Raw genomic sequence first — 72,089 nt, 5'->3', positions numbered from 1 at the left:
GAGATGAACATAAAACGGATATTTTCTAACCATCCCGATGTTCCAGACCCAATAGAGAAGGTCCTGGAGGGGAAACATCTGCAGCTGTTCGCAGCCAACCTGCAACTCGCGCTGCTGATCGACTGCCGGGCTTTGAAAGCTTTAGAGCAGCTCGGCGAACAGGAAACTGCCCTCATCCACAAGATGGTAGAGAGGATGACAGAAGGCCTCACGATGCCCAAGAAATTTTCTTCAACGTGGAGGAAGCGCAGGAGCATGTGCTGCAAGGTCCTCGTTGAGCTGAAAAAGACGCACAGCAGCTCGCAGCTGAAGAACCTTTTGAAAACCAAGGATGAACGCGTCAGCACCAAGATGATCGAGCTGCTGCAGGAGCAAATGAAAAAGGCATTTAAAAGTTTTGAGGAGGGTTTGCTCAAAAAGCTGTGCACTGCAGAAGTTGCTGGAGTTTTCATGTCGGTTTTTGCCGTGGTGTTTACGGGCTTAATCGTGATGCTGTAGCGGTTCGGTTTGAGAGCTGAACCGTTACAGCATCAGTTCAAACTAACTGATGACTCAGTGGTTCAACTGTTGGGAACAGATTCGCTGAAGAGGCGCTAAAACAGTAAGTCTGTCTTTATCGCTCCGATGTGACAGAGAAAAGCGCACACGGTTGCTCACAACTGGACAATCTGTTTTCAACAGATTGTCCAGTTGTGAGATTGCGCACACGGAATCTGGACAGATTGTCCAGTTGAACTACTGAGTAGTTCAACTGTTGGAAACAGATTTGTTAAAACTGGTGGGTGCTGAGCTACTGCAAGTCCGTCTTTAACTGTTCCCATGTTGCAGAGTCTAGATGTTAAACTAGAACTCACACAACTTGAGTCCTGATGGATGTGATCTGTAGCCTCTCTTGAACAATTCATAGCAAAGTGCCTCTAAATCTGAGGCCTTTGTCGTGAGCCAGAAAAGGGAAGAGTGCCTTCTCCAGGTTGAGGGGCGTGTCCTGCCCCAAGTGGAGGAGTTCAAGTATCTCGAGATCTTGTTCACAAATGAGGGGAGAAGGGAGCAGGAGATTGACAGGCGGATTGGCAGTTGAAGTGGCTCGGGCATCTGGTCAAGATGCCTCCTGGTCGCCTCCCTGGATGGATGGATGGATGGATGGACGGACGGACGGACGGACGGACGGACGGAAGGAAGCAAGGATGGATGGAAGGAAGGAAGGAAGGAAAGATGGACGGATGGATGGATGGATGGACGGACGGACGGAAGCAAGGATGGATGGAAGGAAGGAAGGAAGGAAGATGGATGAATGGAAGGAAGGAAGGATGGACGGATGGCAGGAAGGAAGGAAGGAAGGAAGGAGGGATGGATGAATGGATGGATGGATGGATGGATGGATGGATGGACGGACGGACGGACGGAAGAAAGCAAGGATGGATGGAAGGAAGGAAGGAAGGAGGGATGGATGAATGGATGGATGGATGGATGGATGGATGGATGGATGGATGGATGGATGGATGGATGGATGGATGGATGGATGGACGGAAGGAAGGAAGGAAGGAAGGAACGAACGAACGAAGGAAGGAATGAAGGGTGGGTGGATGGATGGATGGATGGATGGATGGATGGATGGATGGATTGATGGATGGATGGATGGATGGATGGATGGATGGATGGATGGATGGATGGATGGATGGATGGACGGAAGGAAGGAAGGAAGGAAGGAACGAACGAACGAAGGAAGGAATGAAGGGTGGGTGGATGGATGGATGGATGGATGGATGGATGGATGGATGGATGGATGGATGGATGGATGGATGGATGGATGGATGGATGGATGGATGGATGGATGGATGGATGGTTTTGCATTCAGTCTATGTGGAGGCGCGTTGAGTGTTGAAGTGTTTGACACATCTAGTGCGTCCAACACTCCTCATAGACCTTGATTATAAACCAGAATCGTCTGACTCTCAAAACGTGTTTGATGTGAATGCACCATTAAAATGTTCAGCTTCAATGGTAACAATGATGTCATGCATCAAAGAGTGATGACATCACTCTTTGATGCATCAAATGAATGAATGAATCTCTCTGTTGAGTGTATCACACATACTGTTTTTTCAGACTTATAAGTTATAAGTTCTGAATCTTCTACAGGAGAATTGTTCAAATTTTTTGAAGGCACAGAATCAAGTTAGAGAGACTCTAACTTGACTGGCATAAAGCAAATTTTTCGGTACTGAAATTTATTAATTTAATCAAAGTATGTCATGAATATGTGTGCATTTACTCCGTCTTAAGTCCAGAACATACTAGATTTTTGTTGCTTTTGCCACCACTAGATGTTATGCATATACGATATAACAAACAGCACTATTCAGAGTTGCAATGAGTTTATATCAGTTGTTCCACCATGTTTGTAATTCTGACATTTTGCCATCACTGTAGTTCTAAAGAGCAGCTCAGAGGGAGACAAAATTCTGTCTGTTTTGAGTGAAACTGACTCTATTTTGTGTCAGTTAGTCTTTTGTTTTGACTTGAATTTGGCTCGTTTTTTGATAACTATGTTGCCACAGTTACTCGAAATGCCAACAAAAGTAATAACTCCCATCACAAAATCGAGCTGCACGTTTATATATATATATATATATATATATATATATATATATATATATATATATATATATATATATATATATATATAGTGAGGGAACGCAGCGATACAGGTCGCATTAACGGTAATAGGAAGCGGCAGTTGTTTTGAGGTGAAGAACAATAGGCCCCAATAATAATGATAATGATAATAGTGATAAAGAGACATTCTATTAGGTGAAGAACAATAGGTGCCTGCCATACATTTCTATGGCAGGCCCCAATTACAACATCAAAATACAGACAAGGAATGGATCAGACTGACCATTCCTTGGATAAAAAGTATGATATAATATACTTAGTATACTTAGCTGTACATAATGTGCATGTGAATCTGTCCATTAAAAAGACCACAGACTATTACATAAAAAATAAAAACTGTGCTGGAAAACAGAAATGTACAATACCAGCAGAAATGTTATTTAAAACGAGTAAAACTGCAAATATAACATCTATAGGATAAAGGATTTTCAATAAAGAAATATTATTGCTGGATGAATTTTGTTATTGACATCCGCCAAAAAGAGGTTAAGTTACCAATTGTCTTTGCTGAAGAACTGCCTGCAGTGCCTGTATTCAAGCACATGCATTGTGCTTGAATACAAGTGGAAGGAAAGAATGTCCCAGAAAAAGATGTGAAAGCAGCAGGTACCAGTCCACCCAGTACCTGCTTCATGAAAACACCATCACTGTGCTGAAGTGCCAAAAAAACAGGCCTGACCCAAACCCCATGGAGAACCAGCTCAGTAGAACCACAGGCTGAATGTTACCGTGCCACTCTGGAAAAAAAATGTATGTAGCTCAAAAAACCTTTCATATTTTGATTTCTGCATTTGATTTCTAGAGATGAATAGTACACAAAATGAGAACATTCAGTGCAACTCTTCACAGAATCATCACCAGGTTCTCTGGTTTTCTCTCTCGCGTCAGAATCTAAATCAGAGATAATCCAGGCAATCTAAGTTTTTTTCTGTGAAGCATAAAATAGGCTGTTGGATGGGGTTGGTGGGATATTGGAGCTCAAATTGAAATTTTCAACATAAAGCAAACTGAAACCCAAGGAATATATTGTAAATTTCACCTGAGTAATATGTAATCCATGTGTCCAAATTCAGGGGCATCATCCTTCCTTGACCAGGCCGGATGTGAGCGACTGACACTGTTCAGATTTATTCCTCCTGTGTCAATGAGGTCTTCCAGCCAATCAGCAATCTTTAAAAAACTTGACCTGTCGATTCTAATTTTGGCCAATATAAATTTTCTTTTTGTCTGAAAAGTCACCAAATATAGCAACAAAGTGATTAAGTGGGCAACAGTGGGGAGACTCTTTCCTTCCCAATATGAAGGAAATCAAAGCCAATTTATAAGTCAAGTCCTGGTCCTGTTGTCTAGCAACCATGGTGATGCTAAACTCAAGCTCAAATTCTTGCAGAATTTTTTTTTATTAATTATTTAATGCTTTATTAATTAAATAATTAAATGAATAGATAAAATAAAAATATATAACATAGAAATTACAAAAAGCTATATCTAAAAAAATTACGATAGCCTCACAACACAACATCTTTAAAGCTTTTAAGTTTTGAGCCTCTAGATTTCAACAAACATTTAAAACTGATAGAAAAACAAAAATCTGTCATTTGGTCCAAAGATAATCTTGGACAAAGTGAGCTCAGCCTTCCCATGCAATTCTACTTGATCTAAATCATACCTCACTTCTCCATATCGGCTTTGTCCGAGAGTTTGATTTCTGCTCTAGATTTCTACGGTACAATTTTCACTGTGCCAGTCAGCGAGCAGAAGAAGTTGGGAACAGTGATGTTGATTTTCTGTATTGTTATAGAATTACAGTTTTGGCAGTAGTAGTGTCAAAAGTGAAGGAAACAGCTGCCTTATTCAACATGGCACTTCCTTCTTCACAGTAGAGGATGGTTGTTTAGTGTGCGGACAATTTCCTGTAGGCTTTTCAACTGGTGCTTTTACATTGTGACTGGGAGTCCACTCCTCCAGTGGACGATCATTTCTTAATAACCGAGAGGCCAGACCCTCTGGACAAAGCACAGCGTCAAACGAGGGGCTGGGTTTTCCCAGATTAGGGTGGGCTGTTCCAGACTTTCAAATCCGGGAAATGAAGGATGCTTGATGGGTGCATTTACAGGAGCCTTTGAAGTTGGACAGCTTTTGTTGCACTTCTGTGACATAACCAGGCTTCGAAGGAACCAGCCCTCACATGTGGAACGAAGAACGACAGTTTCTCATTAAGCATTCCATCCTATTACAGTTCGTTTCCTCCACAATGTTGGCAAAGTACAGTACATGCCGTCCAAAGCTTCTCTTATCACTTCAGATGCTGATGATGAGCTTGCTTGGCAACTCAACTGAACGAATCCACCACAAGCCAACAGTCACATTAAAAACTATCCTCATCAGAGAACTTTAAAGCAGACCTGGATGGCTGACTGAGCGGAGTAGATCGTTTGATTGTTACACCAACAGAAAACGTCATGTCAGCTTGTGAATTCTTGAAGCACATCTCAGTTTTTTCCACATGGTCTGCTGATTGTTGAACATGAAAGTTAACTTCTCTCATTAGCCTTTTTGCTAAACTTTGATACTGAAAAGCAGATCTGGATTATCAGAGCGATATGAGGATGCAAGAATAGATCTGCTAAACTTCATTTGCACATCACATAAATTCAACTGGCAACATACTGTATCTGAAAGAAGTGGACGTGAGATTTGAATACAACCAAACTAGCTAAATGTAGTCAAACTGAAATAGCTGCCGCACTCGGCAGACTTCATTAAACTGCACGTACAAGGATGTGTTTTAATAGCAAGGCAACAAAATCAGAAGAACTTTTCACAAGTATGTTGTGAAAGTATAAACACATTTTCATAATTTGCCACAATAAAGCCACAAACTTTAATGTAATGTTTAGGGATTTTACATGACCAATAAAAAATAGTGCTAGAAAATTCCCTCTCAATTACTTACTGTAATATAACAGCAGAGTTTCTGGCAATGTTACAAGACAGTAATAGCATGATCGAAAATCACTCATTGATCTATGAGATGATGATCATCTTGATAGATATTCCTAAATAAATCCTGACTGAATTAAATGGCTAAAAAAGGCTGAAACGTATTAAGTGAAACTGATATTATGTTCTTCCTGTGGTTGCAATACGTGGATTAAATGGGTTTCAAAATGGGAAGAGAATTCATAACATTGTGGCTTAATTTAACTCAACTTCGTTGTGTTAACTGGGTGTTTCCAGGTCATCCTCCCAACATCCCTAGTTCAGTAATAACACTAAACCAAAAGTCTCCAATAGAAGCACTGACTAGAAGTGAAACTCTCTACTCTGTGTTCACATTTTAAATACGTAGACATGAGCAATTTCACCATTCTCTGTTCTCAAAGAGGGAAATAAAACCTTCCAGTAAGCAGGCTGTTGACTGAAACAAAATAAGATCTCCTTCATGTTTCACCAGGGGATAAATTAACAATAAAAGCCTCTCAGTGACACATTATGAGCGAGAGTGAAACTGAGTGAAAGAGGTTCAGTAATGGTCTGAAATGCTGATACATCAGCAGCTTGTGTACTTTTTCATTTAGCAGAGTAGGGAGTGAGCACAGCTGTGGTTTAACCAGTAATTACAGGCTCACAGAGGTTAATGCTGCCGTTAGAGATGTTCTGGGGACAAGTTTCAAACTGACTACAATGAAAGATACACTTCAATACACTGAAACAATCGACATAGCTCCGTAGCTGATAGATTCGAGAGAGCACTGTTAAAATAAGCACTCTGTCAATGGTTCTGTATTTGGGTCAGAGAAGTCTAAATGTGAAACAGTCACATATCTAAACTCTGCTGATTTTAGATAATGTGCAATCCAAGATGGGTTTTTGGGTCTAATTCATTGTGTTCACTGACTGGTACACTTTGCTATTCTAATTTGTCTGTTTCCACTGTAAAAGTGGCCCATAAAGCTGCCCAGTGACTCATCGTTCATCCTTCAGCTGTAGATCCATAGGACAATAACATAGTACGGATAGTGTGAAGGCATCACACAACACAGTACATTGAAAAATGTCACTGCTTGGACAAGCACAAAATATACTAGCTTGTTGTTGCACAAGTACGACGTTGGGTGCCATTAGGCGTTGAGTTCCCACCGCCTGCCCAGTCAGAGTCCAACTAGAGGTGTAAACGCTCTACTGAATGTGCTGGACCACAAAGTAGCAGACCACACCTCACCGACCCGTCCTGCCCAATTTATTGGTTTTAACCAATTTATTGGTTTTAACTTATTGCACAGAATTTTAAATTGAAAACCAAAAACACATGGCAAAATGAAAGTGACCTTAGAAGTCACCAACTTCAAACAAAAACGAACTTTCATGCATAGATTAGGAACAGTAAAGGGTAGGGCAGGACTTTAACTGGGTTTTCAGTTTGGCAGTTGTGGGAGGCTCCATCACCAAACCTCTTTAACCACCAACTGCAGTTGCTGCAGTGAGGGAGAGCCAAGTGACTTTTTAACTTCTTATTTACCCCTTTAGGTCATGTACACTGTCATCTTATCAGAATGGACATTATGACTTTGTGAATTCTGATTGAATTTTGCATTGAAATCCAAGCTGCATTCACCCACCAAAGATGCCTTAGTCACTCATACTGGATTGTGCACAGAATATGTTCAGCATTAGGATTTATTTCAAAGGATTTCAACAATAAAAGTGATATAAGACAAAGGTGATCCTATTTAGGGTCAGCTTTAGTTGAACTGGAACCATTCAGGATGCTCTTAAAGCTTTTTGTTTGCACCCAGAATAAAATTTTACAACTTGAAGGACATAATATATTACATAGATGAAGTAAAGAGAACACCAACTTTGTGACTTAAGTTTTTATAAAACGGTTTTTGCTCATTCCACAAATGTCTTACTAAACACTGCTGGAGTGATGCTGCTGTTCTTTCTATGCCAACAAATTACGAATCCAAATTTCCGTGACACGAAGGCACTTCATGCACCATCAAGAAGGTTTAACATCAAGTAAAGTCATAAAGTGATCAGGGAACGAATCTGCTTACGGTGACCATTGCCTTGTTATTGCTCAGTTTTTACCAAGACCTGAAAGCAATCACAGCTGTCTGCTTCCTTAATCGTCAGATTGTTCACCAAAGTACTACCTTTCCATTCATTATTGGACTGATATCTATAAATTTCAGCCCATGTTGATACAGGACTGGGTTCACTGTGGATAATGGGAGTCTCTTAAACTGCTTTGCTTTAGTTTTGGAGTTGATTCAGACATTTTCCAGCAACACAGGATCATCTCTGAGACACAGACCGCGTCTCCTTCCTGAATTGTTTGGACATTCAGCCAAGAAAAAAAAATCAATCTTTGAAGCCAGTTTATTCTTGGGAAAGAAAAGTGAATTTCCATTAAGCATTAGCTGTTGGTGGAAATGAGAGCCGTTGTCGTCTAAGGGTGAGCAAACACACTGCTAGATAATAAGAGCCAGTTTATTGGGAAATAGCTCCTGTATGCTTCAACGGCACCTGACCTGCCTGTGTGGTTGTCATGGAAACACGACATAAAAGACAGAGCTTGTTCCTCTTTGAGTGGACTGAGTCCGAAAAAAGACATGCGGATCGAGGTCAAGTCAGACAGCCGATCGTTCAGCGAGATCAGGAAACGAGTTGAGAAGTTTTCATCTGCTTTTCACTGATCAGCTCTGGCTGCATATCACACCTTCCCAGCTCACTGCCATCCCTCTCACTCTTCAATATGGAAGTGGCTCCAAATGTAGAAAACATCTCACTTCCAAGTTTCATTAATATCACACTGGAAAGAAAAATATTTACCTTCAACCAAAACTCTTTTCCAACTTGTAACATTATACACACCACAGAGGGTCAAAACTCTGAGTAGACGGCTTCTGAAAGTCAAATGGCCGTATTGCTTTTTGTTGACAGATGTCAGACAAAAGGGACTGAACATGTTTTCACTTTTTCCCAGAATCTTCTAAAGAAATAATAATAATAATAATAATTTGCTGCAACATTTGAAATAAAAACTTCAGATGAGTCCTTTTAGAACTGAAAGGAACCAGAATCCCTTTAAAATCAGAACTGTTTCCTACTGTAACATCCACGGATGGAGATAAACTCGATGACTTCCCATGAGTCTAATTTCTTCTTCTGCTTCTATTTTATTTTACTTGTAAAGCCTGACTGCGGCGAGAGGAGAGAAATCTGCACACACAGCATCTTTGTGCCAGTTTTTTGTGATAATTTCTCCACTGGGAGCAGCAGAGAAAAGTCTTCATGTTTCGTTTACCATTGGTTTCTGACTCATGAATTTAAAATGAGCCTAATTAAAGCCGCAGCAGGGGAACACTCCTTGACATGATGCTAATGGAAATAAGCGTCTTCCCTCTGCCAAGGTCTGCCCGGTGCCATCAGAGGTCATCTGAGGGCAAGGCTCAAAGTACGCATGCGGCTTCTGTTTAACATCCTCACACTCACAATTACATCAGATGCTAATTTGTCATCCACAGTGAATGTGTCATACACACACACACACACACACCTGCACACGCACCCACACACATGCATCTTTATAAGTGCAGTGTAGGGGTAGAAAGCAAGCCATGTGTGATGATTAGCTCTTAAAACTTATACAGTTAGTACCTTACCCTGGCCAAATGAGTCAGAATGATCACTTAGTGTTACTTTTTTGCACGCCGTTCCCATCTAGTGGCGGTTAAAACACATAGCAAGTGGGGGAGAAATGAGAAGAAACACCCAGCGAGGTATATTTATCCCCCCAGGTGCGTAAAACGTAAACCCTAATAGTAGCACATTCACTTCTGAAAGCTGCGTGTTTGATTTCCCCAGGCTAGGGCCACACACAAGCATGCACACACAAACTCACAACTATTATGTAACCGCTGCCATGGAAACGATGCAAGGAGCATAGTGGAGAGGAATGACAGACCAGACAGCGAGGGAAGCATACGAGGAGACACAAATATAAAGCTTTTAGTGTGAAGTCAAAGAAATCACTTGAAAGATTTCAACTGCTGGTCTGAATAATTTACATAAACATGATTATGACCCAATCTTATAACTGGAAATATAAACACATCTGATAAGTAACCTGCAGAGAAAAACAGTTCAGCTCTAAACACTCACAAGTTGTGAGTTAAATTTTCTCCCTGAGCTTCATATTTTTATCCACATATGTTATGATGTTAAAGGAATTAGGCCCAGTAAAATTGTTCATTTATTTTAATGTTTTATTTGCTTCAAATGAACAAATCAAAAATAATAAAATCAATCCAAGGGATGCACAATATGTTGGAATTAGCATCGGCATACGTTAGAACATTTTCAACATATCGCTATCAATAAGTAAAACTGGGTCAATATTAACATGTGTTTGGGACGGGAAGGGGAGGAGTTGGCCTTGTGGTGTTTGCTTTGGTGTATGACAGTGAGTGTCATGCATTTCCATGTCAAAGCAGGTGTGGTGTTTAACTGAAGCAGGCAAGCAATGTCAGCATGTCAAAATGTTTAGATAAAATATCCTAAAAAACTCTGGGCAGAGGCAGGATCAAAGTATTTGGACAGAAAACACCAAGCATTATTCAGAAAGCAGAAAATGCACAACAAAAGGAAGTAAACTGAAATGAATAGCATATGATTAAGAAATAGAAGTCAGAGCAAGCAAGTGAATGGTAAAAAAAAGAAAAAAATAATAATTTGGTTAAAGAAGGTCTGTTAGCAGAAAAACCAAACTGGAATCATAATTAACCTCTAAAGAGGAGGAAACCAGTTTCCACTTGGATCATTTCCATGTCAAAGCAGGAAACTTTAATTTCTATAATGCTATTCATGCAAAAAGTTCCTCACAGCCAATCAAAAGAAATACGTTGAAAAATCTAAATCCTTTAATCTTGTCTTAAAAAGAGAGCTCAGTCTGTCCTTCGCTTAAAAGCGTTGCATAAAAGGGAAAAAATGGTAAAATGCTTATTTAGGATCGATCTCTAGCTTCAGTCACTCACTGGAGAGATGCTTCGGTGGAAAACTGCAGTAAACAAGAATGTTTCCAGTCCAGATTTAAAGATGGCAACAGTTTCTGCACATCTCAGGTTTTCAGGGAGTTTCTTCCAGAGAAGAGAATGGAAACTAAATGCTACTTCCTCTATTTAGTTCCTTAGAATAGGACCTTTTTGGAATAGGACCTTTTTGTTCTGGTATGTTTAGGATCACTGTCCTGGTTCATAAAGTTCATGAACATGAAGATAAGAAGATTTTTCTTTAGGACTTTATTACTTCCAGAAAAACTGGAGCTTCCAGTAATTGTTTCAAGCAGCAAACCTTTCTAAACTATTTCTGCTTAGAAAATCCCAGAAGATAACGTCATGACTTTTAAAACTTCTAATTAAAATAGCATTTAAGATAAATGGAAACAGTCTGGCTCTTTGAGTGACATCATGGGAAACCCAAAGTAAATAAGCCATGTATTGGGAACAGTCTGTTAATATTTCATCAGTAGCGCTCATCATCAGGGTTAGGGTTAGGGTTAGGAGAGGAGATGCTGGCATATTATTGACGCAGTGAAGCAACAAGCTCCTTATACATGGCTGCGGCTATATATGTATGTATGCATGCAGCATTTTGGAGATATTTTAGTCAGAAGAGTTATAGATTCAACACTTTTGAATGAAAAACTCAACTTTTGCTGAACTGTGATGCTGAGAGCCAGCTGCCCAGGGAGGCCAGTTTGCTGTACGCAAACCAGTAAGATGCAAAAATAAAGTCTTTCCATTTCAATTTTGCAAAATACACCAAGTACAAAACATTTTATTTTTTTGAAACATAAAATGGATACACAAAATTAGCATGTTTCCATAAAGCAAACTATTTTTATCTATTCGTTCCAATTTGTACAATTTTATGATCAAAAGAAACAGCTAATGCTCATCATGAGAAGGATTATTGGCCATAACAATCTATACTTCTGGATAAAAAGGAAGAAGTTTGCAAGACATACAGTAGGATGCCATCCCAAAACAAGATGTGGGTCTAATATAAAGTCAAACAATGTGAAAAGATTTTTTTTTCTTTTCACACAATTTACGTAAGCTTGTAATTTCAACCGTACTTGCTTAAGGACCAACTAGAATGGACAGCAGAGGCCCCGGACTGTCTGATATCACTGCCATCTGTAGGCGATAACATTTTACTTCTCGATGACGGAGAGCCCAGCAAAAAGCACTGGCCTTGCTTCTAAAAGCAGTTTCTATTGTTCTGTATCTTGGAAAGGGCAGAGCTCCTTTCAGGGAAACTCGTCTCTTGCTGTTACATCAGGGAGAGGCACAGGAAAAGAGCTATAAATGGCAAGTCTCCCAGGTCAGTTTTTCAGCTCAATCTAGGACAGTCAGCATGACGTAAAAACCATTAAGGAAGACGGGAGCTGTTGCATCGCTCATCAACGTACACAAGAGGAAGTGGTTGACAGAAGATGAAAAAGTAGTACGTGTCCTTTTGTGTATTTCTGCGTCTAAGAAACACATGGCCCACATCAAGAGATTTTCTGAGAAAGCAATCATTCTGCGTGTTGTTGTTGTGAAAACGCAGCAACCAAAGGCAACGCGTTGGCACGATACAGCCCTGGAGCAAACTACGGTGCCACAATAGACACACCGTGAACTATGATGGATTCTATTGAGATTGTGTGTGACAGACCGACTGACACATAGTGGTCTATTTGTAGGTATTCAACTTTAATCCTCTACACACACCTGAGTCAAACATTCAGGTCGTTAGCAGAGGTCTGGTGAGCCTGTCTCCACACAGAGGAAGTAATTCAGCCTTTTGATTTATCATCTAAAAGTTGCGGAACAACTGCCGTTGATGACTGGAGCTGAACAGCCTTCTTGCAGAGCATAACCCTTCAGTTTGACATTGAGTTATTTGTGCATTTCGTTTTTAATAATAATAAAAAAAATGAATGTGCATACTTTTCCTTCCAATTCATGTTTGAAATGGGAAATGGAATTCTTTCCCAATCTGTGTTTGTAATTCAATTCAATAATATATATATATATATATATATATATATATATATATATATATATATATATATATATATATATATATATATATATATATATGTACATATATATATATTTATCCCAGAAGGAAATTAAACATTGTTGCAACTCAAGAGTGTTCAAAGAGTCGCAGTGGATAGTCATGCTGGGATCACAAACTTAATTAGAAAAAGCCTCTGACTGAAAACCATTGCTGTGTGACAGTCTCATGAATCTCATGACATGCTAACAGTTTGATTTACAGGCAACACGTCCTGGACGACACAACCAGTTTCTGGCAAGTACTGCTAATCAATCTCATTTGCTTTTGCTGCTTTTCTTTAAATCATAACTGTCCCAATGTAAAGAAAGAGAAAAGAACAAAAATACAAATTGCAAAAATGTTCAAGTGGTATTAATGCCTTTTGAACCTAATACACACAGAGATACAGCTAGTCCATTTCATTTGGTAGCAGTTGGGAGAAAAACTAAAGTAAAAACCACAGAGAACATCACTGAGATGACATATAAAGAAACAACAGAGACCAGCAAACTGAGCTCTATCACTGACACTGACTGATTGTTCAGTAATTGTTTTTTTATCCATCCTTTCCTTCCCAGTCTGTTTCCATTCACGCCCAGAGACTCCATTTCTGACAACACAGAGCCTGAACACCAAGAATTAGGGTGGGAGGAGGTGAGAGTTGTCACGCTGCCAACAGATATCAGTGCTCCACTGCTGTTTGTGGTGATCTGTGACTTCAAGAAGGAGCTAAAAGCTGGACATCACTTTTTGTTTAAGAAAAGGTCAGTGTTGCCTCTGGATGCACCAAAATGACCATTTTGAACACCCACATGGATTGATGCACCGTAGGATACATGACGCACTTTAAGGGCTTGTCCTGCTCTCAACAATACATTATAGGATGGGTAGCAGAGCTGCATTGGTTCATGTGACTCCCTGATGCCTTTGGCCTACTTAACAAAGCTGTAGCAGACTCCAGCTCACTCATAGCTCCTAACCATTGAGCAGTTTATTGTCCAGGTGGAACCAAAACTATCTGCACAAAAGGGAAGTAAATATCAATGAAAGCTGTGCAGATATCTGGGACAAGGATGGGTGGATCAACATACAAAGTACAGCAACAAACAGGATAAGACCAAATTATCTCACGTCCATATCTAAAGGAATGGATCAAGGTACTGATGAAGTAACTTGGGATCAACTTGGCGCTGCCCACTGTCTTGACTTTCTTTGAAACGTGACTTTGAAACCCGACTTGAGGTGCAAGAGGTTCTTATTTTCAACTTGCCATGGAGGTCCGACACAGAGCAACACAGAGGCACAAAAGGGCACATCACCACAATCACACATAGAATTTAAAGAGGAAGAACAGAATTAACAGAAGATGCATATTTTTTTCTACTGAGTTCTTTGAGAAATTTAAACCGAATGGACCGGTTCACTTCGACTGAACTGAGACCAAGATATAGAGGGGAACCGCAGTTCCAGAGTATTGTCAGATTTCAGCTGTTTGTGAACCCAGTTTGTTGCTTTATGTTCCTCATCAGTAAATGCATAATATGTGTTAGTTTGATTAATAATACATTGACCTTGCTCTGGGTGATATTTCCTATTTATGATCTATTCTCATTACTAAAATTGCAGAAAAATAGACTTGAGCTTCTTTTTCACATGAATGTATAGTAGTTTGACAGTCAATGGGACATAAAAATATATATCATAATACATAATTTGATTGATGATAATCAAATAAAAGTCTAGATGCCACATTGGTCTCACGTTAGTCAAGTTAATTGTTTTTTTAATAACTGTAAGCCATAATAATCAGATATAAATGAAACAAATCCTTGAAACAGATCACTCTCATTTTCAGGAGATTGTTCCTCCACCATTACTCTCAGATCATTAGACAGCTCACTGAACCTTTGACAAAATGCCTCAAGAGTCCGCCCTCCTCCAGCCACTAGCCTTCCTCAATCGAGGCTAAAGTTCACCCAGGAAATATTTGAGGAGCGGAGCTGTTATGAAATTGGAAGTCTCCTCCAGCCAGAGAGGGCGGTCAGCCAAAAGAGATGAGGTCCGTGTTAGAAGAGGCTAAGCTGGACAAACAAACGCCTGTGTGTGTCACTACTGCTACACACAGTGGTGGGTAAACATGTTTCATAACCAAAACGTGCTGTTGTTCAACTTGCGCCGTCATTTTGACGGTGCAAGTTTATGACAAGTTCAGCAGCTGCGGAAGGGCAACGACCTCTCAGTAACCAAGAAAGCGGCCCACTCATTAGTTCCTCTGGTTCACTTCTTTCTGCTCCTCGCCTTATAGCTGTCTCCCTCGCTCTGCAGCAGTGTAATGTCAGCTCCTCGCAGCCCTGCGCTGCCTCCTGCGTCACTTCCCCTCCCAGTCGGCTGTCATGTAAACACAAAGCACGCCCCTGCACACAGGCGTGCGCTGACATATGAGCTCAAAGGCGCATGTAGAAAAACACTCAGTCACATGGCTGCTGCTAATTATGACCACACAAACCCAGCGGAAATTCTACGTTCACAGCTGGCTCTTTGAGCTGCAACAGCACAAACATACAGTAATACCCAGGAAATAAAAAATACAGTGGGAACCATCCGTTTTAATTATTCAGAAAAAAGAACAAGCTCATTCTCTCGTGAGTTTTTAATAAGGTTGTTTTTGAGAGGGATGTTTCATAAAGAATGGGAGAGTTTGTGACGACAGAGTTTGTGTTTTTCAAGCACAAGACAGCGCTGGAAAAACACTGCTCTGCTGTATTTTTGCCTTTTCATCATGTTTTGTATCATCAAACTGATTTTAAGATCAAAGAGAACCTAAAAACATTTTAAAAATGCAGGTTCCAAATGTTGATTTGATAAAGGTTCAGCATGGAAGGGAATCAAAAATACATACAGGACAAAACGACGGCCATGGCGCGACAGAAAGTCTGGTGGAGGCTTTCTGGCGGTTTTTGTATTGTTTGGTGTTTTGTATTACCACAAACTATTGTCACTAGTTCTACCCAGTCGGCCATGTTTGTTTGCTCTAATCTCTAGTTTGGTTTTGTGAGGTTTTGAGAAGTTTTGTGAGATTTCCCATCTGACATCTGAATGTTGGTGGGTGAAATTGGATCCCTGCCATCCACACACTCTGTGACAAAACCTGACTTACCTAAGATATTGTATTGCAGTGTGGGGTCTCTCTGATTTTGAAAATTGGTCAACAATTTTGAAATCATGCTGTGAGAATCAGGCATTAAACCAGAATTTTCTGGTAGAGAGCAGAAAGCATGGATCCATCACTATTCAAACAGGAAAACAGTCCCAGATCACACTGCCAACACCATCATCTACTTTAGATATGATGTTCTTCTTTTGAAATGCAATGTTAGCTTTATGTCTGTTGGAACAGGACACACACCCTCCAAAACATTGTATAGAACAGAACACTTTTATCAGAGCCTGAGAGATCATCAAGAATCTTGATGATCAGGCAATCTCGATTCAACATGTCTACTTGACCAGTCTGAGATGGTCTGTTGCAGACGAGTCACTGAGTAACTCTGATAGGTTGTCCACTCCTGGGACTGTTCTATACTGTCCCATGAGTTCTCCTTTGGTATAATAACTCTTACTGTGGTTTAAGATTAGCTTTGTTGCCTTTTCCAGACAGTTCAATGTCAGTAACTTGGCTGAACTTCCTGAGATCTTTCAGCCTGCTTCATGCCATCACAGAGTTTCTGTTTGTTCTAGATTCCACCAGACTGGCAGCCAGTAGTCAAACCTGGGTTTGACAAGTATAAGATATGTCTTTTATTAAAATGTGATGAACTGAAGCATTTAAAGAAGAAAAATAAAAACGGGTAAAAAAAAGTTTCTAAGAAAACAAATTAGTGAAAATGGAGAATAAATGTTCAGACATTTCCCAGGGATCAGTGTTGGGTCCCAATATGTTTATTCTGTATATTAATGATATTTGCAAAGTGAAAAGTGATTTTTTTTTGTAGATGACACAAATATTTTGATTTGTGAAGATGATTACACAAGAAACACATAAATCAGTGACATGGCTTAATTGAAAAAAATGTTCATTTACTATCATTAAAGTTAACAGAATTAAAAGTAAAATGAAAATATAATGTCTAAGAATTTGCTCAAATATGTTTTTTAGTTATGAAAATCATATTAGTTTGGAAACCACATGTATCCAGGAATATTTTAATTACAGATAAAATACTTATAAATCAATATTATTTCCAAATACTTTTCTTTCTTTCTCACTGCAGCCTGTCTGGGTTAATGGATAGATGTTTGGCATATAAAGCAGAACTTGTGAAAAATACAGAAAAGAGCTGCAATCAACAATGTTGGAGTATTTGAACGAGTTATTTAAAAAGTCAAATGCTCTAAAGTTTGCTAATCTGGTCAAAAACAATATTGCAAATATAATGTATAAAGTACAACAACCTTTTGCCTGTCAGGAAACAGGCAACAGTGTTTTCAGACAAAGATGGAAGCTTTCATCTCAGAAGAAAACACAGAAAAATTTAAGATGATCAAAACGAGAACAACTATGAAAGCATTTACTGTATCTGGAATGGAAAGGTTCAGGGACCCATTATATCATTTTTCTTACTCTTATATTTTCCAATCATGATTTAAATAACTACACCAAAGTAATGCCCCATTTGACATTCAACAGAGCAGAGGAATAATAAAACCTCACATGTCCATCTACATTCAAACAAAAAAGCTCTATTTGCTGAGACAATAGGGAAGCAAGCACTGAACAGAGTGTGACGCAGATTGGAAAGTCTGTGATCAGTTAGCACAAGCAAGTGGCCACAAAAACACACAGATAAACAGGAACACAAGTCAAACAGGCAGAGGCTCTTTGCTTCTGGACTCCACTGAAACACTGCAACAATTCCAAGCATGTCAGTAATCTGAGTTCTGGGTAGATTTCTGGCTTTCTCTGTGTTTAATATTCCCAAACAATGCTGCTGAGAGCGGAAGTGACAGCCTCTAGAGGTGTGAACGTTTGCTTCAAAAGCATGATGGATTTCCTCTCCCTAATAAGATCTAACATTGCAGTATTAACAGATTAATGGTTGTTACTGAAGAATCGTTGCTAACGTTATGAGGGCTGGAGGAGCGCCGGCACTCGTGTTCTGCCTCACTCAGGCTTGTCAGAACACAGCTGAGGATTTGTTTACGAGGGGAACAACATTCAAATGACGAAAAACATAAACCAGCATGCAGGAGCAGAGGTGATGCAAACCACAGAGCTTCTGCTGCAGCACAAGCAGCCAGAACACAAAGCACTGGAGAATCAGATGGCTGAACGTCGTCACCGCGTTGATGTAATGCGCACTGAGAAAATATGCTGTCAGAGCTTCGCTATGCCTTCACGGTGCAGCGTTATGTAATATCTGCCCTGGATGATAAAGCTCATAGCACACAGTTTCACAGTTGTGAGTGTGTTTAGGTGAAAGAGCAGTTCCCTGACAGCGGTGACGGGTGGCGCTGTTCATGTTTTTTGCAACCTTAAATATTTCCAAACAGCCAAGTGAATCTCAGATAATCTCAGAATTTGTCCTGTCAGAGTGACAGGACAAAATTAAAAAAATTTAAAAAAAGCTGAGTTCTTTCAGCCAGCTGACTGGCAGTGCACAGCAGGGGGGGGGGAAACTCTGGTCATCTGAGCAGAAACAGAAACCACTTGTGGTTTTGTTTCTGACTTCAAATATGAAAAGTCACAGCAGCCTGGCTACAGCTAACCAGTTCAGGTTAATAAACCCGCGTCATCAGGGATGGGCTTTGCTGTCACAACATTGTGACAGCAACATTGCGTCACAGTGTTGCTGTCAGGACAGCAATGCTCTTGGTGCAGTATAAGGAAAAGCTTCAGTCTTTGTGTAGCTTACTTAGAAACTTAAGTTGACACCAAATGTATTTTGTGGAAGTAATGTTTGATCTGTGTGGAGAATCGAGTCTCATTTTCACATTTAGTCACATTACGACTAGAGGCTTTGTTGTCATTTATCCTGTAAAATACAGGATAAATCACGACTGAAGCTTCAGAAGCATTGGCTCTTTAAATCTCCAACTTAATAAGTTTGAAAAAAATTAGATGACTATGAACAATGTTTTAATTATAATGACAATAGAAAATGATGGTTTTATCAGTTTTCTGTATTATTCTGTGCAATATCTATATAGAGGTTTTATGGACAATGCTAATATTTACTTTTATGTTATTTAAGATAAACTTAGGTTTGTTTGTTGTTGTTTTTTTCAAAGAGTTAACTATAGTAATGGCATTAATTTAAACAATATTGAAAAAGGTTTGTCTTCCTTTGGAAAAGTTCTGTTAAAAGATTGTACAATGAAATTTAAAAAACTAATAATGCAATAAATCATTTTGGCTACAATTTGGAAGAAAATTTCATAGAGTATATTAGTTTATGAAATCTAATAAAATATAAAACGTAATACAATGTAAGGAAGGCACATTTTTCCAAGGGACAAGTTGATTTAGATTTTTAAAAATATTTTTGTAGCAGTAAGGGTAAATATGTGGTTTGTGCATCTAAAACGATGAGATCCTGGTGGTCAGTCTGTGGCTCCTGGGCCTCTGTGGGTCTGGATGCAACTTGCTCAGGTGGATGAGCAACGGCCCAATTAAAGCAAATCAATTAATTAACCCATGTGGGTTTCCTGGAGGCTCCAGTTTAGGCCTGATCCTCTTTCTGTTTATTGTTTTTTTCACTTGTATCTCTACAACTAAAATTTTGTTGTTCACCATGATGTTTGAATCTTACTGCTCCTGCCAGATGCTAATGGCTATCATTCTATTCTGGTGTTGCATGAATTTTCAAACATGACAGAACAGGCTTTTCAATTTTTGGAATAAAAAATTGTTTAATTCTTGGTCTTAATTTTCAGAAAAATGTCATTCAAATGAGCATGATCATCTCCATTTGGATGCTGGTTTGTGTCGTTTACTTAGTCTTTAAAGAGATGCTGCCCTTTAATACTGAAATGAAGCCGTTTGAAATAAAGGTGCAAACATTTGACACACAGCACAAAGTAATTAATTTGCACTTCTATTTATTTATGTTTTATTAATCTGTTTATTTAAGTCCTAACTGTCACTTTTACATGTTTTAACTGTCTGAGCCTAATATGTTTAGAGGAGAAATTGTATTTTGCTGAGGCTTCATTATCCATTTAATTTATTGTTTCTGTTGTTTTGTTTATTTATTTTGGATATTCAAAATGTCTTCCGGTTACAGAGTCAAATGTTCCTGGGAAATTAAAGTTGCTGGATCTTTCAGCGCCTCCATCTGAATTATTACTGTTGGTCTAAATTCCTCTGCTTGTGTTGCATGTAGCCTATTGCATTTCAGCTTTGAGCGGCTGTCCCTTTAAAAGTGTTTCCGACGGCCCTGGTTGACAACTAAAATGTTTACATTTGTAATCCCAGTATCCGCCTCAGCCATTCATTCTAAGTGGAGACCGCGGCTCGTTGTTGGTCCGCGGGATCTGACGCCGGCAGCGAGTCGCAGGATGTTTCCAGTCCAGCCACAAGCGTCGCCTTGGAGCTCTTCAGTGAAACGTCCCCCGCACCACCTCCACCACCACCGCTCCCCCTCCCCAGTTGTTTACTCCAAGTTCAATTTCTATCTGCGCAACAGCACCTGGAATGCGGACGCTGGCGACCACAAAGTCAGCGACAACACACACTCGTGTGTGTGGCACTGGAAAGCGCTTGTCCCGCAGGATGACTGCGCATTTCCCTGAAAACTGTGGGAGAGGGAGAAGGAAAGGACAAGCCGACAGATGCGGTGTCCCTACAGCGTAGCGGCGCGCAGACGCACCTGCGGCAGCGACGCGCAGCGCAGCAATGACAAATAACTTCACTCACGTTGACGGCTGCTCCTCCTTTCCGGGCCCGCTCTCTGTTTTCAACTGCGTGCGAACGCTGGCAGGTGCAGTCCCATCCCATGTCCGCCCGCCGTCCGGCCCGGTTCGGTTAGGGTTCGGGCACGCTCGCTCCTCCCGTTCGCACCGACGGCAGAATGACTGCGTAGATTTCCGCCCCGCTCTCCATCAGCTGAGAACTTAGTGCTGCTCTCCGGCGCAGCGCTCCTGCCTTTTCATTATATCATGTCCATATGACACACCAAGGTCTCACTCAGCTGAAACTTAAAGGGACCTCTCCTGTGATGGCGCACGGCGCGCGCCCGTGGCGGGCGGTGCGCGTCCCGGACGGCTCGAGATGCTGCGGGCACCGGCAGACCTGAGTAAAGCAGCAGTTTGATGTTGCTGATCAATAAGGAAGTTAGCTGTCAGAGGACAGAGACTGGATGGGAAGTCTGCCGGGCTGATGGTGCTTGCATTAGTCACCCTTGTATGGAGGACGAAAACTGACATCATTAAAATAAGAACAAAAGCACATATTGTATTTTTCGTTGGCGCTGCTCCCCATAAACAAGGCAAATACTAGCAACGTTTTCTGAATAAAACGAACAAACAAACAAACAAACAAAAAACAAACAGAACAAAGAATGTGCTATTCTAGATTAATCTAGTTATTATCATCCAGATAATAACTAGATGAATCAGATGTTTTAGCCTCATGAACAGGAAGGTCCCTCATTATTTAACGTTAATAACTTTAGCTGATTTAAAAATCAATGGTGGAAAATCACATTATTCACACATTTGGCCTAGAGAATGAATTGTTTTTTATTTACAGAGATAAATAATATCTGGTTTGAAATTAAATGAAATGATATCAGACTTTTACAGAGCTTTATGAGGAAACTCACAAACACTTAAAGATGTGGTTCCTGCTGGTAACAATAACAGCCTGCTGAAAAATATCAGAGGCTTATAGTCATGAATCCAAGTTCTAACCTGATTAAGTTAGCTTTCTGATTTCACAGTGAGTTCATGTATGTGTGACATCATGGCTTGGTGACTAACACTGAGGCGGAAAAGCAGGTGATCTAATTTCAGTTGATGGTAAATCAGAAAGCTTTTTAATTACACTTTGTTTTTAACCTGCTCACTTCTTTCAACTCTTCATAACAAGCTCCATCTACAGCTTGTTATGAAGTCTGTTGGGATGATATGTGATGTGTATTTTAACCGGATGTCTAAGGAGCTGAACAGCAAACCTTGCTACTTGAAATCAAGCTCAGTTTTCAGCGTGAAACATAAGATGTCAAAAACAGATCCAGTTTCTAAATCAGTCATATTCAGCTGTCATAAGCCTAGAAACACATGTACAGCTCAGGCTGAAATTAAAGTTGAAAACATTCTATTAAAACCTTTGATTATAGGGGCTCATTGAAAATCAGATCCTTGAGAACAAAACCCAAACTCTGGGGGGTATCTGAGGCTTGAAGACCCCCTGTGGTTTTACAACAGTCAGCAACAAAAGGCACCTCTCAGCTCTGTCTGCCCAGCTTTCTTCTGCTGTTTGTTCCTTTGCACAACTGCCATGTTAGATGGGTTCACTCTGAGCTGCCAGCATGGAGCTCAGACAGTCAAGGAGAGACATCTATTACATTAGCAAGAATAAATCTCATAAAGGCCTGTTGAATTAATAAATTGTTAAGTAGCTCAGCTGGTCACCAAATTGATCAAGGGTTGCAAAATTGACATTTCAAAGCTGTTTTAATAAACATAAACTTTAATTTAATTCCTAAAGCATTTAATTTGTTCCTATAATAGAAGTAACCGAGCTTGGTAAAAACCAGGCTTTGCTTGGGTGACCCTCGGCTGTTGAGGAACTGGTGCTCGCTTGAGCCCTGGCGTCTGTGAAGTCAGGCTGGAAGTAACTTTACATCACATGTTTTGGATTATGTTGTTATTCCTGCGACATAATAGTAGAAAAGAAAGACCCCAAATTTACCAGCCACCTGGGCTTCCAGTACACCTCAGAAGAGCAACAAGCTGATCTTCAACACATCTGCTTTGATGCAGCAATTTATGCAAAAGGAGTCCTGGTCAAGTATTGACTGCAAAGAGTGTACACTTCAGAGACATCTTTGAAGTTTGCCAAAAAAAAAAAAAATTCTCCATAAATTCTCTAAAGGGTTCGGGTCAGGTCAGTATGCTTGTCCATCACAGTAACACTGTGGTAACTTAACCATCTTTTGGTACCTTTGTCAGTGTGGGCAGCTGCCAACTCATGCTGGGAAATGAAATCAGTATCTCCATGAAGCTTATCAGCTAAATGCAGCATGAAGTCTTTTAAAATCTCCTGCTCGGTAACTGTACTGATGTTAGACTTGAATATAATATGTGGACTAACACCAGTCTTTGTCTTGGCTCCCCGGACCCTCATTGATTGTGGAAACTTCACTTTGGACCTCTATCAACTTGAATTCAATGCTTCTGCATTTGCCTTCCAGACTCTGTGAGGACAAAGGCTTCCAACAGAACTCACACAGCTTCTGATAGTTGTTGCTCATTTCCCGGATATGTCTGAGTATAGAAACAGTGACTCAGCTCCAACTTCTCACATCTCCCACTGAATGGCCTTTGCTTCACATTTCTCTCAAGGCTGTTGCTACTTATGTTGCTAGTGCACTTTTCTCGAGCACACTTCTTCCTTCCTCCCAACTTTCCATCCAAATGTTCAATACAGCTCTCTCTGCACAGTCAGGCTCTTTAGCCATGACCTTGAAATGTCTGGCTTGCCTTCTGTGCTGCACCCGATTGAGCAAGCCACGAGATGATCATAGCATTTCAGTATTAGAATATTTTTGTTGTTGATTTAATGAAGCAATCATGTTTCAGAGAAACTACATCTTTGACTTTCAATCAGCTCTAAGGTGTCATCATCAAACCTGCATTTTGGAAATATGTCAAAAACATGTCTGAAAATTCAGATTTTGTATCTCAAGTTCATCCCTCTTACATTTTCTACTCAGTGTGACGTTACTCTGGGAACGTAGTGTGAACAGGAACAACTCGTAGTTCCGACAACATCACTTTTATCTCTGCCTCAGTGAAATTTAACGCTGGAGGACAAAGCTGGATAAATAAATGAAAGAAGGGTGGAGAAGTGCAGTGAGTAGTAAAGTAAGCAGAACTGTAATTTTACAACTTAAACAATACAACCAGAAAACAGAACTTTATTAGTGGAGCCAAACAGCATGTGAAAAATTATTCAAAGATTGACCTTTACAGTGTCAATATTCCAAACAAGCTTTTGCACTTTAACAAGTACCATCATTATGCACGTACACTATGATAGTACAATGATCTTCACGTCTTTAGATGGTGGCCTTGGAATGCTGGGCCAGTTTTCACCCTTAGCAGGTTCATGTATGATAGTTCATGTGTTACTGAGGGAACTTCAGAAGGAGTACCAGCACCTTCAAGCCAGCTGTTAGGTCCTTGTATGACTGGTGTCAGAGCTTACTCAGTCAGTCTTGTTTCTGGTTGGACTTCACCAAGGTCCTCTGTCACCTATTCGGTTCACAATCTTTATGGAGGTGCAGCCTAGGTGTCTGAGTCCACCTTTTGGTGGCCTCGGGTCTCTCTTTTCTGCAGATGATGTAGTTCTGTTGCCTTCATCAGCTCCAGCTTTAACTGGAGTGGACCAGAGCAATTTCAAGCACCTCCAAATCTGACCTTTGGCCAGAAGAAGGTAGAGTGCCCTCTCTAGGTTGGAGAAGAGGTATTGCACAAAGTAACAGAGTTAAAGGGGTTTTTTTCAGTGGAGCTGGTCGACTGGGGACCAAATTTGAAACATTTTGCCACATCTTCAACTGTTGCTGTTTCTTGTCACACTGCATTCTGTGAGACGAACCAAACCGTTTGAAAAACCTATCTACTCTTTCAACTGTGGGGATGCTGCACCAAGAACTACTGAAGGAAACATGTCATCAGTTGCACTCTGTAGGCATGCATTAGTAGTTCTGTCTTTGGCAAAAGATCGCAAGCCTTTTCTAACGTTTGTTTCGGTTCTATTTATCCATAATGCTCGGAGCTTTCTAGGCAAACAAAATCAAGTTAGAGTAGCGCAACCTAAACAGGACTGGCGCACCTCAAGTATTTTGGGGGTATTGTTCGTGATTAAAGAAAAAACTGGAGCAGAAGATCGATAGGTGGATTGGTGAGTTGTCTGCAGTGATGTAGGGGAGATATTCTGAAATTACCAGTCAATCCACATCATCCCTACCTTCATCATCTCTGGTCACAACCTCTGGGAAGAGGCTGAGATGAGATTCCTCTCCAGCGTGTCAGGAGAGGAAACTTTTGAATATGGGGTGAAAAGCTGGGTCCTTGTCCAGGTGACCCTGCCTCTCGCCTGTTGACCCTGGAGATAGGCAACATCACCCCGCGATTGCACCGGAGATAAGCATGTAAGATAATGGATGTACGGACGGAAGCACGGTTATATGGGAAGGATTCAGAGTGGAGCTGCTGCTTTAAGCACCATCAAGTTGTTAAAGGAGTACCAATATAAGACTTTGCTGTACTGAACTGAACAGTCATCCAGCTTACATTATGAAAGCTGCGTTCACTTTCCTCGCTGTGACTCATGCACTCCACAGAGAATTATGACTCAACATGTTGGAAGATGGTGAGGTCATTCTTTGTGTTTACATGTCCAAGAGATTAATTACTTATAGGAAATGATCAATGATGTGAAATAATAATATTGACATGAATGAATTGACATATATATTCTACGCATATATAAAGGTCAAACAAAAATTTATTTTTGTTTGACATTTACAGTCAAACAGAAAGAAATCCAGATTAACATCTTTCCTCCAACCTCCTTCGCAGGTCATTTCATGAAATCAGAAATTTCTGTTTAAAATCAGTTTTTAATTATTTAATTTTACATTTAAATTTTCTGATAATCTAGATTTTGTGGATTTCTTAGCTATAAGCCTTTATAAAAACTTTTACAATACTGTTCTCTATGTGGAGTGAATATATATATAATGGATTAATTTCGCTTTATGATTAAATGAATTTGAAAAATGACAGTTTTTAGTGTCAACTTAATAAAAAAAATATTAAAATGACGATGAAACATTATTAAATGTTGTCGGGAGATCATATCCAATCAGGTCTAATTTTATTCGACTGAGAAGGCGGAACTAGTTGGAAAAACTGACCAATGAGAGCCAGCCAGCCTCCCGTTAGCTGCTATTTTCTAACAAGATGGCTGCCGTTCCTGAGAGCAGAGTTCTCACTTTCAGCGTTTTTAAATGGAGCTCATATTCCTCCACATATTTACCCGAGTGAGTGTTGAGGTCAATAGCTTGCTGCATGTTTGCATTAGTGTTAATGGCTGATGAAGGGCTTTCTGTCGCTCCGAGCGCCGGTGGACGGTCCAGCCGGCTGGACTTGGCCTAGCTCGTCTCAGATCCAACACAGCGAGCGCTAGCTGAGCCAAGGGCGCTCGCTGGGCTGGTGCATTTGTTATTATTTTTTGGCTATTCTAAATATTTTCTGGTTCAGTAGCGTGTGACAGTTATAGACCTTAATACTACGTCAAACTGCGTATCATAAACGTGTAGCTAAGCCTCAGTAGCAGTTGAGTTCTTGCAGTCGGAACGTAAACAAAGCAAAACATGTCACTATCTTTTCAAAAATGGGGCATTTTAAACAACTTCAAATTCAATAATCTATACCCTGTTGCATTGGCATGCTGTGCGGTAATGTGTGTAAATAAATGTTGGCACAACTGAAGTTGATACACACAGGTCCTATTGGCATTGAGACTATTGGCTAACCAGCTAATTAGCCTGTTTACCCGTGCTGTGAAACTTAAGTCAGACTTCCTGGTTTGCTTAAAGTATGACAACACTGCTTAATCAGGGGAGTGTTGGTAATGTCAATGTGTATGTCTGTTATATTTTAGTTGGTTCTGCTTCACAGCCTCATCATCATGCTAGCTACTGCTAATTGAACTGTCATGCTTCATACTGACACCGGAAGCTGGTCATGTACGTGTATGGCAATTTATGTAATTACTGTCCTGTAATTGAGTTTTGCTGTTGCTAACATGATTGGTCACTCGGCAAATAAAGCCAATCTTTTTTCATTTCTTAGGAATATCTTGGTGGATAAACCTAACGATCAGTCCTCCAGGTGGTCGTCAGAAAGCAACTATCCTCCACAGGTAGGCTGATCCAGTTAGCCAATCACGTTGCATCTATAAAATGTAGAAATTATGTCCCCATATACACATTAAGATATGAATTCAAGCGCATTTCCTTTGCTGTTCTTACAGGATGTTTAAATGCATTTGGTGTCCTAAATATAATCAAAATTGTTGTGTATTCTCCTTAACATGTCATCATCTGCATCAGATATAGAGTTGTAATATCAGTGGGTTACCTTCAGCTTCTGGACTCATCAGTAGAGTCTGAGTTGTAAAGAACATGTGTAGCTAGCGAAGGCTAAAGGATGAGCAGAAAGGGGAAGTGGTTAGACTTGGTCTGAATTGAGATGAAGCTAGTTGGCATGGCAACAGCCAATAATGAGTTGTTTGTCATGTTCAAGAAAGCATGATTTTTTTTTTTCTCCGGATAATTAGTTGTTTTTGACATGCGTGGGGGAGAAAGGGCTTGAAGATGGATGACTTTGCTACATTCTAAATCTTTTAGCTTGACCAAAACACAATGTCTAAAGTTCCACTCTTAAAAAAAGGTTCTCCCCCTTTTTGCGATTTTTGCAAACTTTATGGCTCTACTGAAGGAGCGTGGTTCCCCGCCCCACACTCCTTCAGTTTCACTGCGCTGCCACAGAAGTTAACATTTACAATCTTAATTATCACCAAATTTGGTGGTCTTGGTCTTCACCACAGAATGACAACTTGCTGTTTTTATGCTTCATGTTGTTTTGTGTCTCTATCTCTTCTTCACCAGTTTTTAATCTTGAAGTTGGAAAGGCCGGCGATTGTTCAGAGCATCACCTTTGGCAAGTATGAGAAGACTCATGTCTGCAACCTCAAGAAGTTCAAAGTGTTTGGTGGGATGAGTGAGGAGAACATGACAGAACTTTTATCCAGGTGAGTTTCTCCACTACAGAGTCAGTTCAGTTCTAAAGTAGATCTCTTGATCTCTGTCTCTTGCTCAGCACTTAGCTGTCAGTACCGAGGGCAAAAATTAAAAGTTAAGCTGTTTTATTTTCATATGGGGTGTTGGTCTTTATTTGCACTTTTTGCCGTCCCACCATGACTTACAGTTTAATGTCACATCTCCTTGACCAAATAGCAAAACCCTTAAGGAATGTGATTCTAAGTCAGGATTGGATTGTGCCCTAAGGAAGGGAAATATCAACACTCTTTTCTGTCCAGGTGATCTCTCCACCTTTTCTAGGTGCATCCCCTCCTCAGAGCTCCTCAGCTCCTTCAGACTAGCCAGCAGCAATTGGCTAACCCAGGTGGAACTGTACATCTGCTGAGCTCATTATAAAAATGTTGGTAAAAACTTTGTTAAAGGGTTAATAGGAGGAGTGATGTTTTTGATGACTTCCTGAAGATGGAGTTTCAGAAGGATCGGGAGTTTTTAAAGAGGTTTTTAATTTAGAAAGTCAAATTAGATATGTACAGCATTTTTATAATGACTAACGTTGACATAGTTAGATTATGCTATAAAATGGCAATATATAACTGAAAAACACATTACTTATGTTTTATCAAACATGTAAAAAGAGATTTTATACAAGTTTTCTACTGCGGCTTCAGTGAAGTGAATAAACCAACAATGAAAGTTAAAACAGCGTTTAAGAATTGACCCGTCTTCTTTCTGCTTGCCTCTCAGTGGCCTTAAGAACGACTACAACAAGGAGACGTTTACGTTAAAGCACAAGATTGATGAGCAGATGTTTCCCTGCAGATTTGTGAAAATAGGTAAAAGGCATCTATCTGTGGTTGGGCTCGTTCACACTGCCCAGGTTTTCTATTTCTCCTTAAATTCCCTGAATCTCTTCTGCCTTTTTGCCGTAGTGCCTCTGATGTCTTGGGGGCCCAGTTTTAACTTCAGCATCTGGTACATTGAACTGCACGGCATTGAGGACCCTGATGTAGTGCAGCCCTGCCTCAACTGGTACAGCAAGGTTAGAACTCCAAGCTTTATCTTTCAAAATACTCCTAACATTTCCACTATTTCTCTAAAATTAATTTAATTATTTCAAACACCTTTTTTCTTGAGAATGAATTTGTAGAATAACTTAAACATTTCTTTCTTTGTTATTATGCCACTAGACCAAACTTGTGAAGTTCTGGGTGTATTTAAGTGTGCTGTACTGGTGCAGAGTTAGCAAATGAAGCTGTAAATCAGTACATTTATATATGTATTAAAAATCAGCCACATTTAAAAATCTGAAGTCAGCATTTTATGGTGCAAAAGATGTCGTTCATAGTGAGTCCCAAGTGGAAATCTGTGCATATTGTTTGCTTTGCATCTAAATATTAGTGAAAAATCTTCTTTGCTTGGACTGAATTTCTTTGAAATAAATATTTCAAAGAAATTCAGCTGTTTTTCTGTATTTGCTGATACTAGACCCCAAATATCGGTGTCATAAAATCACAGGAAGTCGTCTTCACAACTCATATTAGCTTGTGGAATCCATGTAAAGTTGCGGTCCATCGTGCCGTTTCAGTACAGAGAACAGGAAGCCATCCGGCTCTGCCTCAAGCACTTCCGGCAGCACAACTACACGGAAGCCTTCGAGTCGTTGCAGAAGAAGACGCGCATAGCCCTGGAGCACCCCATGCTCACACACCTGCACGACTGTCTGGTGCTGCAGGGAGACTTTGACGCCTGTGAGGAGCTCATAGACAAAGCAGTGAGAGGTACGGCCCGGCGGCTCCTGCTTCCCCTCACTCTGCAGCTCTCTGGAAGTGAACATGTGCCGACGCTCACTGCTTTCCCAACATTCCTTCGTCTCATTTCTCTGCTAGATGGTTTGTTTAACCAGTATATCAGCCAGCAGGAGTACAAGCCCAGGTGGAGTCAGATCATCCCTAAGTGCAACAAAGGTACAGGCAGCCAAGAAATCAGCCGAGACGACGTTAACAGTGAGAGCTTCTATTCGCCTGGGAAATCCTCCCAGTCTGTTGGATTAAACACTCCAGAGCTCTGAAAGTTTGATGGAAACCTAATCCTGCTTTCTGTTTTTCTGCCTCCTTCCTTCCCAACCACTCCCTCACTTTCATCCTCCATCCTCCCTCACGTTCCACCCTTATCTCCTCCTCGTGTCCTCGTTCCCAGGTGACGCCGATGACAACAGGCCCGGGATGAGGGGAGGACATCAAATGGTCATTGACGTCCAGACTGGTGAGACTCACGCAGACACTGCCATGAATCACTCCCTCCTACGTCAGATTGGAAATGCAGAGCTCTGTTTCGGAGTAATCAAATTAAGCCTCGTTTCCTCTCTCAGCCACCTTCAGGCCAACGATTAAAACCCACATCACTACTTCTGCTTTGACGGTGACAGCACTTCAGTTGTGATTTGTTGAGGCTGGGATAAAAGCCTGTGTAATGTGTGGAGGTTGATCTGCAGACTGCTGGGTGGAGTCACTGCAGCCTTGAGCTCCGACTCCCTCCAAACAGCAGTCAGTGCGTATCAGCAAGTTGGTACGGTTTACTTCCATGAACCATTTGTTTCAAAAAAAGGAATCATTGGACAGTTAAACTCCTTGTTGTTTTATACTGACAGTCGCTTCATTATGCAATTCTGAATGTTTCAGCAACCTGAGGTTAGCCTGGACGTGAACCAATCAGGCCTCTTTGATGGAGTTTTGATGTTGTTGTAGATAAAGGAAGAAAGTAACACTCTGGCCACAAAGTTTCAAGATTTCTTCTAAAATTGTACCGTTTGTTGCATCATTTCAGTAACCATGTCCAAATTTTCCGCACTGCACACTCTGAAACGTGGCCTCCATTCTGACAGTTCTGAGGTAAAACATGGAAAGTTTTGAAATTTACTTATGTACATTCAGGCCCCAACTAACAGAAGTCTAGAACTTCTAGTTGGACAAAGGCAAATAAAATTATAATTTAAAAAAATTAATTTGATATTTTTTTAACTTTTTTTTATTACTACTGTATTTTAAGTTTGATCTACTAATTTTGCCAAATTTCTTTATCATCACATACATCTGCTTTGGATTCTTTGATGTTTTCTAGTGTAGATCCTTTGTGTCTAACTTGGATTATTTTTAATGCCGTTTTTATTTATTTATTTATTTATTTTAAAACAAGATAAATTGTACAGGTTTCTATACTTTTTGGAAATCATCTGCGCTGTACTTTTGGCACAACGCCCGACTCTGTCTCAGCTGTTTTTCTCACGTTTCCTCTGGATCAGCTCCACTCTGTCTCTCCTCGGCCTGCTTTGTGGCGCTGCAGCTCAGCAGCAGCAACAGAAATGATTTTATTGTCGTCAACCAAATAACGAAGCAAAACCTCTTTTTACATGCAGCTACGCACTGCTGAAGCAAAACTGCTATCAACAAATAAAAAGCATGAACAGTGGATAAACACAAAAGCATCAAAGGCATGAGAAGTGATCCCATGTAGGCCCTGTTGCCATAAATAATAAATCAATTGCAAGAAAAATTTAAACAAGCTTTATTTCCATTTGCATGATTTATTGATCTTTTCTTTTCTCTCCTTCTACCAAATCCTGGATGACAAAAGTCTTCAGTTTGGTGCTTTGGTCTTAACTACAGAATCCCTTTATTGATTCTGTTTACACAGACTCATAATTCATTTTATTTGTCGTTTATTTATTTTGAATATTAAAATGTCTTCCAGTTCCAGAGTTAAATGTTCATTAGAATTTAAAGTTAATTGATCTTTGACAATGTGTTCTTGCATTATGATGCCATTACCATTATATTACTGGGAAATGGTCTCAAAACAAAATTCTCATTCATTGCAATAACTTCTGGGACAATGTATCGTCCAGAAAAACATGTCATGGTGACAGGCCTAATCCCATGTTTTGCCTCTTGCATTCTTGTTTTTAATCAATTGATGGCTTTAGTAGAAACACTTGGGGCTTGTTTATTAACTTTTGGAGTCAATCACAGTAACCCAGTGATGAATCACATTCTAATAGTTTGACATACATGTCTGGTGGAAAGCTCTCCCTCCCTGACATGTCTGCGCTTGCTGGATGTGGTCATGGAACAGATCTGCTCTTGTTGGATGTTGATGGGCTGTGTTTTTTTCTTTGTGTATCTTTGAAGCTGCAGCTTTTTGCAACATTTGTTATCTGGGCAGGGCGACTAAATGTTCAAACACAGATTAATGGTCTGGAATTCATCCAGGATATGATGGCACAATGAAAATCACCCTTTGCTTCTTTCATTTGTTGATGTAACTTAATTTGAGCTGACGTAATGTCAATGTCCACTCCTCTGTTGTTTCCAATAGTGATGTACTGTGTGTGTGTGTGTGTGTGTGTGTGTGTGTGTGTGTGTGTGTGTGTGTGTGTGTGTGTGTGTGTGTGTGTGTGTGTGTGTGTGTGTGTGTGTGTGTCCTGCAGAAACAGTGTACCTGTTCGGGGGCTGGGATGGCACTCAGGATCTGGCCGACTTTTGGGCTTACAGCGTCCAGGAGAACCAGTGGGCCTGCATCTCCAGGGACACGGAAAAAGAGGTGAGGGCCAACCTGACGACACAAACCCACCAGCAGGTGGCAGCTCTATAAGCCTGTCTGCTGTCCACCAATCAGAACGGTCCGAGCGCCCGCTCCTGCCACAAGATGTGCATCGACTCGCAGCGCCGGCAGATCTACACTCTGGGCCGCTACCTGGACTCCAGCGTCAGGAACAGCAAGTCCTTGAAGAGCGACTTCTACCGCTACGACATTACGGCCAACACTTGGACGCTCCTCAGCGAGGACACGTCAGCGGACGGAGGGCCCAAGCTGGTGTTTGACCACCAGGTAGCGCTCCTCTTTCACTCTGCATCGGAGATTCTTTGGCATTTCATTTTGAAAAGCATTTGTTTTTAAAAAGATCTTTCAAATAGAGATTTACTGATCTAACATTTTGCTACCAATATTCAAGTTTTCCTTGTTTAAAACAAAAGTGAAATGATATTTTGATCCAGATTTCAGCTGAAGAGTAATAAAAAATATTTCAGAATGGTTTATTTTTACTTGCAGAAAAAATTTAACTATATTTGCCTTATTGGTTCATCTGAAAATAAAACTGCACCAGTTGACTTCAAATAAAGATTGAAGCTCATCAGATCCATCAGGACTCAAATGCATCACAGTGTGTGATCAAACACCTGGCTCAGATACGATCCAGCTGGGCAGAATGTTAGGAGCGGTGATGGACTCTGATTCTGAGAAGAGGAAGAGGAAGCTGCAAAGGAAAAAATGAGTACAGAGTTGATAGTTAAACAATATTAGCATTTAAAAACATCATCCATATGTGTTACATGGAGAGATCCTCTGATGGTGGTCAGTCCACTTCCTGGTGGATCTCTACATGCCAGTAGAAAGCTTCCAAAATAATTCAGGGACTTTTTTGTTCTTTTAACTTGTCTTTGAGTAGTTTATTTAAAATGACAGGTTTCTTAGATTTCCAAGTTAATTTTCTACAAACTGTGAACAGTGGAAGGAAGCCTTTCAACAAAACAAATATCAATTCCTGTTTCTTAATATATCATAAAAACACATTATGGTCTTTTTTTCTCTCTTCTGAAATTCAAGACCAAATTTCGTTTAGCAAATAACGAATCAAGTGCTCACTTACAAAGAAACAGTAACTACCAACTACCTGTTACTCACAGCACACATTGGAAAGTGATGGTGTGTTAAGACATGCTTTTAAATAGTTTTATTATTGTAAATTTATTAGAGGTGCACAATAAATCTGCCAAACGAAGAGCAGATCTTTAAAGTTCACTCTGGTTGATGCTTATAGGCAGAATCTGTTTGAGTTCCAAGGTTTAATGAGTTATATGTATAAGTAAGATTGCACCAATTCCACTTTTGTGGCCACTCACAAATAAAAAAAATAAAAAGACAATAAAAAAAATTATTTCTTCTCTATGAAAAGTTACTAAATAAACAACAATTCACTAAGTTGGTAACAGTGTGGTGACCAGTGCTTACAGCGGCTGTCACCTAATTATTCCTGTCAGTAAGAAGCAATTACCCCCAAATTAGAAAGTGATCCAGTCAATCTACTTCCAAATTTTGTTAATGTTTTAGCAAAATATATAAGCATACCAACCTGATCAGCCTTCCCTCTCCTGTGGTTGCAGATGTGCATGGACTCAGAGAAACACATGATTTACACGTTTGGCGGCCGCATCCTCACGTGTAATGGCAGCGTGGAGGACAGTCGGACATCGGAGCCACAGTTCAGCGGTCTGTACGCGTTCCACTGCCAGGCGGGGACGTGGCGCCTCCTACGGGAAGACTCGTGCAACGCCGGGCCAGAGGACATTCAGTCTCGGATCGGACACTGCATGCTCTTCCACACCGTGAGTCGGACTTCAGACTGGATCCTGGTAGAGCTAACTACTGTTACCTGATGCTAACTGGTGTTACCTCTGTACCGGTCAACAGAGAAACCGCTGCCTCTATGTGTTTGGGGGTCAGAGGTCAAAAACGTACCTGAACGATTTCTTCAGTTACGACGTGGACGGAGATCATGTAGAGATCATATCTGATGGTACCAAGAAGGATTCTGGGATGGGTGAGTTTTAGTTGATCTAACAAGCTGCTGTTCATTATAGCCAGATTGGGCTCAGATACAAGTGCTCATACATACCTGTCCCGTCAGCACGGTGATGTCAGAACGTCTCAATGTCACAGAATTAACACTGTACCCAGTGACGAGTTTTCAGACAAGAAAGATCTGTGTGGAACATTCAACAGCTCAGGTTTTTCAAAGATGATCGACAGAAAATCTCCAATCAGTGCAGACCTTTACCTTCAGCAAAGATAAAGGTCTGCACTGATTAGCAAACTTTAGACAGAGTTTCTTATGGCTTCTTGGTTGGATGATCTGCTTCCTGCAGAACAACCAGAGTTTTATCTGCAACAAATGTTTGTCATTAAATGTTCTTTCAACATTTCCCAGTTCCAATGACAGGTTTCACCCAGAGAGCCACCATCGACCCGGAGCTCAACGAGATCCACGTCCTGTCGGGGCTGAGCAAAGACAAGGACAAACGGGAGGAGAATGTGCGCAACTCGTTCTGGATCTACGACATCGCCCGTAACAACTGGTAGGCCCCGAAATGAAAGCCAGGCCTTGTCATTCAGAGACGACTTTGATTATAACCACAACACTCACAGGAAGTTCTCCAACACATGCAGAGCGTCGCTCTGTCACTGTGATCACACCACAGAGGCTCAGTGTTCATGCAGCACTAGCTGGCTGCCAGCAGTCAGTGTCTTTATATAACGGCAGACAAAAGAAATCGTCTTTTCAACAGGGAACAGTTGGATCGCAGTAAACACAATGTGCAGGAAAAGCTGTGGCCAACTGCTTCTAGGGAATCACATCACTAGCATATGAAGTCTGAGTCCCTCATGTGCTATAATTTGTTCCTTTTTTTAATTTATGACGCATGGTAAGAACTGGGGTAAACTAATTCTGGAAGTGTGGCTTTGTTTGTGTTTTTTACCACAACCAGAACAGCCTACGTTACATTTGTTTTTTCCTTGATGGCTTCAGGATGTATTCAGGGCTTTTTTTTTTCTTATTCTTCCTCGTCATCACTTCTGTGTGTGTTTGTGTGTGTGTGTTCACACAGGTCATGTGTGTATAAGAACGATCAGGCTGTAAAAGAAAACCCGAGTAAGACGCTGCAGGAGGAGGAACCGTGTCCGCGCTTTGCACACCAGCTGGTCTACGATGAGATGCACAAGGTAGCACTTCTACGCTACACAGACTGCATGTCCAAAACCCAAACAGTGTCAATAAAATACCCCCCACTCTCCTCTCACATCTCTCTGACTGCATTCTGCCTCAGTGCCTCATGAATATTCTAGGGTTTAGAAATCTGTTTGCTTAAAAATAAAGACAAAAACAACAAAATCTCACACAAACTAGCAGGAGCTGTAGTTTAGGAATCACTTCTGGTTTATTATTCCACTCATTCAATAGATGATATATTGACCTTTTACCTCAGGAGCCCAAATCAACCAGACTGGTCAAAATCCATTCCATCTTTTTAATTAAATCCAAAAAACCTGAGTTTCCACTGTGTCTATAATGTTACAATCCACTCAGGGTTCCGTCATTGTTTTTGTTTGATTAAAATCAGATAAATGTCAGAGTCATACAGACACCCTGCCTTCTGACACCACTGGGGTCTGAACGCCTTAGACAACCTCTAAAAATGCTGAGTCATGATGTTCTGACCTCATATTCGGTTAAGTGAAGTTTTTTAAATTTTTTATTTAACTTATATTTTACCAGGATAAAAAAACAACAAAAAAAAACACTGAGATTAAAAACTATTTTTCAAGTGAATCCCGAACAAGAGCAGCAACAAATCCAGAATCAATGTGGTTTTCTAACATCAGATACAAACAAAATTAAAATAGATTTTCTTTGGTTTTTTGGGCCAGAGTTTGTCAGCATTATTAAAACCAACATTAAATATCCGTATGTTGATAAGCAGATATCACTCGTTGTTTTACCTACGATGAAAAGATCATGTTTCTGTTCCTACCACTGAGGTCAGTGCAGGTCAATCAGACCCATCTGAGTTCTTTTGAATTTAGTATTGCATGGATAATTTAGTGTAAGTGTTGGAGAACGTCTGTTCCATGCATGTTCATCCCTAAATGTCCAGGTGCACTACCTGTTTGGAGGAAACCCAGGGAAGTCGTGTTCTCCTAAGATGCGCCTGGATGACTTCTGGTCCCTCAAACTGTGTCGGCCCTCCAAGGAGTACCTGCTGCGCCACTGCAGATACCTCATCAGGAAATACAGGTCTGCAGATTTTCCTGTCTCACTCTGTCTCCTGTTATGTCCAGGTCAATGATAAGACAGCAGGTACAAAGTCCTGACTTTAGATTTCTCTGTCATCTAAAGTCAGGACTTTGTTTTAAAACTAGAGAACAGTAAATTGTGGGAAATAATTTACAGGTACAGGGAACCGTAAAGTTGTAGCATGTTGCCATCTAGTGGTTGTAATCTGTAACAGCGGTCTGTCATTGTTTACCCACTGTGTGATAGGTTTGAGGAGAAAGCCCAGTCAGAGCCACTGAATGCTCTGAAGTACCTTCAGAACGACCTGTCGCTAACCGTGGACCACACTGACCCCGATGAGACCAAAGAGGTACTGCAGCGTTCACACACACACACACACACACACGCGCACACACACACACACACACACACACACACACACACACACACACACACACACACACACACACACACACACACACACACACACACACACACACACACATGCACACCTTAACTCGTCAAAGACCAAAACTAACTGGACTGAATGTTAACCTGCATGTTCAGCTGAGAGTAGAGCTGAAAGTTTGACGTCACTTAAAGTACATTTTATAAAATTAGACTGAATAGAGCTGTCCCTATGGATTGGGAACATTGTCACCAATTTGTGTATAGAATCTTTTCATTTTTATTTTCAATATGAAGATCGATATGGATGTTAATATTAGATTGATGCATTTCTACTTTGAAACTACGGAAGCTAAAGGTTTCCATTGATGAAAAACGATCCACAGTTTCCTTGAATTCAATCTTCGGAAACCAAACAAAATTGATTAGTGGATGAAATGGATCTGCTGCCCAGCCGTAGGTGAGAGTAGGGCTGTTTGACTCTTCTGTTCTCCTGAATGTCGGTGACCCAGGTGTTTGTGTTGCGTTTCAGTTCCAGCTCCTACCAACTGCTCTCTTCAAGTCCAGTTCTGATTTCATCCCTCTAGGTAAGACCCTAATCACTCTGAATGTGTTGGATGAAGATACTGGATAGGTTGAGTCTGCTTGACTTCAGGTGGCGACAAAACTTTACCCCATAAACCGTAAACATCAAGAGGAAGTCATGTTTATCAGATTTAGGCTGGAGATAAACACCCTTCATTTTGCATGTGGGACTGATTAAGAGTTCACTGTTTTACTTTAAATGAGCAGTAAGTGTTAGTGCAGAGTGACCCTCAGGCAGCAGCCTGAACCTGACCTGGGGTCAGTCCTCACCGACCTCTGCTCCCTCCTCCTCTCAGGCTTCTCTGACGTAGACCAGACGTACGCTCAGCGAACGCAGCTCTTTGACACGCTCGTCAACTTCTTCCCCGACAGCATGACGCCCCCGAAGGGCAACCTGGTGGACCTGATCACCCTCTAGCATCCTGCTCCCTTCACACCTGGCTGAACACACACCTGTGCACACACACACCTAAACACACCACACTGGCCAGCTGACTCCACTTTGTCCACCTCCACTAAACTGACCTGTATTCTACAGGCTTTGTCACCATGGCGATGAGGGTATTAAAACACAGCACCATGTGCTCGATAGACACGAGTGAGATTTCCTAAAAGCCTTTGGTGCTTTTTATTTTTTTGGTGTTTTTCTTTAGTTGTGAGATGAGAACTCAAAGCTCTAAAAGGTTTTAATTTGAAAAAAAAAAAAAAGATTGTTGCACCTCTGCTTTGCTTTTCACACTCATGCATTCAATGAGTCCTTTTAAGGCCAGTGGATTTTTCTTTTTCTTTAAAGTTGGCCGAGTTTCCCAGCTCATCTGTTCTTCAGGCTTTTCCAGAACGTCTCTCCTGGGAAACGTTCAGGTTCATCATCTGGCTTCTCCGCTGCTTTCGTTTTTGAAGAGCTGCTCGGCTTTCTTTGGAGCACACAACTTTTTTCTGGACGACATGCAGCCGCTCCAACCACAAACAAAATGTCGTTTTACAATTTTAGTAGTTTTAGTGAGTGCAATGAGGGGGGAAAAAAAGAAGAAAAAGAATATATATGTAAGTCAGGATATCTAAAAGTCCTTTTGAGTCTGACTAATACAAGTTTAAACACTTTAAGTAAATTGATTCTAATTGCTGAAATTATGTACAAAATATGTAAATATATATACAGAATATTTTCCTGGATTGGATGCATTTCTGCTGGAATGTTTCCCACCTTACCAAAATGTTCTGAGTTTACACATAGATGCTCATTAGTTCCTGTTTCACATATTAAGCATAAGGGGAAAAAAATCTGTGATTGTGCTTTAAGAACCTCGATTATTGTTACGAATGATCTTCCATAGGTTTTCCTTAAAGTCCCTCGTCTGAGTGCAGAATACCCACAAATGATTTGTTTTTTCACACTCAGGTGAATCACATCTACAACAAATATATACCCACAACCTGAAAATATCACTTTTTTCCCTCCATAAAATACATCCACACTGAAAACCATTTTCAGTCTAAATAACACATCAAACACAGTATGGATATTGGTTTGCTTTTAAACCTTTTATATTCTGGTTGACACAAAGCTGCCGCCTCTGATGGACTCCGCAGCACCTTTCCTCTTACGTTAGTATTTCCTTTAAAAAATAAAAAGATTAGACTCGGCAGGATCTCGTGCGATACATCAAATCATTGGCCATATCATTATTTGCTTTATGAAGAACAATCTTCCTCCCTATTTAAGTAAATGTCCATTAAAGGTGTCAGATTTTAACACAAAGCAGTAAAGAATGTATTAGTGGATCAATTTCAGGGAAGTTTTTATTTACAATATTTTCCTTAAACTAAACATTGTTAAAGCTGTTCCCTGCTGTTTACTGCAGCTGGAGCATAAATATGTAAATTTATTAAGACTTTGGTTTAAAACCTAAACAACTGAATGATAGTCTAAAACGTTGTGTTAGTGTTCCAGTTTTAGAGCTAAATCCATTGACATGTTGAGGTGGATGGTCAACAGCACGGTTGTTTAAAACTCCAAACCGGACCAGAACCGGTATGGGCCGGAGTGAGTCTGCCTCACTCCTCCTCTTTGTTAAATGTAGGTCGATCTGCCTGGCAGTCGTAGATTCCTAACCTTTGATCTTCTAAACACCTCAGGTTTTTTTATTTTTTACTCATCAGCTGGTGTTTTTAAGTTCCACTTAAAGAAACATGAATCAGAGATCAGATCATTTTAAAGAGTTGATTAAGTGCTGATATGAAGGCGTGGTTGCTGGGGTACATACTGGCTAAATAAAATGTCTCCCTCCACTATTAGATAGTTTAAATCTGTACATTCTATTTTACATACAGATTATTAGTGGACTACAGCTCAGTATGGGGTGATTCTAATATTTTTGATTGCTGCTTGTTTTAACCTATCGGTCATAAAATATAGATTTTGATCAAGCTAAATATTCATGCATGTCCCACCAGACATTCCTTACTGGTGTCAGTTTAGGACTTTAGGAACAGTAACAATTGGCCTTTACTGCAAGATGACAGAAACTTTTTGAGTCTCACCAGTTGAGTGGCTCCCAAATGCAAATCACTGATGACTGCAAACCAAACCAAACGTTGCTTGAATTCTGCAGGGAGGCGAGCGCCACAGCTCGCTAAAAACCTGCAACTGGGTGGGATTCTCCTTTTGGAAAACAGTCCTGGTGTTTTTAGGAAGAATTTGCCAAACTAAGTGATAAAATTTGTTATGTTTGCAGTCCTTGAGCACAGAGATAAAAACCACTGTCCCCCATCACACGTGTGGTTGTGGAAGCTTTCATATGTAGCATACGAATATTAAGAGTTTTGTTTACGAAACTGATATTTGGAAATCACTAAATGTTATCCAGCTATTCTTTTACCAAAGGACACCATTAGCAAAACGCACTGAAAGCATAGAAGATGATAAACAACCATGTTATCAAATGACTTCAGCCTCATAAGCTCACTTCCTCTTCCTCTTCCTCTTGTTTCTCTTGGATTGAGTGGAAGTAGCGGGAGGATATCGCTGGCTGCTTTCTGGCAGGAGCATCACCTGCTTGAATAACCGCCAACAGACGAAGCTTTCTGAACTCTTAACGCGGCTGACATTTTAAGCCTTAGCAGAGAGGAGAGCGATGAATCTGGAATTTCATTTATTTTAGTAGAGTGATACATGTCAATGAATTCAGTTTTTTTATTTATTCGGTAATTAAGTGTAAGAAGATACTTTTATTGGATTTGTTGCACCCTGACTGATGCTTTTCTGCTACTTTTGATCATTTTTGCCTTAAATATGGATTAAAAGAGACATAATCATTATAGTAAAAATACTATATCAATTTTTGGTGAAATCCACATTTTTTCTTTTAAATGCACTTATACTAGATGATGATGAAGGGTGGTGGCATGTGTGTTTTCCCCCCATGTTGCTTCTATACAGAATGAATTCATGGGGTAAAAGAATACTTAAGGAAGCAATTATAGGATTATTGAAAGTATTCTGATAATGTTTCATTCTCTCCACTTTACTGGAGCATTTCAGTTTTTTACCAGAAGAAGGCTTTGTTTAAGAAAGCTTCATTCTGAACACCTTAATTTACCAAACAATGCCAAACGCTTGTTTTCTTTTGGATATGTGTTGGGGAAATGGTCCCACAACCTTTGCTGTGTCATAACTTATTACCATATATGGTCGTTGCCCGTCTCCGGAGCCCGCTGTGGGTCTGAGGAAGTGTAAGGCCGGTACTCTCTGATCCACACACACCACTCTGTGCACACACAGAATGTGTAGAAAGCCTTGTAGTATTGCATTGTATGTAATGTATATAACAAATAAAGATTGTATTTTGTTCAAGTTTTCTCAAGAGCCGTTTCTGTTGGTTATTTTCCACCCCCTGGTGGCTCCGGCGGTGCATTACTTAGGAAGCGCACAAAGAAATAGGAAAAAAAAAGAGAAATTTTTATTGATACAAGAAGACGATGGCAAAAGCCATCAACAATTTACAGTTTCCAGTGTGTCAGACCCCTGTTCGCCTTCAGCAGCAAACAAACCATAAATACATTAAAGAATGCTAACATAGTCTGGTGAAAGTAGCACATCTATAATAAAAGTGAAATTTTACACACAAAAAACAGCAGAATGGGGGCCTTGGACTGAAGATCCCAAAGTGACTGACTTTCCTCTATATATGTAGCTAGAAAGTAAATATAGATTAAGTCCTTGATTGGTTGAAAAAGATCAAAACTGTATAAAAAATAGTTGACTTCTCTGTGTGATCATCTCAAAATAAATGGGATTTGATTTCTTGAATATCAGCAACATCTTTTAAAAAAGAACATGAGTCCTACAGCTATGTACAGGCTTTCTCATATTAGCTTTGAGAGAAAATGGATTCTTTTCTCCAGTGGAGAGGGCAGCAGTTGATTTCTTAATTCTCTCAAATTTCCAGTTTAAATCAACCCAGAAGCTTTTCACTGGAAACTAAATGCTTTTCTATCCACTTGGAGCAATTTGTCTCAAAATTCTGATGGTAGTTCTAAATTCCAAATTTGCAACATGTCACATATTGTCTTTACCAGAACTACACAATCTCAGGAAAGCATTTAATCCCAATGTGGCTGAGAATTCCGACTGGTGGTAATGGTTACAGTCATTCTGTATTTTCCATTACCAAATGCATCCCAACAGTTTGTGATTTTGAACTTTCATTCTATATATTGTGCAGCTTTAGTTATGTTCATGAAGGAGTTCTTCATGCACTTTCTGGACTATCAGAAATGAATTCAATAAGATGGTATTTAGTCAAACCACTGACATTTTAGTAGTTTGTTCGTACATACATTCGTGGATCGTTTCGTCAGGTTGGATGAGTTTATCACATTTCACTTTGTTTTGCATGAAACTCTTATTTGGGTACAGATTCTTGGTAAGTTGGAGCTTTTCTAACATATGCAAATAATTGAATGTGTAATTGATTTTTACTTGTAAATACACAATGAATCTACTGTGACATGGTGTCAGTAGAGTTGTATAAATCTGGCCCTGATTGGACCACTTGGGTCCAGGCTCTGGTGCGTTCTGCTAGCAGTGGAGGTTTTCCGAGAGACACTGCCTGCTCAACAGAACCCTCAGTTTGAACTATCCACTTTATTTAAAGCCCAATTCTCACTACCCGACTTTTTGCCCCGGTTTTGCCCTGATGACAATCTCAGAACGTTCTGCGTTCTGAGTTTGTGACTCTTAAAAGAGAACAGCTCCAGATAGTTAATTAGAGGCTCCATGTTATAACCTGGAAGTCATTTTAGTAGTTCATCATCACTGAGTATCATCTGGACACTTTTGGAACAAAAATCTTTTTCTCTTATGAGCTAAAATAGGTACAGAGGAAGAACAGTTTGAACTAAGAATGGTACCAAGTGGTTCTCCATGAGTGGGTAGGGCAAAATAAGACATCGACATCTGAATACGGCCAGAACCAGTAAAGAAAAGGTCTGGGGCTTCCGCTGCTCTGCCTCCTAACAGGATGTAACCCGGATCACGTCTCAGAAATTTGTGAGGTACAGGGCCATGGATCTACTAGTCCTGACACTGCATCGCCATCACATATCATTTTAGATGTAACACAATTCTTTATTTCTTCAGTCTTGTCTCTTTTTCCATTTTGTTGCTGTAGCACATTCTTGATCACACCACACAGATCATTAGATTCATGACTGAGTGGAGTTGGAAGCTGTTCTAGTTTCCATCTGTAGTATTGGATGAAGTTACGTTGCAGCTTAACAGGATCATTTAAACCCAACAGGAGCTGAAGGTGGCAGGTGCAAAGTAATATTTTACATTTGTATGAGAGTTTGACACGTGTTCTATTTAACCTTGATCCTGTGTGAATAATTGAACAGCTCAGTTGCATCTTTTTTTTACTGGTTAATTCCTCAAGCATGTTTCTGGGAGCTCAGTCTGTCAGTGCGACAAAACGATCCCATCCAAAGCTCCAACTGAAACGATCTGATTGTCAGAGCTCATAATTTTAAACCCTGGAAGTTTCAAATGAATTATCAAATAATCTGACAAAACACATAACACAGGCAAACAGACATTGCAATAGTTGGCAATCGAGCCTCTATTTGTGGCAACTTCCACGTATGAACACCTGCTGCATGAGAGCAGATATTTCATCAAATATATGATGAAATATTCAGTTTTGCCTTAATTGATTGAAAACATAATAAATGAAGAGCTAAAAAGCATAATATTCACATGTGATGTTACCAGTAATCTGTGACTCCTACTGATCTGCCAGGCCTGTAAGGCTGGGCTTCCTCAGACTAGAGGTTAGTACTCAGCTGTATCTGTTCAGCCTTCTCCTGGATCACCAGAATGCTTTAAAGTATCCTGAGATCATCTAAGATAAAACTCTGGACCAGTTGAGGAGCTCAGAGACACGGTTACCCGGCCGGACCGGGAACAGAACCACGTTTCCGGGCTTTTTCATCCCATTGCTTTTCGTAAATCACAGGTGTGGTAAGTGATGGATGCTTATGTGAGTGGGCAGTGGTGGTTTTTGACACGCGGACAAGGCGTGGCTCTTCACCCAGAGCGGCGTGTGACAATGGGCGGCACATGAGCAAGACATTCTAGCTGGTTTTCAAAAAACATTATTGTTTGTCAGAGACTCACTGATATACTGACAGGGAGGGCTGGGAGCGCAGAATGTCAGCAATGGCAGATGTTTGGAAAAATGTGATAGTGATTGATTTGGTGAAGTTTTTCAATTTAATCCAGCGATGTGGTGTGGGAGTGGGTGGAACCCGGGTCCAGCCGCCTCGTCCTCACAGGTGGGTGTCCTCCTCGTCGGGCGCCTCCTCCTTCATCAGGTTGTCGATGGGGACGATCCAGCTGTCGCTGAATTCCCCGTTCAGCGCCATCTTCTTCTCCTGCATCTCTGGCTGCGCCTCCATCACCTCCAGCGTGGGGTTGTCATGGTAACCATTCTCTACCGTGTGCAGCTCTTCAGTCAGGTGCAGCTGCACAGAGGAGAAGACGAAGTCTTTGAGAATGTTTGGGCTTTCGAGTTTGGTTATGGAACTGCCAAGTCGGTCAGTCTGTATGTCTCAAACCTTCTGCTCCAGTTTGAACTTAAACCAGGTTGTTCTTGGATTAATACAACAGTTTCACAACAATCTGATGAAATCTGGATAATTCACTAATTCAGACCAATAGTTTTCATTTCTTCTTAGAAAGTAAATCATTCAAGTAAAGTGAATGTCTGATAAACATGAACCTGACTCATTGGTTACACAACAGTGCAATTTATCCATCCATCCATTTTCTGTACACCCTTGACCCTAGTGGGGTCGGGAGGTGCTGGTGTCCATCTCCAGCAAACAGTCTGTTTAATTACTTTAATTTTGTGAGAAAACCTGTTTCTGATGGAGACAAATGAACATCACCCAAAATATAAAGCAATGTAAAAAGAGTAATAGTTTAAAGGATTGTTTTCTGGTTTTCTAACTCAATCTTTGGTTAATTCTATGTGCATTACTTTTATTAAACTGGTCTTGGTTATGATCTTCTCCACAGATGATCTCAAATCAGGATTTTTAAAAACAGAGCAGAAACATCCTTGGAAATTCAGGTGTGACAGTAGCATCAAAAATGCTAACACTGCAGTTAATGGAGTTGAATGTTTTTTCTCTCTGTCAGCTGAACAGGCGACAGCAGCATGAACATTTAGCGCCTACCTGGTTCTCGTTGTACGGCTTGCGGCGTTGGGACACGCAGACTCCCAGGATGATGATCATGATGAGCAGGGCTCCGCATGAGGCCAGGATGGCTGTCAGGGTTTTGTTGTCTGTTGGTTCCTCCAAATCAACAAAACAAAGGAGGTTAACTTTACGTCTAGCACACAAGCCCTGGAATGCAACACCAACAAAACGATACGTACTTCTTTAGGTTTTTTTTCTGCATTGAGTTTTGAAAGTTGCTCCTGTACTAGATTGACATCGACTGCAAGATGAATTGTCAGGTGTTTGAATAAAAGGTGTTTCGTGTGAGATATGACAGACTAACAGGTGGAGGCTGTTTTACCTTCAATCATCAAACTGCCAATCTTACTCCCGTTGTTCTGCAGAGCAACAATGCAGGTTCCGTTACGCAGGCTGGACATGAAGCTCTTGCACAATTGCAGCAGAGTTTTGTTTTTCGTCGACTGCAAGTGAAAATGCAATGTGTCAGTGAATGAGGCAGAGGCAGGACTCGGCGGTCAGCGGTGGCGGCGGAGGTCAGGTCTTCCTGTGCTGTCATGTTCGGATTGTCTCTGTTAGCGAAAGTCTACTGTTGGTCAGTCAAAGACAAGGCTGGGAATATAAATAAGATGTGGGAACAAAGGAAGCTGGAGACAGGCAGGAAAGGTTTCCACTGAGGTGTTTTTCCACTCTGCTGTTGGAAACCTTGATTCTTTTTATAGCAGACTTCACTGCTTCCCGCTCCAGAGCTAGGATCCTCAGATCCAGGCCTCCGGGGCCAGAGTCCTGCTGGGTCACACACTTGGGTCAAGTAATCAGGTCATTGGCAGAACTGAGCTGCACTGTGGAGGTCAATCAGTCGTCTGATTGAGGCATGTTGAGGACAGCGGCTCTGGAGGCCTGGATTTGACGACCCCCTCTCTATTGGACCAACGTTAACGCTGCAGTTTGTAACGTTTATAAAAAAAATTCCATCTTTTCTAAAAATGTCACCATCAGGCGGCTTTTCACAACCCAAACTCTGAGGCCTTCAGTGAGGTGATCTGACACAACGAAGCCAGAGTTGCAAAAAGTCTCAATTGGGTTCTGAGGTTCATTAGAATGGTTCTGATCAAAGCATGTTTATGTGTTAGAATGGAGCCAGGATTTAAACAGTTATCTTTTCAGGAGATAATGCCATACACAGAAACAAGCCTCTCAGTAGGAACGCCAGTGAACTTCTCTCCCTTGGGCAAAACTCTAATTTAATAAGCAGATAGCAGCAAAAATTGAAGTTTAAGTAGAAAGTCTATGGCCACTCAGGTCTGCTGTTTTACTGTAGTTCTCCTGTATCAAGTCTACAAAAACCAGGGAGACCTAAAAGCGGAGTGGGAAGGGTGTGGGCTGACGGGACAATGGCTCAGGACTGAGTTCACTGCCTCTTTTTTTATTTGCATGAACAGAAACAGTCATAATGCTTTGATTAAGACTTAATGATACAAGTCAAAATGTAAATCTTACCTCTAAATCGCTCACAGAAAACTGCAAGAGAACAAAGATATATGTCAAGCAAATAGTTGATTTTTGTGTTTTGTCAAAACTGCAGCTGATGACGAACTTACCATAAATGTCTCAGTGTTTGTCTCAGTCCCCACAGCCCACATTGTGGCTGTCGTGGTCAGGCTTTTAGTGATGACATGAGAGTCTTTCACAGTCGGAGCTTGGCTGGAGGTGATGCTCCTCTCTGGGACCTGGTTGGAGTTTGAAGGTGTGGTCATAGTCTGTGTGGTGGGACCTTCGATCAGAAAGGACAGTGACCGGTAAAGATTGTATTCTTATGACATGGAGGAAGAGATCAAATGGGATTTCGCCTCCTTGGACTTTCACTAAGAAATGAATGTAAGGGACTGAACCTGAGAGGGGAGTCATGTGAGACAGAATAGAACAATGTAGGTTTTTCAAGAACAAAATGCTCAGATAGTGGTTTTAGTTATCTCTGGAAACAAGATAACTTTTAAGTTACCTTCTGTGGTTTAAGTTTAGGTAAACTTGTTTTACTCATTAAAAGAAAGATAATAATGATATGTAATGTAATTGAGGAAAAGGTGGACATCCAATGCCATATATACATTGTCTACACTCAGATCATGAAACATGGTAGTAGTCACGTCATGCTGTGGGGATGCTGTCCAGCAGGGACAGAAAAGCGATGGAACTAAATACAGAGCTGCAGAGACCCATAGCTCAGGTTTGAGATGACAGAGTAGTTATTGGGTGACAAGTCCAATTTATCTGGCAAATCTGGCAGCAAAAGAAAAGCAGCCATTGAGACCAAACTATAAGATGTCTGCCACGAGTCAAGCAGTTGGACCCAGTAAACTTCCTGAAGAAGAATTTGATTGAAGTAAACTACATGTAGTGGGAAACAAAAAATGCACAAAAAAAGCATCTTTGTGAACATGGTGGTGGTCTTTGTCAGGTGTAGGAAGGTTGTTGAAGAGAAGAAACTGAATACACAGCGATCCTAAACCGTGACGTATCACTCTAGTGAACTTCTCTTCCTGCAATTCCAATCTGACATCTAACATCATTTTTTAACGTCCCTTCCTGTTTTTGCTAATAAACATCTTTGGCTTTACACATCAGAGATGAAATGATGAGGATTAAACTGCAATAGCTAGCAAGATACATACACACCATATAGCTTCTCATGTCACAGTGTTTGGTTCCTCAACCAACAGATCAACCTTATGAGTTGTTCCTTATGAGACATGATGTCATGAAATGAGACATCAACCACTCAGTTGATGTGTGTTTCAGGTGATTGTGAGCAAAAAGCTGCTTTACCTGCATTGCTGCCCTCGTTGCTGCCTGCAGCCGTCGATGTTGCTTGGCTCCTCTGAGTCGTTGCCTCTGCGGCTGCACCAGTTGTAGGAACATCTGATTTGGTTGTCGTTTTCACTGCACTTTCACTTGGTTTGGAGGCCGATGCCGTAGCGCCTCTGCTGGACTCAGTAGATGTAGTCAACACTGTTCTGCTGTCGCTGGCAGGAGACTCATTAGCCGATGCAGAGATGACAGTCGTAGGGGTGGTGGTGACACTGGTGACACTGGTGACACTGGTGGCACTGTTGGCACTGGTGGCAGTGCTGACGGTGGTTGCAGGAGCGATGGCAACAGAAATGGTGGTAGGCATGACTGAGATCTGCGCACCGCTGTTTGACTGTGCTGTAATAGTGGTTATCACAGCCGCAGCAGTAGTGGGAGGTTTGGTGGCGATTGCTGTGGTTTGCGTTGTTCCTGTGGATGGAGCCACGCCTGTTGGCTTGACAGACTGATTACTGGATTCTGATGAGCCTGTGGCACTTGCTGAGCGTACAGTACTTGCTGGCTCACCAGCTGCAGTACTTATTGCTTTCTTTGTTTCAGGTGACTCTGTGGGGGGAGCGTCGCTGCTCTCTGAACAGATACCTGCAAGAAAACAGATAAACTCATTACCAGCTGGAAATACCAGAGTAAGTAGGATATGAAACCAGTGATGAATTTCATATCTGAGGGTCAAGATGGGGAATCAGTAGGACTCTACATCCTTCTGAATGGAAGCTTTGTGCATAACTCTTCCCTTTATGCCTGTTTAAGTTGTCATCATCTGTCAGTGGAAGATGTCTTTGTATGTTGTTAACATAAGAAACGAGGGCTGCAGTGGCGGTACGGGGGCAGCCATGTGAGGAGGCTGTAAAACATCTGTCACAGGTTCGAATCCCAGCCTGGTGACCTTTGCCTGATGACCCTTGCCTCACATCTTCTCCTTTCCTCATCAGCCATCTTCCTGTCTGACAATTGCTAAATAAACAAGAAACTTTCTTGTTCTTGCGGGGTATAAAACTCATCTTGCTTAAAGGAGAGATATTTGCATCTTGTCGTTTGAATGTGATGTTCCTTCTGAATTGACTTCCTCGCTCTGGCAGTCAGATCACACCGAGGTAAACGTAAGAGGTTTGAACAAAACCAGCAAACTTCAAAGTGATAAATGACGACATTTTCATCATGTGGAGCTAATATGATACGCCAGGTACATATTTTGGCATATTTGCCAAATTGTAGTCAGATAGGTTCTAAAATTTGGGCCATTTTAGTCTCAATGAAAAAAAATAAGAAAAGGTTTTATTTTATTTATTACAACAACTTAGTTAAAACTGATATTAAATATCTACAGCAAAATATAATAGAAAAAGACAAACCTTACGATGGCTGCATATTTTTTTACATGACAGACAAAGCTTTCGTCCATTTCATTGCTAGTGATGCTATTAATTAGCTTTGATTACTTTAGCCTGAGTGATCTTCTAATGATTATCATCTTTGCATTCATAAGTGATCTACAGATTTACATTAAGTTTGTTTTAGTCTTATTTTATTGTTTATTTATTCATTGTTGGTTTGATTTTGATCATTGATTGTCATATCAGTAAAAAAAAATAAAAAAGAAAGAAAAATTTCCTTTCCTTTGCAGCTTTTAAATCAGCAAAAAAGAAATGAAAGGTTTGATCTTTCTCTCTCCTCTTACCCCGAACGTTTGACACAAATCTTCTGTTTCACGAAGAACTCGGTTTGATTTTAACGGCCCGGGTTCTCCTCTGGTTGGAACATCAACCTCAGCTCACCACCGTCGTCTGTTTCTCTATTTAGAACAATCAGAGCAGGAAGCTGCAAACAATAAACTCGGAGGAGCCCCACCCACAACCTCAACCTGTTTTTAGTGACCCATGAACAGCCTTCACCCAACGCTGCGGCCAGAAAACAATGTCCTTCCACCGTCTGAGACCCCGAGCTTTCAATGTGTTCATCGTATACTGGCTCAGTCACACTGGAACCTTTCCCCCACCAAAAAAGCAATAAAAAAATAATAATAATGATAATTCAGTAATGCCAGATTATTTATTTGTTGTCTTATTTGCTTGTTTAATCTTACTTAAGAAGAAAGTCCTTTGAAATGAACAGTTTTTAGTGGGAGAACTTTCCACTGCCGTGGATTGTGGTAGTGTTGACTAATGTGCACTGATCTAATCGAATGAAATATGTTGAATTAAACCAAATCAAACCACTGCAGATCACTACAGAAAAACAAACACCCACAGCATTTATCACTTATTAATTAGTTGACTTCTAAAGCCAGCTGATAATGCTGCATTTTATTTCAGGTTATTGAAGTAAAAGGGGTTGTATAGAAATATATGCCATGGTTTTCACATTATTCTTTTGAAAAAAAAAATAAAAAGGTTATATTTTTTTCTTTCACTCTGCAGTCAATCACTTTGTGATCGCAAAACGTTAATTAAAACACATTAAAGGTTGCAATTTAAACAGGACAAACCAAAATAATTAACAAAGAAAGACAATAAAGCAAACATTATGATATCCATGAATTGCATCTCATTTGGATTCAAGATCTGCAGGAAGACATTGTGTTTGGCTCTAGTTGAGACATCAGTTATCAGCTCCAACACGCTTTCTGAGGGAGGGGAGGGGTCAAAGGTCACCACTCAGAAACTCCTTTGATAAATCAAAGTGTTTTCTGTTATCTGACCTTCTGCTCTAAATATTTGAGCTTTGAGTATTTATGAGTCCTAGGAATCATTAGAATGTTTTATTTGTCTTCATAACTCCTGAGGATCTAAAACATGTTTTCACAGCTTCAGCATATGGAAGCGTTTTAGTTTTTGATTTCAACCTGGAAATATGAAACCAGGCCAAGAGTTTAACACAGTTCAGTGTATTTATGCAGAACCACTTCTTGAGAAAAATCATCTCAGGTTATTGAAGGAAGAAAATGCCTTCAGCTGCCAGGGACGAATCATGCTTCCTCACTCACTGTTACAGAAGCTTCAAAAAAAAAAAAAAAATCTGCAACATGCTTTAATTGTAAATGAGCTTTGACTGACCACATTTCATCTGTTTAGGCCTGATTCCTGCCTGAAGAAGAAATCCTTTCAATAGAACCTGCCTAACAACACCAAGCAGACTATAAGATTTCTAAAAGGGGATTCTCAAGCCTTCAGAGAATCAATGCAAATAAGACCCAATGTTGCTGACATGGATTTATCTAAAAATTGTCACAATCCATTTGTAAGATTCCAGAGAACAACAGTGAGAGTCAGAAAAATTTTGAAGAGAAGCAGCTCTTCCAAAATGATGATGGCGGCTCATCTAGAGGAACCCAGAACAGCTTCTGGATCGGCTCAGGAGTCAACTCAGCTCAATGTCCACAATTTGGTTCAGATTTGATGTTCAGAAAACAAAACACAAAATATGAAAATGATTAAAAATATTCCAAACCTCTAACCTGTTAATAAAATTTCACTGTTTCAAATTATTTTAAAATACATGAAAAATTCATCTGTCAGGTTGTTTTTCTGTGCGTTAATATGCGGGATGACCTCTGACCCCAGCTGTCGCTGATGCATCTGTTTTGTTGAGGACGGCAGCATCGACTGATTCTCCTCTTATCAATCCTGCTGCTTTTACCTCACCCTCACATTCCTCATGACACAGCCCCAGGGAAACATATGTACGCACCCGCCCCCCTCCACACACACACACACACACACACACACACACACACACACACACACACACACACACACCCACACACACACAACACACACACACACACACACACACACACACACACACACACACACACACACACACACACACACACACGCACACCGTGGCTACAGAAACACCAATGAACCCAGCTCTGCTTCTCCTGATTTTTTTTAATTATGAACTTTTTCATTGTTCGTGGTTTTATTTGGCAGTAATCTGACAGGAACGGGGGGAAGACACACACCAAAGGAACCGAAGATAGACGTCCATCTCAGGACTTGAGGTCTCAAGCCTCTTTATTCAGGCGCCACTCAAACCAGGGCCACCCGAAATGTCCCTCGATTACAAATCTTGAGAAATTTACGAAGAAAAGTTACCTACTAAGTGAATATGAAATTTTAGGATAAAAAAACATGGACGCTGGGTCTATTGAACATATTTCTGTATTTGGGAAAAACCTGGAGCACCAGGAGAGAAAACCAACAACACACTCATCATAAGACCAGTTAGTGGAGGAAATCTAAGTGTTCATCACCCTGAACACGTCACCCCTTTGAAATGTGGTGCAAGCAGCATCATGCTGTGGGGAAGATTTGAGGAGAAACTGAGAAGACGGTCTGCATAGAAGAGTGGGCAAAAAAATCTGTTTGAAACCTGATGGACGCTCGCAGAACTCCAGAGAACCCTGCAGAACCCCACAGAACCTCACAGAACCCTGCAGAACCCCACAGAACCTCACAGAACCCCACAGAACCCCACAGAACCCTGCAGAACCCCACAGAACCTCACAGAACCCTGCAGAACCCCACAGAACCTCACAGAACACCACAGAACCCTGCAGCCAACACTGTGCCTGCTGAGCATCGACTCGTTGCAATATGTTGATCATGTCATAATGTTGTCATTTTCTTACCACGGTCACATAGCAACCCAATAAAACATGCTGATGCTTCAATGGGACAAAATGTGAAAATGTTCCATTTGCAGGGCAAGAACAGCAAATATCCAGAACAGTCGCTATGTCTTCCTGTTGTATCAGATCCAACCACAGAAAGAAGTTTTATCAAGTGAAATGAAGAACTTAATTATGCATGATTATTAAATCAAACTTTTATCAAACATCATAATCGTGTGCTGCTGCTCGTTCCTGTCAGCTGATTGGCTGTGGGAAGCAGCTTTCTGTCCTTTCTCTGGCTCTTCTCCTGGCTCAGCTCTCTGACAGGAAGCAGCTTGCTTGGTTTGGGATTTTGTTCGACTTCAAACTCTGAATTTTCCATTCCACAATTTCTGCCGGGCTTTCTGAGCATGTGGCCAGAGAGACTTTAAAAAGATGCAGCAAATGCAAACGAGGTGGATCAGCAGAGCTGGAGTCATTCAGGACTTGTTATTATAAAATATCATCTCTGCCCCTGAAGTTGTTAGCATGTAATGACAGCAACTGGGCTGTCAAAGAGCTCAGTCTTTAGTCAGAGGCCAATTCAGAGTCGCTGCAACACTGACTGCTACAGGAGATTCTTCCTGCCCAATGCACCACCACCTACAAAAACTCTTTGAAGGTGGTTGGATGATATGAGTTAAATTTGGCAACATTTATTTTAAAATTGAGTTCAATTGAACTGAACTGAACTGAAGCGGCTTGAATCTTCAGTTCTTGTGAAATCCATGTTGTTCATCCTGTAAATATTACAGTTCACTCACATTGCTCTGTGAGTGAACTGCTCAGTCAGCACTAATGGCAGCACTCTGCAGTCAGCTCTCTGATGTTCTGTTTAGAATCAGGAAGGAGTTTGTTGTAGCTTAAAGCAGATTAATATGTCATGCACTCATAAGTTTTTTTTCTTCTTCAATGTTTGACAGCATCAGATCATGACAGCAGCTCCCTGTTAGTGATGTTGAAATCTTTTTCCTGTCCTGCACCTTAATGGCCCAAAATGAATCGTTTATTTCCACAGTCGGCACTTTTAACTTTTAACCAGTTGAACTCCTCTCCTCCAATTATCTGAAACCGATCTTGTTCACAGATACTTTTCCTCACTTTACACATTTTAACCACAAGATCTGTATCGGATCTTTATAACCTCAAATATCAGTATCGGCATCAGAAGTGGATCTGTGCATCCCTGAATATCTTTCTTTTTTTTTCTTTTTTTTTAAATCCATGTGTGTGTGGTTGCCATAGGAGCAATGTGAAGGAGTGTAATCAGTGTTTTTGCAGGGTGCTGTAAATGCGCCCTGTGTTTTTCCAACCTATTCAGCAAATGAAGTGTGAAAGCTTGAAATTAAATGAGCCGTCAGTCTTGTTCTGCTCTCAGAGCTGCACGGATCTGAATTACAGTCAGATCCTGAAAATCTGCAACATTTCCCAGCTGTCTCTGTGCTGCTGCTGTTTCAGGAGAACCTCAGTCTGTGCAATATATGAACGCTAAATTAGCAGCAAAGTGTGGTTGGGCACGTCTCCCACACATGCATTATCCCGGAGCTAATGAAGCAGGAGTGTTGTTCTTAAAAGCTGAGAAGTGAGGGGGCGGGTTGAGCCAACGCTGACGGAGCTGGGAGTGAGGAATGGGGGAGAGGTGAGGAATGAGGAGGAGGCTGTGGGTCCATGACGGTACCAGCCGCAGGGCTGATAAACATCCACCTGGCTGAGGAGTTTGGCATGCCGGGTGGAGGGAGGGTCTGCAGGGTGAAGGTCTGCAACGCTGCAAAGAGATTTTCACATAGCAGCGGTTCCTCCCTGCAGGACAGGCTGACTGGAGAGAACTCACAGAGAGCACAGAGTCAGGCTGGATGTTGGCTCATCTAATGGGCTCAAAGTCATTTGTTTGCATTCCAGGTAATTGAAGTTTTTAGGACGGGGAATAAATCCTCCAACAGAGAGTCAGACTTAGCCTGTTTTGGCTGATCTTTGCAGCTTAAAGGACACAGACTGGAAATGTTCCATGTGATCACTCCTGTGTTAGCACAGAGAAATACTTTCATAAGAAGCATGGAGATGGAGGAAGGAGTTTATCTCGTAACATGTGGGTTGCCGGTTTGAACCCTAGTCTTTCTCTGTGGTTGTCTTTGGGAAAAACACTTCACAACATCTGCCTGGCCTGCTGGTGTTGGTCAGAGGGCCCAACAGGTGGCGCCACTGTCATACTGCCTCAGAGCAGCTGTGATTGGTTGTTTACCAAAAATCACAACTCAATGTTGTGAGAAGTGCTTTGGAGTCCTCTGGACTTGATTATGAATGAAAGTACCAGGGTTACAACAGGTTTGGGTTTTTCATCATATTTAGTTTTATTTTGTTGATACTTTTTTCTAATTTAGTCACATTTAATGAGTTCTTAGAATCAGTTTTATTAGAAATTACTGATTAAATATTGCCATTTAGTTTTTATTAGTTATAATGATAGTTTTAGTATTAGTTTTATTCATGCTGTGTGTTTAAATTTAATACTCAACACTATTTTCAAAAAACCTATTCAGGTTTTGTCCCAACTTTTACTGTAATTTTGAAGGACTGCCAGGTGGAACATGGAGGGCCATAAGCTGCTTGTGTGGAAAAAAATATCTACTTCACATCAGTTTGATCGACTAACAAAGAGATTCATAAATAGAAAAACAAAAGCCCTAATTTCAGTTTTTCCTATTAATTACCATTTTTGTTTCTTTCAGTTAACAAAATTATTTTCTCTATTTCAGTTCCTTGGTTTCATTTGAGTTTGTTAACACTGACAGGTACGGCTGTTTTGTCTACAGCTGTACCAACTTAACAGCTGAGGCACTAAGCTGTATGAGTCCAGTTTGTTGTAACATAACTTGGTTTAGGGGGGAGGATCTCCTCGGTATGCCAGTGCTTCTGCACATTGAAAGATGGATGAGCTCAGAATCAGCTGCAGATGTTGAGTGACTGGCAGTGACTGATATCAAAGGAGAGGCTCAGGGCCCACACTGTGGTCTCCAGCCTGAACGCCCTTCCTTTTCTGGAGTCAGGATGTTGATAAGGTTTATTCTGCTCCCTTCTATTGTTTCCCCTGTCTCTCCCAGTTCAGCCATTAAACAGATCCCAGGCAGAGACCTCCCACTCTCACCCCCAACATCATGGCTGTGGTCCTCACAGGCCGTAAAGCCCTGCTGCCTGTTATCATGTAGGAACTGGATGAGTTGTGAAGCAGCTGATGCTAAAGAAAGAGTGTGTGGACGGGGTTAGGAAGTCCTGGAGGTGCTGATAAGTGATGACACTGTTCTGTTGTCAAACTCCTCACTACTTCCCATTTGTTGATGCTATGACATCACCTTCTGTGCAGCGGTGCAGCTCGGGTCTTTAAGGAAGTCACCTCTGCCCTCCAAAGCTTCCCTTTGTCTTTCAGCTACATGACAAAGCTGAAACCACGTCTGATTGAAGTTATATTTAACGTCAATCGGACTAGAAGTTGAAACTCATGATCAAGGCTTGATTTTCATCTGTTTAATTTGGCTTCCTGTGTTCTCTTTTTCTGACTCCTGCTTTTATGTAGCAATAGAAAGAATCCATTTTTTATTTATTTTTTCCCCAACTTAAAAACTAGAATTTCTGGCCTCAGTTTGCCATCAGCCATGTTTAAAACACGGCAAACACGAGGCAGAGGAAGCTCTGGTCAGATGAGACCAAAACGTCGCATTTTGACCAAACACAATGGACAATGCAGCAACTCAGAACTTCTGTCCCACGGTCACTGAAGTTCATCCTAGGAATTGATTTTTAAAAAAGACTCAGACCCCCATTAAGAGAAATTCCTGTTTCATATTTGACTGTATATTTGTACACAGACATAAATGTAGTGAATTACAGATTTATTTGCTAACTCGGCACCACTTCAATAGAAAAACAGCTTCACAAGTTTGGTCCAACATGTCAAAACAACTTTCATCTGTTCCGTCAGAGCATTTAGGATTAGAACTGACAATGTAAAATAAATAAAAATGAAATTGGCTGAAATAATATGTAAAAATAAACTTCAATAAGCTTTCTTTGAAAAGGTTCAAAAAGTTAATTTAGGAATTCTAAATATAATGCAAAATAAAACATAAAGCGTGACATCACCCAGCACTCAAAGCATAGAATTATACTGAATAGATCTGTCCCTGCAGATCGGGCACATGGTCACTGATACCGATGTAGAATTTTTTTTCAGTACTGTGACCGATACAGATATTGATATCGGATCGATGCATCTCTGGTTTTCACTTTTTCAATTATTCAAAGGCAATGAATTCAAATCACATGTGTCAAACTCGAGGCACGGGGGCCTAATCCGGCCCGCCATAGCTTTTTATGTGGCCCTCTAGATTCTAGACTAAACACTAAACATTAAGTTATCAATAAAAACAATAAAGGTTTTATCTGTTCACTGCCAAATTATATCAATCAGTTCCTCCAGTTCCTTGAGAGTTATTGTGGAAATTTATGGAAAATCAACAAATCACCTCACTTTTTTGCACTAACATACAATTGGGAGTTAATTACAAATTTTTCTAAAAAATGGTCAAAAGCTTTCTTGCTTGTACTAAAATGCTGCCTCAGCTTTAACTGATGTCAGATTATAGTCTATACAGCAAGTAATAGAAAGTCACACTTACTGTCATAGATATTAGTGCAAATATTGCAGATATTTCTAAAATATTGTCACAAACACTTTGTTTTTTATTGCAAAACAAAATCACAAAAAGAATCCCGTAGGGACTGAAAAGATGTTTGATAATATTTCATTTTAGAATTTTATTCATATATTGACAGTTTGTAAATGGGTTTTATCAACACACAACCGGCCCTTTAAGAGCAATCATGATCTTGATTTGGCACAAAACGGGAATGAGTTTGACACCCCTGCCCTAAATCGACTGGTAGAAGTAATGAAAAACCAACAATTAGTTCATGTTTAATTAGAAAGTGTCCATACAATAAGTAACCCAGACAGTTTAAAGCTGTTTGCTTGTTGGCTGAACTCCGCCGCTCAGGAGAGGGGAGGCACAGCGCTGCGGAAGCTGCTCATTGTTTAACAAGGAGTTTCCATCCCGCCGATTCTGAGCTGAAGCAGAGAACTTTGAGGAAAATCTGGCTTCGTACAATGAAGTTTCCCAAAATGAGACAGAAGGTATTTGTAACCAGTAATCCTTTCTACAGTAAAATAACTGTGTGTATGTTTGAATGTATTTAGATTTATGAATTCAAGTTATTACAATTTAAAATTAAATCTGCGTTGTAAACAGTTTGCTTTTTTTCTTTCTCAGCATTTTGTTGGCTCTAATTGCCATTAATATGTTCTAAAAGCTATGCCTGTCATTAGTGATTCTGGGCAGCTTCATGTCTATTGTTCTTGCAGTTTCCCAGATGGCTCCCCTGAGCTCACATTGTACAAAACTACTTCATCACCTGCAGTTGTTTATATGCAGAGGATACACAACTTTATATTTCAGTGTCACACATGGCTGCAGTGGTTCACTGCTGCTACATAAGAGTGTTGATGAAACTGGAGGTAAAAATCAGTCCATTTGTGACCCTGTATGGATCATCAGGTGTAGATGAAAGGATGTTTTGTCTAAATTCAGACCCAGATGAACCTGTGAGGTCTAAAATGATCTTTGGACATTAACTTTGGATTATACATTGAGAACATTGAAAACTGTTACACATAAACAGGTCTGGACCTATGCTGTACCACAGCATAGGTCCAGTGGGTAAAAATACCCACTGAGCGATATGACCCCATAGCTCAACTTTCTTAGTTTTATACTTAGTTTTCACACAAACCAGCCCTCTAATCAAACTAAAACTTTCACTTCTATATGAAATACTTTACAGTACAAAATCTACAAGTTGATCATGAATAATTTAGAATTTTTCTTTAGATATATTTTCAACTAAAGCTAAACAGTCTCAGGCCTTTGCCATGTTTGACATATCTTTATAAAAATGAATACCTTTATTATATCATTAAAAGAAATTTGGTTTGACAAAAGTTTCCACAAATCCACCCCATAGCTTTTAAACATACCAAACCCATAGGGGGCAGTGTAGCACCTGAAACAATCAGATTGCTTCAAAACAAGCATGACTTTCAGTTAGTGCTTCCATGGCGCCAAGAGGGTCATATGTGTGGACAGATGCGTAGTTTGAGCTAGTTCTAAATAGTGAATGAGAGTGTGAAGTTTATAAAAACAAACAAACAAACAAACAAACAAAAAACAAGGCAATGTCAATTTGGATTCTTGTTGAAGGAAGTATGTGGATATACTGGTGCATTACTTGTCGCAGACTGTAATGCGCGGGACCCTAAAGCTCCATTTTCCCATCTACCTACACACACAAACGCAAATACAGAGTTTTCTTCTGCTTGTTTTGAGTTATATGAAACAGTACAAAAGGCATAAAATATATATCTGCTCCCAAACCTGATCTTTGCCAGAATAGAGACACAACGTAACAAAAAAAAAAAATTATGCATACTTCAGTTATCAGTGAGTTGAGGTTGCAGTGAGACTTAAGCAGCAACAGGATAATGTATCATCACATTAATAATGTATCTCCTCCTTACATCACTGAACTGTATTTTAGAAATGTTGTCACTGTTCCAAGAGGTACAAAGTAGTTATGAGCCTTAATGCATCTTAGAGTTGCAGGTGTTAACCATGTAGAACAGCTGAAACCAGAAGTTTACATACACTGTTTAAAAAAAACACGCGACTATTTTTCACACGGTCTGACATGAAATCAGAACAAACTTTTCTCGTCTAACGTCAGTGAGGGTTTGCAAAAAAAATAAAAATTCTATTTGCTAAATGTCAGTTGTAGAAGTTTTCTCTCCACCAGGCAGTTTGTTGTCTCGACTCTGTTTTCATTTCAAACTTCCTGAGAAGGAGAGGTTACCTATTTAAGGGAACCGTTATCACCGCCATGTGATAACCCCGCTGAGCAAACATGCACAGATGTGTGCTCTCATTGCCGGCTTGACCCTCTCACAGGAAAGTGCTGACCGCCTTCGGACAGAATGTTGCTTCAGTTCCCTCCATGTTGGGAAAATAAAAGCCTCCTCTCTGAATTCAGCTGCAGCAGCAGAGACAGAGTGGCAGGTGCATAATTAAAGAAAAGCTCTTCGTTTGCCTTTCAGGCGGGAGAGAGCGGGTGAAAGCAGGGGTGTTGGGGGGTCCGCATCATTATTCAAGATCTTTGCTCTTGGCATGTGTGTGTCTGTGTGTTTTCAGAGGGAGGAGCCATCTTGGTGGGATGATGTCTGGATCCTACTTAACTATATGGTCTGATCAAGGAGCAAAAAACAAACAAACAAAAAATCAGAACTAGATTAATTGTTTGTACTTAATTTAAAAAAAAAATTCTGCAGAGTTAAAGCTTTGATTCCTCATTTTTCTGACATGAGGTTTTCAGACGTTTCCCAATATTTCAGAAGCAGAATTTCTCTCTCTCTTTTTTTTTTTTTACTTTTGCAGCCACAATCCTGAATGTATTATTGAAATTTTAAAAGATCAATAACACACAGCAATGTGTAATTGTGGAAACAAGGAAAGAAAACCTGAAGAGCAAAAAACTGAAAACTTCAGCAGTCAGTTAGTAAATAATCCACCTGTGTGTCATTTAATCTCAGCATATATCCAGCTGTCGAACCAGCAGCATCATGAAGCTTAAAGGAGGACTAACTTCTGAGACAACATCCCAATATAAACCCACACAGACATGGGGGGTTCAGCTGAACTACTGCCACGTGCAAGGAGAGCATTAACGAGAAGCAACTGGTTAACTCTGGAGGAGCTGCAGAGGTCCGCAGCTCAGGTTTTTACAGTTTCCCACAAGCCATGAGCCACACAGAGGACCCATCATGTCCGAGATCCCAATGTGTGTCAGAAAACAAACACTGCACATCCTCACAATGCACATAACAGTGGAAGTAACACGGCATTTCCTCATCAGAGACAGAGCTGCTGATGGCTCATGGGAAGTTGTTGGAGATAAATACACACCCATCCTGGAGGAAAACCTGCTGGAGGCTGCAGTCTGAGGCTCAGCCACCAGCAGGACAACAGCCCAACACTTACAGCCAGAGACAACGGAATCGTTTGGATCATGGAATCATTTGGATCACAGCGTATTCATGAAGGTTCTGAACCCAGTAGAGTATCTGTGTGAATAGCTGAAAACTCAGAAAAATAGGATTTCAGTCACTATCAGTGTGATTCTGATAGAGACAAACCATTAGAGAGGGAGGATGAACACAAATACACGTCACGCTTCAGATCGTTATTTCTAAAAAATACAACAAAAAATAAAAAATAAAAATAAAAAGGTTAATAAGACAAGGCTCAAGCACTGATAATTCATGATAATTATGAACTCTCCACACTGGAACTGGAAGAAACATCTAACAGCTCAACAACCAAAAACAATAAATAAATGAATGATGATGTCTTCTTGCTTCAAAAAAATATGCATAATCTGAATGGAAGTCACTGAGCAAGCTCATTTGAATTGATCATGAGATTAATTCATTCATTCATTAATTGATTATTGTGACAGGTTAAGTTGTGTGGTAATGTGACAAAAAGGGAAAAAATGTAGAGGCTGTGAATAGTTTTGCAAAGTTTATATTTGATCAATAACGAATAAACCATCTGGGAACTCTTGCAGCAAGTGCTGCAGCCAAACTCATCCGATGCACACCTGTTGCTGCCCAGCAGCGATGCACATCCTGCCTGCTCCCGCACACCCGACCCCTCTGCAGAACGCCGCGGAGTTGGTGTGGTTGTGTACTCACTCAGTGAGAGCAGCAGCCAGGTGACGGTCAGCGTTTGGATCGTCCTCATCCTGTCTCTGTGCTGGTCTTCCTCCAGACGGATCTGTCCTTCATGCAGCACAGCTCCTCCGGCCCTCACCTTGTTTTTTGGAGATGTTGATCTGATTACAAATGCAACTGTCACGCCTTTGTCCTTCAATTTGGTTCTCAAGGGAAAATGATCTTGCTCAGCTTATTGTTTTTTTTTTTTTTGTTGTTTCTTTTGATGCAGGACTGAAAGCAAAGAATGCTTTTGTTGCTCTCTGCACCGTCTTTGTCTCCTCTCTCTGTGCGGACTTGGGGATTTGGGGGAAGAGTATTTCTGTGGTCTCCTTGGCTGCCCCGTTGTTCTTCAGTCGCTCTCCCACAGAGGCTCCGTCCCGTATTGTGCTCCAGCCGGCCCCGCTCTCCTCCAAAGAGTTGAGCTGTTTGCAGAGCAGCAGTTCGGCCCTGCCTTCCTTATCATGAGAAAGCAGGGGCTGACCCAGAGCAGTCCAATCCCACTGCTCCTGGACTTTCTGCTGCTGCTGGGACACTTTGAATAACAAAGGAAGCCAGGAGACAATGTGTTCCCCTCGGTTTGGATTCAGTTCTAAAACGGTCCGTTCCTCCAGGGCGTGGGGTGAAGTCACATCAGAACTGATGTGGTCCGATCTGGAGAATATGGCAGTGCATTCCAGCCACCCAAGATGGAAAAATCTCAAACTTTTTTTTAGCATTTCTGCTAAAAAAGTATCAGAAATATTCTAGGAAAAACAGGGAAAAATCCGAATTTGAAAAGTTGCATATTTGCTAGAATATGTATTAGCAAGACTTCTTAAAGAAAAAGTGTAACTTTCTATCTCATAATTATGATTCAGAATCTGAATATGATCAGTCAAAATTATGGCTTTCACTCACATAATTATAAGTTTAAAACCTGCATTCATGACTTCCTGTTGGGCTTTGAATTGTTCTTTATTGGCAGAAATGGAGTTTCATAGTATAGTTATGAAAAAATAAGAAAAAGAAGCAAAACATCTTCTATCATTTTACACTATACAATTATGCTACTTGTTTGTCACATAACATTTCCTAAAGTACAGCGTGAGGTTTGTAGTGTGACAGGATGTGGAGAGGTTTCAGTTCAATAAAAGCTATGATGGGTTTCATTGGTCCATATTCATATATAAAATGCTTCATTTCAATAGAAAACAGCAAAACTTTAGAAAAAGAAAGATATGGTGAAAAACATAACGGTCAAATTAAAATTAAAGGAATATTCCTTTAATTTTGTCCTCTAACTGTCCTTCCTTGCATCAGCATCGGCCTTTGACATACACAGTGACTCATCTATCGTCGAGATACTTGACAAAAATTAGCTGCTTTTGTTAATCCAGTCAGTTCTGCAAAACCTAAAATGTTATCTTTCAGTGACTGTATCTTTAAGAGATCTGGTTCAGACCAACCATTAATGTGTTCTGAGCTGATTGGTCATGAAGCTTTAGAAAGACGAATACAAGTGTCTCAATTTGGTCAGAAGTTAGAAGTTGCGTTTTGGAATAGTGTCACATCAGGAGAACCTGTCTGTCGGTGTGATCCATACCGAGTCGAGATAGTTTGGATCCATAATGAGTCGAGATAGTTTGGATCCATACTGAGTCGAGATAGTTTGGATCCATACTGAGTCGAGATAGTTTGGATCTCGACTGTGACAAAACATTGATGTTTTATTTGCAGATGGATTTTGAAAGGTGAGCCTTTTATCCAGCATCAACAGCAATGTGACTTCTTCCAGAAGCGTTCCTGTTGGTCCAACTGGCTCTGTGTTTGACTTCAGATGAAATTCGTCTAAAGTTCTGCTCTGCAGGAACCTCTGAGTTCATTTGGCTGCTTGTATCCACGACAACCAATATTCCCAACTGTTCCAGGAATTGCTTCCACTGCCCTTTTCTTTTTGCAGAGTTTCCATTCATGTGGCTCCAAATCTCTGACTGACAGGAAATAACTGGACCTCCTCCAGATCCTTTTCTTGATGCAAAGTACATAAGCTAAACACTTTCATTATTATTAGCACACTGTGTTAGCATGTAACTGCTAACTGCTTCGGGGGAGTCATTTAAGCTCCGCTGGCCTTCTATGGGACGTCTGGACGAATACAGAGAGATGAGATAAGCATCAGGGTGGGGGAGACTCCGTGGGGTTTCCTGCCTTCGGAACTGTAATGAGTCGTTCATAAAACATTTTGGAGATGAAGCTTCAAAGACACATTTGAAGTCAGGAGTCATGCTCAGATGGCAGATCTGAAAGTGACTGTTAGATTAATGTCTGCATTCATAGCAGATCCTATCATCCAAGAAACATTTGGTGTTTATTGGTGGATTGGATGTAATGCATGTAGTTTTTGTCAGTTATAATCTCAGTGTTTATATTACCTCAGTGTGTTTTATTCACTATGTGTATGTAGCTGCATGGCAATCATCCAATCACATGGCAGCAATTCGAAGTGTTTAGACATCCAGACTCTACAGTCGTCTTTTTGCCCAGTGAAGCTGAGTCATCCATGTGCTTTTCTTCAGGTAACTAAAAAATATGCTGCTTTGATAGAAAAACAAAACAAAACATGCTGTGACAACAATATGTGAGACAGTAAACACATCTTCCAGCTCAGCAGCCACACCGTCCGGTTTGGGTCTTAGTTTGCAGAACTGAAGCTTAATATCTGCGTTTCATTGACCGTGTCACTGCGTTTCAAAAATAAATTTACACAATGGAAACATGGCAATTTTAAAAAATACATAATTTTTCAATAAAACGTTCTGGTTCTAAATGGTGTTTTGGAAGTGCCGCAATTGGTCTATTTTGCAAAACTGTAACAAAAACATTTTTTTCACGTCACACGAGTCACTTGATCAACAACCGGATGTTGCCACTGCTGCAAACCACAAAGAAGACGATGACAGGAAATCTCTGACTGACAGGAAATAACTGGACCTCCTCCAGATCCTTTTCTTGATGCAAAGTACATAAGCAATTGTACTTTGCTAGTTGGAGGCTGAAGGTGCAGAATGATTATTAATGACTTATTGTGTCAACAAATGTATTCACATATGATCTTAATTGTCTTCCTTATTTAATGGAAACATTGCAATTGCAAAATTGTGTTTTTACAACATTAGCAGAATATAAACAAAAGTTTGCACACATGTAATGGAAATACAGCTTGTGATCTTATCGGTGGTAATAGCTCCCTCACCTGCAGCAGATCAATGTCACGTCAACATGTTTATGGGCGACTTTAGCAATGCAAAAGAAAACTGAGACGGTTCTTTACAGCAGGATAGAAAGTCAAGTTAGCGGACCGTGACAGGCTACAACCTCCCATCAGGCCATTGTCCTAAACATCCTTTATACATTTTGGAAACTTTCTTCTGTTTCTGAGTGATTTTAGCTCAAACATGGTAACTTCAGCCAGACACTCACTAGAGCTTTTACACAGAGATAACAGAAAAACTAACCAGTGATGTTTTAAACTCTGTATTAGCACAAACCATAGAAAGTGAAGTAATTTTAAAAGTAGTGATGATATTTATCAAAGACAAGAATGGCTGGTATCACAAGAAAATTAATTTGAAACTAGCACAGGAAGGGCCACAGTGGAGATGTGGAGCTTTTGGCTTCTTCTTTCTTTAACCAGACTTTGCCATTAAAAAAAAAAAAACATAAAACAACAAGAAAAACCCTAAAAAGATCTGAGCTGAGTTCAGTAGGAGGCTCAAAACGTTTCAGCTGAGTTTTAAGACGTGATGAAGGAGATAGGGCTGCCACTGAATGAAGCAGTTTGGAAGTGTACTACATCATAGATATGGCTAAATGTATTAGCAAAGTCAGTGGCTAGTACAGCAGCTGAGCTCTGCAGATGTTTGACCCTCCACTGTGTGACTGGCCCAGTGGAGCTCAGCCGGGCCCCTGGAGTCCGGGCCCCACAGGGTCTGCTGTGGCTAGCAGCTCCGCGTTCCGCATCAAAGAGAAGATGACAGACGGAAACTGGAGAAAGGGAAGGATGTGTCACAGCGAGCAGGAACATGGCAGGTTTGAGGACAGCAGGATGCTCTTCATTCACTTTGATGTTCACGATAGAGTCTACAGACTGAAGACGAGCTGCTGCTAAACACCATCAGCAAAACTGCACAAAGGAAGGAAAACTGTTTGTAGATACTTTCACCTATTTAAATTTAAAAAAAATCTAATCGCTTCACAAAAAACTAGTTTACACACCAGAACTCCCACCATTATGTTCTCTTCTCCAAAAAAGTAGTTTTCCAAGTTAGTATTTTTAAATTGCATATAGTGAATGAGAAATAATAATGTTTTTTTGTGTGCCTTTTCATTAAGTTGGAGTTCAACCTTCATAAAAACAGAGACAGCTTTGCTCAAGCGCAAGATACAAATATTTAAAACATTTATTTCATGTAAAATATTTTTTTTCATCAGAGGCCCAGTTCAGAGGAGGAATAACTGACATTTTTAATCTTCATTCATAAGTTACTTCTGTAAGTGCGGCCAGCAATATTCCCTTACAGTTATTTTTTTCTTAAGGAGTTAACATTGTGTGCCAGACTTTTGAAAACTTTTCAAGAAAATTTGAATCCATGTCTACCAGTGATTGTACAGAATAAGCAATAACATACACAAATGTAAAATATAAAAGGACAAAAAAGAAAACATATAAAAAAAACCAGAAACAAAATCATGTGTTTATTAATAAAACCTAAACAAATCTCTTTTTTTTTCTATTTTCTACAACATCCTGCAGGTGTTTTTATCTTATTTTTCACATGGGCCCATCTTCATCAGAGCAGTGATGATTCTCTGTGGTTTCCTCAGTCTGTAGGTCCAGCATCTGTTATCCGGCTCTGCTCCTCCTCAGGGCTCCATGCAGCATCCCTGAGCTTCAACAGCCTATCACAATGAGGCAGGAATGTCAGCAATGTAGGAGCACATTTTTCCCTCTCTGTCCCTCACCCCTCCTTTGACACCCCATCTCATCCCCAGTAACCTCATCAGAACCTTCTCTGTCTCCTTCACGCTCTTCTCTACTCTTCAGTTCCCCCTCACCCCCTCCGTTCTCATCATGGCACATAGCGTACCCATCTCTTCATCCCCTCCTCTTCACCAAGATTAAACCTCCCACTCCAGCGCTCCTCACTGCTTCACCCACCAACTATCAGAGGTTGCTGACATTTTGGGAAACACATTCTAAGGAGATAAGGAAGTAATCCTCCTTGTGATTCTGTGAACACTTACATTCTGGACATTAATTTCCCTGGTTAGAGTCCAAAATATGTAAAAAAAACAAAACAAAAATAAAACAAAAAAACACAGAAAACGTGAAGTCACTCATCTGGGTTACCACAGGAATACCACAGGGATTGGTGCTTTGTCCAATACTATTTCCTATATATCTGCTTCTATACTGTAAAATGATCAACGTTTATGCTGACGATATTCAGCTGTTTATTAATAAAACTTGGTGAATCCAATCAGTTCATGATGTTATAAAAATGTCTTCAATACATAAAAATCCAGAAGACTTTATCATTTCTGCTTTCAAATTCAAACAAAACAAAGTTGTCAACTTTAGACCAGAATCCCTGAGCAGCAAACTGCTGAATCTGGATGGTGTTACATGGACTCCGGCAGGAAGCCAGTGTCATTTAAACATCTTAAAGCGATTTCCTTTGTTCGCCTTCTCAGTGTTACCACAGTTAGAACTATACTGTTCCTCTTGATTTGTTGAGGTTGTCGTTCTTCAGTATCAGGAAGTTCATAAACCGTCAGGTTCCAGATCCTGCAGGGAGAACTCTGATCAACTCCAAACCAGAAATCACATCTCACCAACTGAACTTGTCTTTGTTGTTGCTGCCTTGAACTTTTTCACATGATAACTCCATCTCACTGTGGAGTTAAAAGTTCAATAATCAGCTCCGTCATAATGGATGATAATACCAGCTGCCCTGGAGCAAACTGTGGCATTCAGCTATCAGCTCCCAGTTTTAGTCCATGATAGTCACTCTGTCTGCTTTAAACACAAGACTGAAACATGATAAACCTGTAGTCAGACTGGCTGAGGTTATCCTCTACTATTTCTATGGTTCATGCTGCTATCGGTTTAGACAAACTGTTTTTCCACTGCTATTGTTTCTCCTGCTACTCTAAAACTGAGTGTGATCTGCAGTCATTCTGCCTTTAACTTTATGGTCTCTCCTCTGTCTTCTCAAACCACAGCCAGTCACTCCAACTGTGGTTCATCTGGGAGTCATTCCTCTCCACCGTCACCATATGCATTCTCAGTGTGAGAGATTGGTACAGAGGTAACAACATGATGCAACTAACTGTGTGCATGTTTGTAGAAGAGGAGATGAGTTGATGCAGTTTTCTGGGTTTTCTTAGAATACTTGTTGAAACATCAACTGACATCAGTGAACTTCGCTTGTTTACAGTCTTTCTTGGTTTGTTTCGGCTCTGACGTGTGAACTGCTCATCTTTCATCACCGAGAGCTTCTCTTGTTTTTGCCTCTCTGTTCTGCATCACATGTCCCATGTGGGAGATGCCATGACAGGAGAGTAATGATATGATAGGACACAGAACACTCCACATCTTGTTATCAGAAGCCTGGTACCAGGCGGAGCTGCAGCCTGAACCAGGCACACACACGTCACTCCAACGGACTTTAAGGGGGCTGGGTCGGATCCATCCAGATGATGTTTTCAGGATTCCTCCATGGACACTCAGAGAGACAGAGACTGAAGGAAGGAGGTGACGTAGGATAAGTCAAGAAAGGAGTGAGAAAATGAGCTGTGTGTGTGCGTGCGTGCGTGCGTGCGTGCGTGCGTGCGTGCGCGCGTGCGTGCGTGTGTGTGTGCGTGTAGGAAACATTTCCCAGACATGAGGAATGACAGGAAGGTATCAGTCCATGTAGGTCCAGAGGAATGAGTGACAGCAGAGGTCAGGCTGGCTGACAGAGAGGATCCATCGCCGTCTGACACAGCGGACTGTAAACCTCCACCAGTTCGTCTCCGCCTTCCATGGAAAGAACATCTGCAGATTTCCATTCCAAGCTCGGCTTGACACTGATGCTGAATTGTTTTATGCATTTGGTGAGGAATGAGGATTTCAACCTCACACACTGATGACTTCAGTCAGTGACCTCTACCCAAACACAGATCAAATGGCCGCTTTGCAGAGATGACCAAGAAGTTCTGTGATGACTTTTACAAGATAGAAGGTCCAGAGATGTTTTCTGTTTCATTTACCATGGTAACAACAAATGATCAGTATAGCAATATAACCCCATTCAGTGGTTTAGCATGGCAGAGAGTACTTTCTGATGACGAGTTTTGGTTAGAGAATGCAGGGTAATTGCAATTAGTAGATTTTGGTTTTTCAACAAAATTCACTCAAATCAATTTCAAATAATAGTGGGAGTCATTTAAAACATTTAATTGAAATAATTAATTAATTGCATTTTAATTTAAAACCTTTAAACACCTTTATTGTTATCTTTGTCATTAAAAAATTATTAAAAATTGATTAATTCACTGCATATTTGTGTCTGTGAGGATCAGATAGAAATGGCCCTTTAAACCATTCAGACCAACACAAAAGAGACACAATCAAAACTGTCAGATATTCATTACCTCATGATAATAAATAGACCAAATATTTTGGATGTATTTTTTTTATTTCTTTCCTTCTTATGTAAAGTTTCTGTTTATGTTCTATGATCTGAACAGAATATCATAGGATATGAGTTTGTGGTGCATTTCTATCCTGAAGAAAAAGATATAAACTTCAGATATTTCACAACGAGATATTAAGATACACGGAAAAACCTCATGGAAACCTTATATCATATTAGAAAGTGTATAATTCAATTATGCTCAGGAACTAATCAGTACATTATTGCTAGGGAACGCAAAAGAAAAAATAAATCCCCGTGTCTCTTGGAGGGCTCCGTAAAATCCTGATCTTCTGAAGCAGGATTCAGATCTTTAAGTCTCAAGAAACCAGTCAGTTTCTGAAGAGTCGTGTATCCATTTAAATATACGCCTCCTGCTTTCTGTTCAGTGTTAAAGAGGCTGATTCTGACACTGGCTAGCAGACAGGATGTAGAATTAATCTCTGGGTTTTATTTCAGGGTTTTATAGTAAATGTGGCCCAATACAACACTTTAGACATATGCTAACTTTGACACAACACTGTCAGTATAAAATGTTATTCTGGACAAAGTGACTATATTTGGGGAATGACATGAATGAAAATCCAATCCTACATTGATGACCTCACAGCACTGCTATGTTCTGTTGGGGAAACGGTGCTGGTTTCCTCAGCTGCTCCACCCAGACACCACCTCATTGTGAGCATTCTGCTCTGCTAACTGAGTCACTTTGATAGCTCCTCTGCTCATTTGATTTGATGATCTAACAGCATTCTGCCCTGACTGAACTTTCTATCATACATTTGGATCAGATTTATTGGTAATCTCCTCAGTACACAGGAATCAGTTCCCTGCATTTCAAAGGTTGCTATGCATTTATTCATGACGAGAACATAATGTAAGCAGTTCTATGACTATTTCTTGTTAAACATGTATTGGCTATTTGTTACTTGTATGCTGCAAATAATAAGTATTTTTCAGAAGAAACACAACAATTCATGGTTTTCATTTTTTATGAACAACAAACTTCTGTCTGTTCTCCTTTGCAATACTGCTGAGACTCCTTCAGTGAACTGTTAACCGATGACATCATTCTCAACTTCTCCTGTTCACCGATTGGCCCGGTTGAAATTCAACTGGAGAAATCAAGTTCAATGTCAGAAATCACAGTGAAGAGAGATGAGAATTGAGTAGACCTGTGTAGGGAGACGATGGCCGGGTGAATACAAACCGTTCACATTATGATCTGTCAAGGATTATAGAAACGATGCATCATTCTCCTTCTATCTGACAGTCATGCTGTGCTTTGTGTTGGTCTGTCACATCAAATCCCTTAAATTACAATGAAGTGTGTGGCTATAACACGCTAGAGTGTGAAAACATTCAGACGTATGAATACTTTTAAAAAGCGGTTATGTCATACGATTGGGAGAGGTAGAGACGATTGGATGTGAGGAACCGTGTGACTGTAATTCATAAAACTTGTTTGAGTCGTACATCCTTTATAGAAACAACAATGCTGTAACTGGTGCTGTAACTGGTGCTGTAACGTCTAAATGCTTTCATAATTTAGATGTGGGAACACATTCCGGTATGTGGCATTATAGAAAAAGGTCATGTTGAGTTGTGCTTTATGGCATAGAGGATATTTAACCTGTATCACCTTTTCTTATTTAAAGTCTCACGATGACAAAGGTAGAGGTGGAAGGTGAGGTCAGAGGATGAGGATGAGGAGACAAATGAGGAAGGGAGAAAAAGGAAAGGGAGGCGGTCAGGTTCTGTGTGTGAATCTCTTTTTCTTTTTAAAGCGACAGATGTTATTGTGTGTGTGTGTTGTGTGTGTGTGTGTGTGTGTGTGTGTGTGTGTGTGTGTGTGTGTGTGTGTGTGTGTTGTGTGTGGGTGGTGTGTGTGTGTGTGTGTGTCTACCTGAATGAACGTCTGTGTAGGCATGTGAAAGTCGGCTGGCAGACAGTGGGCTGTTTATTCACAGAGTGGGAGAGGCTCAGGAAACAGCCAACAGGAGCTTCCTGGGGAAAAGTCGAAGGGCCGATCCCCGAGCTTCTATAGGAGGAAATGAGCGTGGAGGGGCGGGGGTCTGATGGGGTCTACCAGGGGCCTGACAGAGTCTGATGGAGGTCTGACGGGCCCTGATGAGGAGCTGCTTCCATAACTGGAATGCTGGAAGTGGGACCACCCACAGGAAACCTGACATTTTATATGTAGAACATATCAGAAGGAATTTATCGTCTCAAGAATGACAGCAGGACCAAAGGCAGGAGATATATATGAGGAGCTACAAATGTTGAACTCCTGCAAACACCCACACATTCAATACATTAAAATTAGAACGTCTGTTTATTTCAAGGAACTTAATCAGTTAGTGAAAAACATTACATTGGTCATTTAGACACATGGAATCCTGGAAGCCTGTATTTCTGCTACAGCTCAGAAAAACATAACATTTAAAATTATATACAGACATGTGGATTTGATGAAAAGTATATTATCGAAATGTTT

At 40.6% G+C, this 72,089-nt stretch overlaps 2 protein-coding genes across 3 annotated transcripts; one reads left to right on the top strand and one right to left on the bottom strand.

Annotated features, from left to right (window-relative positions):
* The first annotated feature begins 25,956 nt into the window (after positions 1-25,956).
* On the top strand, positions 25,957-41,587 carry mkln1 (muskelin 1, intracellular mediator containing kelch motifs). 2 transcript variants are annotated; one of them, XM_055055751.1, is made up of 18 exons: positions 25,957-26,069; positions 26,884-26,953; positions 27,702-27,844; positions 28,599-28,687; positions 28,784-28,893; positions 29,440-29,632; positions 29,741-29,818; positions 30,051-30,116; positions 32,338-32,450; positions 32,526-32,738; positions 34,073-34,294; positions 34,380-34,509; positions 34,897-35,044; positions 35,576-35,690; positions 36,623-36,762; positions 37,009-37,111; positions 37,682-37,736; positions 38,031-41,587. In XM_055055751.1, the coding sequence occupies exons 1-18, from the start codon at positions 25,990-25,992 to the stop codon at positions 38,150-38,152; spliced, it is 2,190 nt and encodes a 729-aa protein (XP_054911726.1). In that variant the 5' UTR covers positions 25,957-25,989; the 3' UTR covers positions 38,153-41,587. The 2 variants fall into 2 exon arrangements, with proteins under 2 accessions (XP_054911726.1, XP_054911725.1); XM_055055750.1 differs by having other exon boundaries at positions 29,741-29,857.
* Positions 41,588-41,671: 84 nt separating this feature from the next.
* On the bottom strand, positions 41,672-62,357 carry podxl (podocalyxin-like). The gene is made up of 8 exons (XM_055055752.1): positions 61,854-62,357; positions 48,304-48,927; positions 47,079-47,251; positions 46,978-46,998; positions 45,821-45,941; positions 45,678-45,739; positions 45,475-45,594; positions 41,672-44,757 (listed from the first exon to the last, which is right to left on the bottom strand). Exons 1-8 carry the CDS (start codon positions 61,900-61,902, stop codon positions 44,563-44,565), a joined length of 1,365 nt encoding a protein of 454 aa, XP_054911727.1. The 5' UTR covers positions 61,903-62,357; the 3' UTR covers positions 41,672-44,562.
* Positions 62,358-72,089: the final 9,732 nt, after the last annotated feature.

Source organism: Poeciliopsis prolifica, unplaced genomic scaffold, assembly GCF_027474105.1.
Source record: "Poeciliopsis prolifica strain line A6 unplaced genomic scaffold, Auburn_PproV2 SCAFFOLD042, whole genome shotgun sequence".
In the NCBI taxonomy this organism is placed as follows: domain Eukaryota; kingdom Metazoa; phylum Chordata; class Actinopteri; order Cyprinodontiformes; family Poeciliidae; genus Poeciliopsis; species Poeciliopsis prolifica.
This window is presented reverse-complemented; position numbering and strand designations above follow the sequence as displayed.

Bases quoted from the DNA above. Each gene is read 5' to 3' on its own strand.
- mkln1 (XM_055055750.1), top strand. From the start codon at position 25,990: ATGGCTGCCGTTCCTGAGAGCAGAGTTCTCACTTTCAGCGTTTTTAAA. The intron at 34,295-34,379 runs GTGAGTCGGACT...ACCGGTCAACAG, and splicing joins ACTGCATGCTCTTCCACACC to AGAAACCGCTGCCTCTATGT. The intron at 37,737-38,030 runs GTAAGACCCTAA...TCCTCCTCTCAG, and splicing joins TTCTGATTTCATCCCTCTAG to GCTTCTCTGACGTAGACCAG.
- podxl (XM_055055752.1), bottom strand. From the start codon at position 61,902: ATGAGGACGATCCAAACGCTGACCGTCACCTGGCTGCTGCTCTCACTG. The intron at 45,942-46,977 runs GTAAGATTTACA...TTTCACTTGCAG, and splicing joins TTTCTGTGAGCGATTTAGAG to TCGACGAAAAACAAAACTCT. The intron at 45,740-45,820 runs GTAAAACAGCCT...TTCATCTTGCAG, and splicing joins TGGCAGTTTGATGATTGAAG to TCGATGTCAATCTAGTACAG.